Below are 66,600 nucleotides of genomic sequence, written 5' to 3'. Positions count from 1 at the left end.
ACCCTTCGATGAAGCCTCGGGGCCTCGTGTTGGAGCGGCGGCCCTGCCTGAAGAGGAGCTGCTCCCGCTGCCGGCGTCGCCCGCTGCGTCGTCTCCGGCTGCCTCGTCTCCGGCTGTGTCGAGGCTGCTTTGGAGGCTGGCGTTCACTCAAAAAATGGTCCGTAGCTTGGTCGAGTACTCTGTCGATTCTCCACTATATGTTGTGACCGTGCCCCAGGAATGTCTCTACCACTCAGGAAATCAACATTTGCATTGTAGTAGCAGAGAATGGCCTGCGGGGCAGTATTTACATTGTTAAATACATGAATAGGCTTGAATTTAGTAGTAATATGGAGGTTTCATATTTTTACAAAATGGATTATGTGAACATTGCTGAATAACAATCATGTATATTAAATGTATTGCAGGAGTTTAGCTTGACACTAACCAAGTGAAAGGACAATCAAATGAACCGCACCAAACATGTAGAAGTCAATGTGGGATTTTAATATATAAACAAAAACACTTGACAGAAATGTAATACAATTTTATAAAGGAAAGCAGAGGAAAACATTTTACAAATTCATCTTTTCGAAATGTCACAACCATTCCGAAAGCAAGTGAAGAGGTTTGTGTAAAAGCAGTCCTCCCTGACCAGCTCTGTCCCTGACTCTAAACCCTGACTCTCAACCCTAACGCTAAACCCTCTGAGGGCAGGAAGACGCGCCTTCAGTGTAAAGATTTGAACCAGAGAGAAGGAAGAAAAGAGGAAGCAGTAGAGTAGTGAAGTAGTGAGGTTAGTGACAGACGTGAGGGAAAGGCGTGTGGAAGCACACGGTTATATGTGGGGTCAAGAAGATCACTCCCACTGGAGGTCAGTGATCCATCAGCCTCAGACTGCTGAGCTCAGCAGGTCTTCTGGAGGACAAGGCTCAGATGAACTGAGGAGACGGGACCAGCAGGATGTCAGGATCAGGGCGGGTTTAGCTCAGGTGTGTCTACCCCCGACCAAACAGGATCAGGTGAGGTTCAGCTCAGGTGCGTCTGCCCGGACCAAACAAGGACATTGATTAGGTTCATTATTCAAAAGATGCAACATTATCTGAACCAAAGATAAGTCATTAAGGAGCAGGCAGGCTTTAAGGCGCCTTGCTCAAGGACACATCACTGTATTCTGAGGACTTGAATCCAGCACCATTGGTTTGAGAGTTGAAACCCCAACCCCCTACCTAGTCCACCATGTCCAGATAATGCAAACTTATGAGGAATCCTTGATGGTAGAGTGCTGGTGATCCTCAGGATTCTCCTTCCAGATGTACGGTTTCTCCATCAGTCCTCCAGATTCCTGGTCTGGTTAGAAACGCAATTTGTCTCTGATGTAAGGTAACAAACACAGTAGTACTTTGTAATGAAAGGTAACAAACACAGGAGTAGTTGGGCTCTAATGTAAGGTCACAAACACAGGAGTAGTTGGGCTCTAATAACAAAGTAGCAGCTGTAGTTTGTCTGGTAAACAACCACAATAGTATGCCGGAACTTGTACTGGACAAACTAATCCTGCGTTACAACAAGTCCACTGTTTATTTTAGGCAAACTTACGAGGATCCTGGTTGGTGGAGCGATGTCTTCCTCCAGAGTCTTGGCTCCTCCATCAGCTCTCCACAGCCAGAGTCGTGGTCTGGAACAAACAGAGCGAGTCTGGCCCCAAAGTCTGGTAACGAACATGTAGTTGGTCTTATTTTTAAGCCCTTTATTCCCGGTTTGTTTGGTTAATACAAACTTACAATCCTTGTTTGTAGAGTGATGTTCATCCTCCAGATTCACGGCTCCCCTACCAGCTTGCCTCCTCTCCAGGAACACGTTCTAGTAAGAAAACACAGCCGTAGTTGGTTAACGCATAACAGCTGTATTTTGCCCTTTAAGTCAACCATGTAACTAAAAACAAACTTAAGAGGAATCCTTGTTGGTCGATTCCTAGTCGTCCTCCAGCATCTCAGCTCCTCCAGCAGCTCTCCTCAGACAGAGTCCTAGTCTGGAAAAACAGCGGAAGTCTTGCTTCAACATGTGGTAAAACAGATGTAGTCGTCCGGTATATATGGTACAAACGCCGGTAGTTTGTGGTAGCAGTGAGTGTGATGATCACTTCCGAGTCAAGCTCCATCTACCCCATGACAGACGTCCTTCACCAGGCAGGTCCTTCACCAGGCAGGTCCTTCACCAGGCAGGTCCTTCAGCACGACTCCTCCAACAGCTCCTTCAGCACGGGTCCTCCATCAGTACGGCTCCTCCAGACATGGATTCCTGGTCTGGTTACAAACCCAGTTCATCTCAGCAGTAAATCACCTGGTGACGCAACACACCCCACCTCCTGCATCTGAGGTTCACTTGTAAAATGGAATACAAATTTAAACACTTAAATTAGACAATGTCTGCAGATTGTCGCATTCAGCAATTCATCCACTACGGTCGTAGGAGCACTAGTAACATTAATGGCTCATATGACTACTACATAACCCCCGTATGAATTAACTAAAATCACAGCTTGGCACAGATTTAAAGTCATAAGATGGTCAAAACTAGACCTAAACTACTGTGGATTTTAGTGTTTCAGATGAGCTTGGTGATGGTTACCCTCTGGTCCGGTGCTGTGGGCCCCTGGTCTCCAGCCTCCGTCTCCGGTCCACCCTGGCACCACAAGCCTCTGGTCCCTAGCCTCTCAGCCTCGCCGTTCAGCTACAGCAGCAGGTTTATATCAGCATTTGCCCAACAATAAACTTAATTGACTCATCCGAAACAGTGTTGCACAATTAATTGAACTATTATTTTATAACTCAAGGCTAGAAAAGACTTGAGACCAGACATGAGCATCCCGTTTTCGGGAATGAAGACAGAGCTGTCCACAAGTTTAAAGAAGTGGTTCAGGCCATCCATTGAAACTGACCTGAGAAGACTACTCACACAGAGCACTGACCTGTTCTGGAGGACGTGGAGGTCTGTCTCTTGGTGAGGAGGTGGAGGTCTGGCTCTGGGTGAGGAGGTGGAGGTCTGGCTCTGGATGAGGAGGCAGACACCTTGGGACAAACTACATGTTACCTTTTTAACCTTGTACAGTTCTAGACTAGAGTATCTTCTATTGTAACATGTGGGAATGACTGCCATTATTTTAGCTTTGATATTATGAAGTTGGTAACTGAACCAAAGTCGTTGTTTAACGTCATTCCATTGGGTAGGGTTTAACTTCCGTGGCAATTAATGACAGCAGATATTTAGAACGTACAAAAGTTGAAGTAACAAAACTCTAAGCAGTATCGATATTAAATCAAATATACTCAGCCATATTCAGGTGCTGGGTTCCGTTGAAGAAATGTCAAATTAGCTTCCACCTTGAAATGATTTTCAGCCTCCCCTGATGTCAAAAATGGGCCCGCAAGTAGAACGCTGTTTTGTACGCAGTGAGAGTCCCGTCACGTCATCGTGGTTAAAAGTACGGTGCAACCATCGGAATTTATCAACATATTGTACGACGTACGCATCAGTATGTATTTAATATCAGACTTAAGTTGTTTAAGATAGGGGCAACAATTCCCAATCGAAACCGACTGAAATAGAATAGGAAACGGCTCGAGGTTACGCAAATACAATCCAGAACGTTCCGCCAGATTCCCTCAGGGGACTCCAGTCCAACAAACTGCCAGGTGGTTTCTTATGGTTGTCAAGACTACAACGTTCTATGCTAACCATTGGGACTAAATCAAGTGACCGCACTCAGAACCTTCCACGGCGGGAAGCACAAACCGTCCGACTGGAATCCGAACATTCCGGCCGGAACCAACCAAAGAAAAAACAGAACCAGCGCCTCACCTTGAGCTGAACGGAGGAAGATCCTGAAGTCCAGCGATGGTCTTCATTAAAACACAGCCAACAGACTTACCTTGAGGAGATCTGTTTGTTGCTGTTGGTCATTACTATTCAGTGTACCTTTACATTATTATGCACCCAGTGTGTACAAGTTATATCGCTCAAAACCATACGAAGAACCAAACTACCATGTACGTCCCACAACAACTTTAAAACTAAAATCATTCAATACAAAACCGTGTATACATTTTACAATTATCTAGATTATTCCGGGTATAAACCATACAGAGCAAATCTAAACGTTGAGCAGAGAGCCGACCATAGCCCTGCAACGTCACCCTGACCGCCTCATCACCAACAGCAAATCATGGGCATCATCGTGGGCATCCGAGTGAAAGGACTGCCCATAATAAAAGAAGCCCAATTCCTGAACTATCCAACCATCTTCATGGTTTAAAGATTAACAGACTGGACATTCCATTGTGTTCTAATCACCTTAGTCTGCTCCCTCGTTACTTATAAAACTCTACATCTCCATCACTAGAGTGTTGCATCCTACTCATGGGGGTGTGGTCTGAGTGAGCAGAGATACATGCTGGGATACAGTGCTGTCTGAAGTCTTCAGTTCTATAGACACGCCCCTCAGGAGAAACCAAGTGTTTAAGAAACTGTCGTGACATCAGTTACATGAGCTGGAATATCCTTCAAGATGGCACCAGGATTCTCATGAGAACGGTCAAGAGAAAGATGTGTGGGTTCTTCCCCTCAGCCAGTGGAACACAACAACGGTCTTCAGAGTACCATGGAATACCATTGAAACATTCTCCTCTTTATACCTTGAAGCCCCAGTGAAGGTTTCCACAGGGCTCTCCATCAATCCGGCCAGGTAGGAAGAGCCGACTCATTACAGGTCTGAAGGTCATCTTGAAAATCCATTTAGGTCCCTTTCCAACGTCAGACTCTCCTTGTGGAATTCCTTTTGGTGTCAATCCTCCATTGATCCTGATTGGTGTAGTCCTAATTTGAAGTCACTGATCTGAACACGCCGCTTGCATCCTTTTACACTCGAGTTGGATACTCGCCTTCCAGCCCAGTGTGTTGGATATCGCTCTGGAGCGTCGCTCAGGGCTCTTCATGTCTACTGGAGGCCCTTAAGTAAACGTGTGGCCGTCCATCAGGTATGATTTAGTTGACCATTCCAATATCCCAAGCCAATCACACAGACCCCCGTATGAACATTATCACGGTCAAAGCAAGCCGGACACACATAGAACCCAGGACAGGCACGTAGAACCCCATGCCAGGTGTGAGTGGGAGACACACACACAGTAGAACCCTCAAAAATCTTCCATGACACACACACACACACACCCACACACCCCCCACACACACACACACACACAACTGAGCCATAAAAGGCCAAACAATCATGCAGGGTAAAAACCTCATGCCAAATAACATTCCATCATTTCCCCCCCTCCCCAGGCCTCCTGCCAGGGCACCCATAACAGAACAACCAATTTCTCCAGAGATGTAAATTATGCACAACATTCTTCAGTGGCGTCCCACATTGGTGATGGATTATGCTTTGCGTCTCCAAAATATGTCCCAGGTTGATTCAACGTCTCTGAAGTCATGTCTTTGTAGTCAAGTGGTTTCCTGAATGAGGGGCCTTCACAGACGCAAACGGTGCAGCTTTAGTCAGCCTGAGGACAGGAAGGAGGTCATCTGTTCAGAAGACCACCCAGTGGAGGGGGTGGCTCTTGAGGAGCAGGATCCATATGGGGATGGCCCCAAATAAGACCTTGGAAATGAAACCTTCCTGAGGAGTGACGATGCCTGGAGGGGACTGTTGAATGTGTTCCATGGTTCTCTGTCAGACTGAAGTTGTGTTTTAGCCGTTGAGATGAGGAGCCCCCTCATCTCCCCCTGGTGTTTCTCCTTCTGAATCCCTGTCTCCATCTTTAAGAACATTCCAGTCCATGTAACTGACGTCACGACAGATTCTCAAACACTCCGTTTCCCCTGAGGGGGCGCGTCTACAGACCTGTAGACTTCAGACAGCTCTGTATCCCAGTATGCACCTCTGCTCACTCAGACCTCACCCTCATCAGTAAAGCAACACTCATGTGATGAAGATGCAGAGCTCAGGAGAGTAGAATGAAAGAAGACTGCAGATGTCAGAACCCAACCCATTGCCCAGGCTTACAACAATAACTTGGAGCCTGTAACCATTTTAACAAATCATTAAAACCAACATAAACCAAATCCCTAAGTAACCCATGAACCAATAAAACATCCTTGCTACTCAGATCAACCTTCAGGTAACAGGTTAACTCACCAGGAAGCCAAAATACATCAATGTGCCCAAGAGTAATGAGAAATTAATGACTTACAGTTTGCAGTTCATCTTCATGGTTAAGTTGGGATACTCACAGAACTGCAGTTAAATATCCATGATAGATCTTTGAAGGAAGGAACAGTTTACTCATGGTACAAATTTCAAATGAGTTAAACCACCACAATCCCTAATTAGTAAAACTCAATGCTGGTTCGGCGCCCTGTGGTCTTCTTGGTAACAGTGAGAGGCTATTTCAGCTCCGTGTTTGATCTTAAATGACCTACCTCATTTTAATTAAAGGGATGAGTCGGATTTAGATTCATACTTCAAAACGAAAAAAGTCTTCTTTCAATTCACCTTACTGTGCGACACACACACACACACGTGAAGGTAATGTAACCTTTATACACCGGACTTTCAAACCCAAAGGATGGCAAGGCACACAGTTGCAAATTGGTTTTTAACAACATTCATTCCCCCAGTGTCAGATAAGTGCCAAGTATACAGAGGAGGCCAACCCCCAAATATCTGAAAATAGTAAAATAAAAACATTCAAAACCAATTCCAAAAACAAATAATTCAATCAAAATAATCAATTATTAAATATTCTCTATAATAAATCAAGCATATTCAAAATCAAAAACTGGTACTTCAAATAATGTCAATAAATCACATAATCCATTAGCAAAATAAATGCAAATTAAACTCAATCACTGAGTATATTTAACCATAATTTACAACATGATGGAATAATCACCTCAGTAGATAATTAGCATCTCGTGGAGAGCTGAGCACCCTGCTCAACACAGACAACCTCTTCTGGCAACAGCATACAGCAGACTGTCAGAAGGACAGCAGCTCAGCCCTTTTATACCCCATGGCCCCTCCCACTAGACAGGCCCAATCAACAGGGGGATTATAATACTGTGGCATATTGCAGGTCAACCATGAATATACTCATCAAATATACAGCATGCATGTTAAAGTTCATTTCAACTTTTAGATCAGTGATTTTCACTAGTGCATTTAGGCTTGTCGCTCATTAATGTCCAATGTCAATGTTCAGTGTCCTCCTTTGACACAAGGAAAAATGGTTTGGCCCAAATTGGGCCAATCAGTGGCAGCAGGTGTTTCCTGACACCATATTTAAACACCTCAGCCCCACCCTGACTCTTTTAGTCTGCAGTACGAAGCCATGGTGAGAGGGAGAGATTGTTTCTGAGTGTTTGTGGCTTGAATAAAGAGCTTGTATGTATATTGTATGCTTGAAGGTTTACTGTTCATGCACTATCCATCAATGCGCGCTATTGACGGGCAGTTAAACAGACAGGGACAGTGGTCAAACTGTCACACACACACACACACCACAGATACACACATTCACACACAACATATAGATACAAACCATATGCACACACAAACGACAGATACAAACCATAGGTATACACCATATAGATACACACACACTAGGGCTGGGCGATATGGACAAAATCTTATATCACGATATGAGTAATTTTATACAACGATATGGATATATATCACGATATGGTATTTTTGAAGTAAATTAAAATAATAAATGGCTTAAAATAACCATACTTCACATTTGATCAGTTTTTTCTTTTATTTTGAACTTGAATTTCCATGCTTACAAAGGAGTAAGTAGCGAACAATCTGTCATTAACTGCGCCATGATTCCTGCCTTCCTCACCTCAAATTACGTGCAGGTTACGTTACCTGAAAGCACATTGGCTTGTGAAGTTTCTTCTTCTCGGAATAGTTAAATGTCTGACAGCCAAGCACTCTGCTGCTTTTTTTTATTTATTTTTATAAACGATATAAACGATATGGCCAAATCTCTCCCGGTAGACACTTTCATATCGTCCACGGTATGATATCGTTCGTCATATCGCCCAGCCCTAACACACACCATAGTTACACACCATATAGATACACGCCATAAGGATAAACACACCAAATCAACACTCATCAAAGATTAACTTAATATAGATAGATTCATACCCAAGAGAATAGATTTGGGTGGGGATTTCTAGAATTCATAAACATCCGGGGCTTAGCCCAGAGTGAAAATGAAAATGCTGCGCGCCAAATTTATGTGTATGCTTTATTGTGCATGCAAAGTTTTTCTTAATGCTTTATCTGAATAAACGAAATACGCGGTTTATTATAGCTTTAAATAGCTACCTGACTGCTATGCTGCTTATCCCCAAATGTCTAAAGTTCCATTCAAGTTAGTTAAGCAAATGTATACAAGTGAGGCAGACCTTACACACACACACACACACACACACACACACACACACACACAAGGTAAACAGGTTGTTGTTTATTCTCTTGCCAGAAGGACTATGTCTATCTAGACTAGGCTACTTATAAATGTTTATGAATATTTATATTTTTGCAGTCATTGCAGACGGTTTGCTCATTTCACAGAGGAGGGCAGAGAGATGGCAAGAGCTACTATCTTCGGTATCCCGAGGAAGCGCAAAGTGTCCGAAATGGAGGAGACATAATGTTTCTTTATTTTTTATTGGTTTGTTTGAAGAGAAGAGCAGAAAATAAAATAGATAATAATGGATACCAATTCCAAGAAAAATATTATTTGAATCGAAATGAAATCATATATTGATGATTTTTTGAAAAGCAAACAATTTCTGTTCCCTCTTTCTTCATTTGTCATGTGAATGTTGTTCCCCAATTTGTTATACTTTTCCATCATTGCCAATACGTTTTTTTTTTTATTATATCAATATTAATTTAAACAAAAATAAATAAATATAAAGAGAAAAGTCGACTCTCTAGCTGTCAATTCAATCTAAGTATTATTTAAAAAAACCTTTTAATAACAAAAAACCTTTTAATAACAAAACATTTTAATAACTCGTATTTTAAATGACCAAAGTCAATCAAACATCCGTTCACAAAATGTAGGTCATGTTTATTGTGAAGGAATTAGGATGTGTCTTGCTGTCATTGTTATTATTCTCATCCTTATTATAGAAAGAATAATAAATATTTTCTCTTTCTGTTCCAGAGAGATTATCTTCTAGCCCACTTTGGAGCGTTTGGATCACATTAGGAGTCCTAGGGGTTCTAATTATCATTTTAATCATCACCATGTTACTTTTTTAAACCTCCTGACTGTATGACCGGTACCATCAGACACAGCAGGGTCAGACTGGGTCGTAGGGGCCAGGATTCAACGGTCACATGTCATTTAGGGGAGCCTTGTTAGAGAGGCTGACCAGCTTCAGGGAAGAGGACAGTTGACAGACTGACGATTGGATGGCAATCAGAGAGGCAACTTCAGCACTACAACTTCAGCACTACAACTTCAGCAATACAACTTCAGCACTACAACTTAAGCTCTACAACTTCAGCACTACGGCAGGGACGTCCAAAGGGCACCCTTCCAGGAGTGCAGACACATGTATCAGGATGAACAGAGTTGAAGGAGTTCTCAGATATCGTTCTGCTTCATCAAACAGACATTGCTCGCTGTTTATTTGATATATGTCCTACGTGGTGTTTTATAGTCTGCCTGTTGATTGGATGGAAAAGCAATGTGAGCTGCATTTTGCGGTTAAGGTAAAGGTTGCTCCTATGATGATTTATTATCATTGTCCGCTTTATTTGTATTATTATATTTGTCTTGGTCTTCACTGCCTCACTGTGGATGGGTGTTAAAATTGAGCTTCACCTCAAACACACGATGCCTCTCTGGTGCTGTACAGATTGTAATGTTGTACCCATTAAGTTAACAGTGACCACATCAAATTAAATGAATACATATATATATATATATTTGAATCCTCTATTGCTTGTCATTTCAAATCTTTTTTCAAATGATGATCTCAAAATGTTGGGTTATTTTCTTCTGAGCAAAGATACTGTGGCGAGCAGCACGGGAAGAACCAGATGATCCCAGGTCAAACGAGTCTGCAACTCTCGTGCCCCATACTCCTGCTCCGGGGTGAGCCCCTGTAGGGCGGCGTGGAGGGCCAGATCCTCCCGCGCAGCAGGGGGGACCTCTGGGTACCCGTGTTGGGCGTAGAGCTGAGAGTCAGCGGCGTTAAGTTGTTTACCGTTCAGCCTCGCAGCTTACGTTAGTAGCGGATAGCAATGGTTTACTATGGTTTATTTAATAGCCAATGCAATTTTAAATGAAGTTGAAGTTACACTAAATTCTTGTCATGTGTATTTCAAGTATATTAAAGTGATAAACTAATCATAAGGAAGTAAAGTGTCGACCTAGTCAGTATCGGTCCTACCAGCATTCTCGAAACTCTGTCTCTAGCCTGTCCCCTTGATAACCACCACTCTAGTACTCCCCCTGCCACCGAACCCCTGCCTGCCTTAGTGATGCCGAGATGATGCCTCATGAAACGTCAAGCCTCGCAGCCAGATGAACCACCAAAGTGGTTCGACCTCGAAGCTTCAAATTAGTACGCTAGGGACACCTAGTGGTGAATGAAATGATGATGAAAGAAAGAGTTTCCTGTGATGATGTGATGTTTGCTTCGTACAACATCAAAACATTTGAGAATTAAAGTCATTTCATTGATACGTGTGATGGTGCCGTTCTTAAATATCTCCCGAGCTCATGGTAGAAAATAAATCATTTGACAAAGATTTTAATTCATCCCGGGCAAAATAGAATGTCTTATCAACTACAGTAGCCTACTAATAATTGTAATAATAGAACCGCATGATGACTGAGAATGAGTGTGATTAATTACATAGCCATTAAAGTGATCTAGGGAACTGGGTAGTGTCTTCTTTTTGTAAAAATGTGCCAATTGTGAACCCGTATCGCGGAACAGCCCGAGATGAAGCCTCGAACGTCACACGCCACGTCATTACGCCTATGCGAATCAACTCGATAAAGACAGATAAAGAGCTTCGCTGGGGGGAGGAGCCGAGGTACTCGACACGCCCCGATGCCTCGACCTAAACCATAACATCACTACGTATTGCTTTGTTAGCTGGAGATTTTTGGGAAAGACTCGTACTTCAGCTGCTGCATAGTTCCTCATTACAGTACCACTGGGCTTAGGCGGCAAAATGCCAACTTGCTGCCTGTTTTGGGAAACGCCCTGAATCACAAGGCTGAGAGATGACGTCAGAGACACTGACAGCGCTGCGCAGTGTTGTTGTTCAGACGGTCTTGTTTCTGACGACGCTGGTCTTCGTTAAGGGTGGTAAGCTGGATCGAATGTTAACCGTCTCTCTGTCAAACCTAATTATAGTGGCTAAAGCTCCCTTGTTGTGATCAGTAAATATCTCTAAACATATTCAGTCACTTAACCACCACTCTATGACAGAAAGAACGAGGTCTACGCGTGTTTACTGTGTTGTCCTACACGGAGTCAGGCTTAACTCAACTGTAGCTCTGCGTCCCAAACACCGCACGACTGCGGGCTGCTTTTATTCCACACCAACACCACACCAACAACACATAAGGAAACAGTACACCCAACGAACACTGACCATGTCATGGTCAGTGACGGTGGTGGCAACGATAAACACACATGTTAACATTGAACGACACACAACTACACACCAAACCAAATAACACCCCGAACCCATTAACCCCACTTAACCTAGTAACAAACAAGGACGAACTGAAAACAGCCACTCCCAGGATCCCCTGCCCGACCCCGGAGGAGTCGCCACAATACTTTTCTATTAATAAAATGTACACCTCAGGCTCTCAGCCACTTTTAATTTGTTTCCTGTGGTCGACTCGCTATATAGCCTACACATTAATTAAATCGGAAACTTTCCTTTCGGACTAGAATGACTAGATTCTTGTATAATTTTGGAATTCATTTTGTACTTTGCTCCAACAAAAACAAAATCTGTCTCTAAAGATTAACCCAGGTTATCAGGTGGGTCAGGTTGTGTGAGAAAAGGCGAAACAGAAAAGCAGACCGGGAAAGATAAAGTCACTACGTTGAAAAAAAATAAACTTTAAAAGGGTATCGGAGAACATTAGTCTGTCATCTGGATTAATTAAGAGAACACAGTCGTCTCTCAATGTCAAAGTTTGCAGAGATGTAAAGTTCATATTTTATGAGCGGTTCAAGATAATTTATAAACAAGTAGTAAATGATGAACAGCTATCACCATCATAGTATTACTTATGGACCTGCTTATAAAGTTAATGACGAGTATGCTTCCGCCACCTTATTCTCTGATCTCCAGACACCCCGGTGGGCTGTGTGTTTGGGGGGATCTGTGTGCTACCTTGCCGCTTCCAGACAAACGGTGATAAGATCATCCACTGGATCAAGATTATTGGGGGGACGCTTCAGGTCCACTCCTACTACGATGACCAGGACCAACTGGGACACCAGGACCCTCTCTACGAGGGAAGGACCTCCCTGTTCTATGACCAGATCTCAGGGGGCAACGCATCCCTTGGTCTGGCCAGGGTGAACCTCCAGGACCAGGGCAGGTACCAGTGTTACGCCAGCACCACCCACTTCAACCAGGAGACCTTTGTCACGCTGACAGTGACAGGTGAGCTCAAGTTCTATTTGTATAGGATGTCATCGTGTGAATAAATATAAAGGTTGTATTGAGCAGACGTTAGCTCTTTTAGATTCTTGTTTTAATTCGGTACCATGTTGTTGCAGCTCCTGTTACTAGAGTGGACATTGTGCTACTGAACAACACTGTCACCTGTCAGTCTAGAGGAATCTACCCAAGACCACAGCTCACCTGGTCCGTCAGTAATCACCCGGCTACTGTCCTCCAGAACACAACCGAGGTCCATGAAGATGAACAGGGACTCTATGACATCAGTGGCTCCTTAAGGACTGTTTACAGTGACACGGAATCGACCTACAGCTGCTCAGTCCAAAATGAACACAGTGCAAGGAAAGCCACGATGAGGTTACACCGTAAGTCTTTAAATCCAGAGATCTGTCAGAAATAAAATGTCTATTTTCAATGGCGGCAACTTAAAGGGGCCTGTCACGCTTGCTAATGGCTGACATAAGAGAGTCCTGCTTCAAATGTGTGCTGTAAAAATATTGCGGTCTGAAACATCTAATCCATGGCAGAATAGTCCGACCATTGACATTATTGGTCAGGGATTTGCATTCTCTGTTGGTCAAATTCGGGAAAATTGTGTCATGGTCCAATTTCTCTGCAGATTTCATAACAATATCATATGCCTGTCAGTCTGTCCACCCGTGTGTCTTATCTTCATCAGCTCCAATGCAAAGTGCTCCCAGGAGTGAGGTGTTACTCCCTTGTAACGCCTCGGGGCTCGATGACATCACCTGGACCTTCAACCACAACCAGACCATCCTCAGAAGACAAGCAGGACAAGAGAAGGTGGTGGAAACAGAGTGGCAGCAGCATGTAAGAGACCTGTCTGAATCAGGCAGCCTCCTGCTGTATGTGACCTCATCACCCCAGAGTGAAGGGACGTACAGGTGTACTCTCAGGTACGCAGACGAAGAAGACGTAACCCACATTGAACTGAAGATATTGGAGGACCCTAATGAAGGTAGGCTCTTGGTGCCAATACAAAATAAATCACTGTGATGCTTAAACATCTGTGGTGTGAAAGCGTTATCGGGCTTACCATACTTTGTCAATGTACATTGTCATTTTTGTTTTTACAATCTACTAGGCCGATAACTAAAGTCACTTTGGAAAATGTGTCAAAAACATTGTTTACTGAGTTATTATTAACATGGAACTACTTGCATGTAAATTGCACCTCTTGTTAATATTTTTTCATTATTATACTATTAATAATGAAAATAATTCTCAAAAAATATTTTTTTATTATTATTATATATTATTATTATTATTTTAGAAGAAATAATGAACTTCTCTTTCTCTATTTCAGAGGGATCCAATAGAACACATTGGATCACATTAGGAGTCTTCCTTGCAGCTATCCTTTCAGTTATCATCATCTGGTAAATATTAATGTACATATTTTATTAACCGTGATTTTGTCCAGAAAGTTGGTGAGGTTATTTCTGGGTAATTTTTTCGTGATGTGGGACTGAGTGGTTTAACAAAAATGATTGAGATGAAGCCATTAATGATGTATCTCTTTTTACACTTAGGAGAAAAACAGTCAAACAACGCAACGAAAGCCATCAATACGGTACTTCGAACCCTCAGACAAAGCAGGGTTTGACTCGTCATATGTTTATCTATTTATTTAGTCATTAAGAAGAGTTGAAGTAGGGCAGGCCTGTTGAACTGCTGGCCCACGGGCCACATCAGGCCCATCGATTATTTTGATCTTGCCAGCAAATTATTAGCACACTGTAAACAATCAAAGTACATTTTTCCCCGAAAAAGCTGTTTCTGAGCAGGATGAGAGCTGGTTCAATTTAGTCCAATATGAAACTGTTTTATCTACTCGATAAGATATATTTAGCTACATGTTTTTGCTTGTAATAGTCTAACTTTATCTTCTCTATAACTGTCTTAGATAGTCCAACGATGTTCCCAGATGCTAGAGAAGGGACATCTGGTCTCCCATCTTCACCTCCCCACCTCCGTCTGGAGCTTGTACGTTCAGCCAATTATTTGTGGTCTCTTTGTAATTGCTAATACACTACACTGCTTTGTTGTCATTATTTTATTATTATTATTATTATTGTTGTTTAATCTTACAGTTACACCTTGTTACTAATTCAATGTTTGTCTTGAGGGAAACTATATAAAGTTATAAAGTTAGGCAAATTATATAAAGTTTATTTGCCCAGTGCTACCTTATGCAGTAGAATGTCAAAATACTTAATGCAGTGGTGTAACAATATTGTTGAACTGTATGTTTGAATACAGCCCGCAGGTCAAGCAACATCCAGCCCTCCAGCCCCCTCCAGTGAAACACAGCTGCAGTCAGGTAATGAATACCAATATATCCCTATGTTTCTAATCCCAATGGAATGGGTCAGGGTTTCGCATTTTCCATTGGTCAATTTAGGGAAAATGTTGTCATGGTCCTGGATGAGAGTTGTTAAAAATTTATCCCAAAGGAAACCGTTTTAACGAACAAGCAGCTACATCTTTTTGCTTGTAATAGTCTAACTTAATCTTCTCCATAGGTGTCTTGGTTCATCTACCGATGTCCCCAGCTGCTGGAGAAAGGACATCTGGTCTCCCATCCTCACCTCTCCTCTCTACAGAGCTTGTACGTTCAGCCAATTATATATAATATATATATATTGTTGAATGTTACAGTTACACCTTGATACTAATTAAATGTTTGTCTTAGGCAAATTATATAAAGTCTATTTGTACAGTGCTACCTTATATGCAGTAGAATGGCAAAAGGACTTAATGCAGTGGTGTAACGATATTGTTGAACTGTATGTTTGAATACAGCCCGCAGGTCAAGCAACATCCAGCCCCACATCCAGTACGACGTCTCCCTCCAGCGACACACAGCCTGCAGGGCTAACAACATCCAGACTACTGCTCCCTCCAGCGACACACAGCCTGCAGGGCTAACATCATCCAGTACGACGTCTCCCTCCAGCGACACACAGCCTGCAGGGCTAACAACATCCAGACTACTGCTCCCTCCAGCGACACACAGCCTGCAGGTCTAACATCATCCAGACTACTGCTCCCTCCAGCGACACACAGCCTGCAGGTCTAACATCATCCAGACTACGTCTCCCTCCAGTGACACACAGCCTGCAGGTCTAACATCATCCAGACTACTGCTCCCTCCAGCGACACACAGCCTGCAGGTCTAACATCATCCAGACTACGTCTCCCTCCAGTGACACACAGCCTGCAGGGCTAACATCATCCAGACTACTGCTCCCTCCAGCGACACACAGCCTGCAGGTCTAACATCATCCAGACTACTGCTCCCTCCAGCGACACACAGCCTGCAGGTCTAACATCATCCAGACTACGTCTCCCTCCAGTGACACACAGCCTGCAGGGCTAACAACATCCAGACTACTGCTCCCTCCAGCGACACACAGCCTGCAGGTCTAACAACATCCATGTAATAAAATGTGCAGAAGACACAACAGTGCTCGGCCTCATCACCGGGAATGATGAGACTGCATGTTGGCAAGAAGTCCAACTGCGGGCAGCATGGTGCAGCAGAAACAACCTGGCCCTCAACACAAAAAATAACAGCCGAACCACTCCCCTCTCCTCATTGGGAATGAGATGGCGGAGGGGGCCTCTAGTTTTAAGTTTTTGAGTGTGTCGTAGTGTCAGAAGAGAGACCCGCAGTGAATTCAACCCGGTCCACTTGGTATTGGTTAGGTGCATGACAGTGGTAGGCCTACCATAAAACTTCAATAGCCCAGGCTTTTATTTGTTTAAAGATCCCATGCCATTCTATTTTATGATGCTTTAATATAGGTATTAGTGGGCCACAAACACAGTATTCAAAGACGTCCCCGAAATTCAGCCGTGGTGCAGAGTTACAGTCACTCCGAAACAGTCGCACATTGAGCTTCCCCCAAACGCGCTGTTTCGGTGGGCGTGTCAAGGCAGGTCAAGGAGGGGGGTGGGGGTGTGGCCCTGAGCAGCTTGTAGCCACTACCATGCGCTCTGTATACGGTGGGCGTGTCAAGGCAGGTCAAGGAGGGGGGTGGGGGTGTGGCCCTGAGCAGCTTGTAGCCACTGACAGTACCATGCGCTGTTTACGGTGGATGTATCGCAATGGCTCGTAGAAACCCATATTATACATAGATATCTATATCATATAATATATAATATTATCACCTGGCCCTGAGCAGCTTGTAGCCACGGTACCATGCGCTCTGTTTACGGTGGATGTATCGCAATGGCTCTTAGAAACCCATATTATACATAGATATCTATATCATATAATATATAATATATATTATCACGGCCAAAAGCTGTGTGAGCCTCCAGACGATAGGTTATTATGAATCTGAAACGACCGCGTCTACTTCAGATTGATGTGGAAGTGGAAGAACCAGAGACGTCGGAGAACCCGACGAAGTCCTTTGTGATTCATTATATCGTCTGGACGCGCACACAGCTTTTGGCCGTGATGTATTATTTGATATAGATATCTATGTATCATATGATATTATTTAGATATAGAGCAGAGCTCCAGGTCTGTAACGCAAGTGTTGTACACTTCCTTGTTATTTGGATAACCGTTCTGCTGTTGGTGTGATGGCGCATAACACGTCAGACTCCCGTCTCTGGTATTTCTACAACGAGACTCGTAGTGGGGGTTATCTCAGCCATGGTTGAGAATGAATTGGGGGAAAAGAACTTTGGCTTTGACTCCCTGAAGTAGGCTACATGAACCACGACATGGAGGAGAAAGGGATTGTTGGCCGCGAATGTATCCCGCTTGAGCCCTGCTTCCCGCCGCCTCGGCAGCAGTCAGCGCTAATCACCGCCTCCTCAAGCCGAGGCGGTGGTCCATCGGCAGCGAGGCTCCGGCGGGAGACGACCGCGGTCAACAATCCCTTTCTCCTCCATGTCGTGGTTCATGACTTCAGGGAGTCAAAGCCAAAGTTCCTTTCCCCCAATTCATTCTCAACCATGGCTGAGATAACCCCCACAACGGGTCTAGTTGTAGAAATACCATAGACGAGAGTCCGACGCGTTATGCGCCATCACACCAACAGCAGAACGGTTATCCAAATAACAAGGAAGTGTACAACACTTGCGTTACAGTCCTGGAGCTCTATATCTAAATAATATCATATAATACATAGATATCTATATCAAATAATACATATTATCACGGCCAAAAGCTGTGTGCACCTCCAGACGATATAATGAATCACAAAGGACTTCGTCGGGTTCTCCGACGTCTCTGGTTCTTCCACTTCCACATCAATCTGTAGTAGACAGAACCGCGCGCTGCCTGCTGCCTGCTGCCGGCGCAAGGCACCACCGCCCGGCTGCCCGCTGCCGGGCGGTGGTGCTTCGCGGCGGTGGTGCCGCGCGCCGCGGCAACCGGCGGCAGGCAGCATGTCGCAGTTCATGTACTTCGATGTCGTTCTGCCATTGCATTAAAAATTCTGTAACTAGCCTGTTACTACGAACTAAGCAACTACCATACACGTATTAGCATTTAGCACTAGCTCAATCACGACTCCTTCAGAATTCTTGTGGGTGGTTACGAACCAACCAAGTGGGCAGGGCCATGAATAATAGTTTGACAACGCTACGTCACAGTGTCACCTTATCCAGATTGGCTCATTTCTTCTGCCTTTTTCCTTTCATTGCCTATTGCATTCAGCAGACAAACTGCATAGATTTCAAACTTACCACAGCTCACAAACTTATTCAGACCTATGTTATTTAACAAACAACAGGAAAAATGTGATTTTAATGGCATGGGATCTTTAAATCTCTGAACTTTCGAACAAAACTCTTGTTCAGCAAAGATGGGAAATACTATAACATTTATTATTTAAACCAGTATGAATATTCCTACCGTACGTAGGCCTTTACACTTTACCAGGCTCTCTCTCTCTCTCTCTCTCTCTCTCTCTCTCTCTCTCTCTCTCTCTCTCTCTCTCTCTCTCTCTCTCTCTCTCTCTCTCTCTCTCTCTCTCTCTCTCTCTCTCTCTCTCTCTCTCTCTCTCTCTCTCTCTCTCTCTCTCGTGTTAACGTTTCGGGGCTGTCGGGCTGATTACTGCGGGATAACAATATTGCGTTTATAAAAGTTCCTTTCGGCGCCGTCCGGCAGCCTGAGCTGTGCATCCGCAACCTCTCACTCAATCAACAAACGCACCACTCACAAACAACACAACATTTTTCTAGAGGGGAGTAACCGAGCGCCCCCTCCCGGAGAAGTACAGCCCAGGTGGGCCTTGAACTGCGATTGGTCAAAAAGACGTTACAGCTAATGACAACATTGAATTCTCGTGCAGGCTCGAACAGAGTGACACACCAGCACACACACAGTTGATCAACTGTTTCGTATCCTTGCTTGCCCCAAAAAGTTTGTGCGGCAGGCTTGTTGTTTTGTTTCCGGTGTAGGTCACGTATGGTGTTGTTTAACTGCCAAATATTATTTGTCATTATTTAATGTTTTTTATTTATATTTATGTATTTAATTTGTTTTAATATAGCCTATTGAGTTCGCCACATTAGGTAGGAACCAAAGTTTCCGACATATGTAGGCTACACTTAACAGCCACTTAAGATATAACAGCCAATCGACCGTTGAAGACGTGCTCAGATTCCTCGTGTGTTGAAGTCAAGTAACAAGTTATTAAGTTAAGCAGAATAGTTAAGATGTTTTTCTTTGGGATATTTTGAAACAAGCAATTTTGCGGAAGAAACCTCATTCCCTCATGGTTTACGTGCAGCCAGCGAGGTATGGGTAGCCTATATAGCAAGATAGCATTTGTTTTCTGAATATATTTATGTTAACCTTTTACCGTATGTAGCCTAACCGTGTCTATTTTACATTATCACATGTGTAGTTCGATGGTGGATATTGCAATGGATGATTGTGGACGAAGAGATCGCAAGGAGCAGCAATAAATCCATCAGTAACGAGAACCCCGGTGTCGTTTATTTCCTGGAGGGAGTGATACGTTGTATTTCTTGTGAAAAAATTACAACGTTTGCCAAGCCAAAATAGCGTTAATCGCGCGATAAAATAATTAACACCGTGTTTGCGTCAACGCCGTTAATAACGCTGCACTATTATTTATTAATATAATATAATTTACATATAGCTGTAGTCAGCTATATGTAAATTATTGTTTTCCATTTTTCTTTTGATTAGTCACAAACACTGCATCTGTTGCTGTGCAGTTTGTTATCTTTAAACTATTGATGTGTTATGTGCACATTATGTCATATCCACATAAAATAAATGAATTCATTAAAATAAAATCCTATTTGGCCCTTAATTTCTCAACCTTCCAACTGTTTGCGTGTTATATTCCTCTGAAGAAACATTCTTTCAATGTTGTGTTTAAATTATACCTGATCAATCCATTAAATCGGAATTACACATTTGCATATATTAAGCCCATAAATTGTCCAGAATTCTAATATTAGACGTAACCTATTATTATTAACAAGATTTACGGATTTTATTATAATATTTTATAATAAATCCCACTATTCGGAACAGATTACAGCAACGTTTCCCTTATTGTTTGCACCCAAATTAAACAATTTAAAAGTTTCTTTACAATTAAACTTTATCTTTCCACTCAACCAAACCTCAGATCTCTGATGTGTTTTGAATTCAATAGCCTATAACACACCCCTAATTGCTATTACAAAAATAAATTAATAACAAACGTATCAATAACTCGTATTGTAAATGACCAAAGCCAATCAAATGAGTGGCAGCCAGGAGGTTTAATCAGTCCAGGTCAAAGGTTGTTGTGTCCTGGTCCTTTCAGCAGACCAACAACAGGTACAGCTGAGAGGAAGGGCAGTGTTGTTATTCAGATGGTCGTGTTACTGACGGGGCCGGGGTCGTCGTTCAGGGAGGTAAGCTGGACCGAATATAAAGCGTCTCTCTGGCAAGAAATATTTTGTTCATTGATTAAATCTAAAACTTTCCTACCAGAATTACTAGATTATCTTATAATTTTTTACCTCATTTGAACTGTGTTCATACAGAAACCAAAACTGTCTCTAAAGACTAACCCAGGTTCTCAAGTGGGTCATGTTGTGTGAGAGAATGCGAGAGATAAGGTGACTGGGAAACATAGCGTGTGAACAAAAAATTAAAAGCTAGAGAACATAAGTCCGTCGTCTGGTTAGTTAAGAGGACATCATCGTCTTTGACTCTCTCAGATTGCAGAGGTCTAGAGGTCATGTTTTATGAGCGATTCAAGGTAATTTAGTAGTCATTTATTATCAGTTATCACCATCATGTGCTTTTACGCACAGAGAACATCGTTGTAGTGTCTGACACTGACCACTAGATGTCAGGGTAAGGTCTCTGTTCGAAGCCGATTCAAAGGCACATTAACCTTGGCTCTAGTCTGCTTACTGAGCACGTATTAGGAGTATTAGCTAAGAGCCAATAAAGCCACACACACACTCATGCACCCCCATCCCCACACACACACACACACACACACACACACACACACACACACACACACACACACACACACACACACACACACACACACACACACACACACACACACACACACACACACAGCACTCCCTTGTGTTTGAGGATATGTCTGAGGATTAGCCTATATACTAGAAACTACAGCATTGTGAATGCACTTCAATCGGTTCACCTGCCAGACACATCTTGAAGAGTTCGAACATGAGGCCTACTCTTCAAGCTTAAATTAATTAAAAAAAACACCTGACTTAATTATTTGGCTCACTGAACTCCTTTCAGTGTGACGACCCGGTGAAGACACAGGCGATGAACCGGCTCAGCATTCAACCGGCTCCTATAGTTCGTTGATCACACTACTTTGCCTGACATGAAGATTGTCCAACGCCGCCCCCCCCCCCCCGTGATATTAAGCTGTTAAACTGTTAACTAAGTTTGTTAATAGTTTCTGTGTGTAGCGCAGTTCAGTCCTAATAGAGCACGCACACATACACGTACTGTACACATACACATACTGTGTACACACACACACACACACACACACACACACACACACACACACACACACACACACACACACACACACACACACACACACACACGCACGCTGTGCAGAGCAACTCACCTTTCAATGGAAAAACTCATTTAATGAGTAACTTCTTCAAAGAAGTGCAATAGTTAGAGAAGTTGTTTGGGCTTCAGTCTTAAAATATAACATGACACATTAAGATACATTGGAACCAGCAGCACGACCATCCCCAAGTTTCTATATTCCTATGTAGCAAGGTGGCAAATGTATACTAGCATTGTCGGTGTGTTACGCCGTAACGCACAACCCAGTTTTAAATTGGAGCAAAAACCGAGTTATTATGGTATGCCCTTTGTGGTGCAGTGTGTGCTTAGTGTACGCTAGACACAGGACAGTCTTCGCTGCAGCGAGCTACTGTGTGTTTTTGCATTCCTCATTCGCACCCCCCTCCCCTGCTGATGCAGCCTGCGTTAGGTACAATGGTGGCTAATCCAATCCTTCAGAGGTGCAGGCAGGCGACCAGGGGAGACCCGTTACTCAAAGCAACATCAATGATCGAACATTATTCAGAAAGACACACGACAACGACACTGTACAACAGGGTACATTCGTTTACTGTTTAACATTAGTGGTAATAAGTATAGTTTATTATATACCATCAGTATAGGGGTTAGGGATAAGTCTTTGTATGATAGTTCAGTTGATCTGAGCAGTAAAACTCTCTAGTGGAGATCTCCGTCATACAGTCATCGTATTAAACATGAACCCCTAGTTTACATTAACACCATTAGTAAACATGAACCCTATCGCCTAGTTAACATGGACACCATTAGTTAACATAAACACCATCAACTAGTGAACATGAACACCATCACCTAGTGAACATGAACACCATTAGTTAACATGAACCCTATCACCTAGTTAACATGGACACCATTAGTTAACATGAACACAATAAGTAAACATGAACCCTATCACCTAGTTAACATGGACACCATAAGTCAACATGAGCAACATCACAACACCATCAGTGAACATGAACACAATTAGTAAAGGATCACCAAATCTTAAATTAATTGTAATTAACCATTATTTTATTGTTAATTAACTTCAGTTAGTGTTTATTACTGCATAAACAAATGTTACTTGATGTACCCTTTCTGTAAAGTGTTCTTACGATTAGTTATAATATTATTAATTATTAATAAGTGTTTAGTTGGATTCTAAGCATTCATTTGGTAGACATGTATCCTGACACTGGTAGTTGTTTGTTTCCTGTGACTGTGTTCTCGTATTCCCGGAAGATTTGCAACCAGTGGCAACCTGGGCATCGTTCCTCCCTCACAGGGTCCATTCCACCCCGGTCCAGCAGAGGGCGCCTCCCCTCATCCCGACACGCTACTATTAAGGGATTTACACCCTTTTATTAAAAGGGACTTAGAGTGAAATCACGTCAGTAGCAGGTCAGGGATCAGCATCTTTCACAGGGATACCAAGGAGGGAAAATCCTACCCCTTGTATGTAAACAGCACATCCCTTACTAACTGACTATCTGAAGCCTTTTCTCCAAAATCTGTTATATATAAAGTCTACGTCATAAATAAATATGTAACTATTATGTAACTACTATGATAGTTATACTATAACTATTACACTATACAGGCCCTGCTGTCACAGCCAGTAGCCAAACAGCCAATAGACAAATATCCACAACATTTGAGTAGATTTCCTATGACTACGGTAGCATAGATCTCACTTTGGCTGTGGGACCTTTAATGAATCCTACCCTATTACCCACCTTTTATAGGCCATGGAGACCACATTGGGTCACATTATGAATAGTGATGGAAATCCACCTGTAGCATGAACGCTGTTTCTTTTTACATGAGCTGTTAATGACCTTAAAGCCCCTCCAGGTCCCCTTAGAAGACTTACGCACTTTTTACTGCGACATTAGTGTGTTTTTGTTATGTATGGACGGTGTGCGTGTGTGTGTGTTATCCAGTAATAACACATTAACATAAAGTCCTCACAACAGTTTGTATTGTTCACTGATTGCAGAATACATTATTTTATATTATCTAGAAAACTTCTTAAATTGTCATGGTATGAGTGGCTAGTCGTGGTGACATCTCTCTCTCTCTCTCTCTCTCTCTCTCTCTCTCTCTCTCTCTCTCTCTCTCTCTCTCTCTCTCTCTCTCTCTCTCTCTCTCTCTCTCTCTCTCTCTCTCTCTCTCTCTCTCTCACACACACACATATATCCCTCTCTCTCTTTCTCTCTCAATTTATAATTCAATTCAAAAAAGCTTTATTGGCATGAGAAATAAACATTTACATTGCCAAAGCAGGTAAACAATAAAGAGGTCAAAGTATAAAACGTAAAATACAAAATAGATAAACATATTGTTCTCTCTCTCTCTCTCTCTCTCTCTCTCTCTCTCTCTCTCTCTCTCTCTCTCTCTCTCTCTCTCTCTCACACACACACACATATATCCCTCTCTCTCTTTCTCTCTCAATTTATAATTCAATTCAAAAAAGCTTTATTGGCATGAGAAATAAACATTTACATTGCCAAAGCAGGTAAACAATAAAGAGGTCAAAGTATAAAACGTAAAATACAAAATAGATAAACATATTGTTCTCTCCCCCTCTCTCTCTCTCTCTCTCTCTCTCTCTCTCTCTCTCTCTCTCTTTCTCTCCCTCTCTCTCTCTCTCTCTCTCTCTCTCTCTCTCTCTCTCTCTCTCTCTCGCTCTCTCTCTCGCTCTCTCTCTCCTCCCTCTCTCTGCAGCCGTCCTCCTCCTCACCGTACGTGACGTCGTTTCCTCTGTCCAACATGGCGCAGGCAGGTTGTTAACGGCCATCGAAGGGATTTACCCCACCTTACGTGTGTATCTATGTGTGTGTGTTAGGGGCATTGATCCAGGCGTGCCGGTCTCGTAGCTCGGTGCAGACCCCGGTCCAGACCCCGGGACAGCCTCACGGTTCCGCCCCGGTCTCGGTGCGACATGTATGAGGGCAAAAAGACGAACATGTTCCTCACCCGGGCTCTGGAGAAGATCCTAGCCGACAAGGAGGTCAAAAAGGCTCACCACTCCCAGCTCCGGAAAGCCTGCGAGGTGGCATTGGGTGAGTTACATCATATATATGATATATATCATGTTTCTATGGCTGGTATTGTTCCGGTTCTGGCCTCGCTGGTTTGGACACGTCATGCCCGGACTGCTGCTCCGCTCCTCGGCTACAATGTCGCAGCGGCACGGTGCTATGCCCTGTGATACGGGGCATCTAGCCCGGTTCAAAACCCTTGCAAAAACCCAGGATTTTGTTAGTTTGAACTGTCCATGACGATCCACAAGGACGAGCAGGGTTCGGGTTTGGATCCTGGTCTGTGTGGAAACCATCCCCCTGAAAACACGGAAATGGTGCAAAACGGGTGGGTGGTGAGCCGGAGACTCTCCCCGGTGGACAGGCCGGGAAGAGATAAAGTTAGGCCGGAAAACAATGCGTGTCATCGGGCTAGTGGATTTATTTAAATATTCCGTTGATTGATGCTTCTTAAAATACTTATTGGTTATGAGGCGATGGCCCGGTGTCTCTTCCTGGGGGGATAGGTGTCTCTGGTTGGGAGTGACAGGGGTCTCTGGAGGGGCTAGTGTATTGAGGACATATTGCCTAGTCATGTCTACTGTTTCCCTGTCTCTTCCTGGGCCTCTATGAAGGTTTAAACTCTAAATATCGTACGGTGGTGACATTTGATAGCTGTCACTTCATGGCAGGTGTATTACAAACAAAAAGTTACTTCCTACTTACATCGTAGTCTCTCTCTCTCTCTCTCTCTCTAACGAGATTGATTGACATGGAAAATAAGCATTGCTATTGATATCCATAGGTATATTCTCTGTTTGTGAGTTTGTGAGTTCACAACGTGCATGCACATGCCTCCATATTTAATGAACAGGTTGTTAGTAAAAGCTCAGATTGTGAGCTTCTTCATACACAAGTCGTGCTCTGTTTCCACACGAGGACCTGTTGTGTGGCCAGATCCTTGACCGGTAACTGGCCTGTTTGGGTCTGTTTTGCTATGGGAGTAATTTGACACTCCCAGAGAACAACGGCGGTCTGCCAGAGCCCTCTGATGCCATCTCAGCGCTAGCAGTCGTTAGGGAAGTTAAAGGCTTCAAGGCAATCCCCGTGCTCCCAGTCTGTCTGTCTGTGCTCCCAGTCTGTCTGTCTGTGCTCCCAGTCTGTCTGTCTGTGCTCCCAGTCTGTCTGTCTGTGCTCCCTGTCTGTCTGTCTGTGCTCCCAGTCTGTCTGTCTGTGCTCCCAGTCTGTCTGTCTGTGCCTTCCCAGTCTGTCTGTCTGTGCCCTCCCAGTCTGTCTGTCTGTCTGTCTGTCTGTGCCCTCCCAGTCTGTCTGTCTGTGCTCCCAGTCTGTCTGTCTGTGCCTTCCCAGTCTGTCTGTCTGTGCCCTCCCAGTCTGTCTGTCTGTCTGTCTGTGCCCTCCCAGTCTGTCTGTCTGTGCTCCCAGTCTGTCTGTCTGTCTGTGCTCCCAGTCTGTCTGTCTGTGCTCCCAGTCTGCCTGTCTGTGCTCCCAGTCTGTCTGTCTGTGCTCCCAGTCTGTCTGTCTGTCTGTCTGTGCTCCCAGTCTGTCTGTCTGTGCTCCCAGTCTGTCTGTCTGTGCTCTCCCAGTCTGTCTGTCTGTGCTCCCAGTCTGTCTGTCTGTGCTCTCCCAGTCTGTCTGTCTGTGCTCCCAGTCTGTCGGTCTGTCTGTCTGTCTGTGCTCCCAGTCTGTCTGTCTGTGCTCCCAGTCTGTCTGTCTGTCTGTCTGTCTGTCTGTCTGTGCTCCCAGTCTGTCTGTCTGTGCTCCCAGTCTGTCTGTCTGTCTGTCTGTGCTCCCAGTTTGCCTGTATCCTCTCTATGCGTCTCTCCACTCCACTGCGAGGAGACTGGAGGAGACGCAGGGTGTAGAAGGTTAGGCGAGGACACTCTTGGAAGCGTCGAGGCTCTTTGTGGAGTTCGCTTAACACGCAGGATTAGTGAGGCACGCGCTAGTTGGCCGAGTCTGCGAGGCCGCAACACAATCCCCGGCTATACACTTACCTCCTTCAGGGATTGTTGTCCCTATCTCGCAAGATAAGGCGCACCTACAACACGGAAACGTAATCCCCCCAGGCGTGTATTTATCGCAGACGACGCTGAATATTCTTTGTGGTGTTGTTGTTTTTTGGTTCCACTCGTTCACTTGTGATGACACGTGCGGTTCATCCTGAGACGAGGCGCAGGAGCAGGGGCGACTCCCGCACGGTCGCCTGCGTATCAAAACAACTGGGTGACCCAGTACACTGCGTTACGTAACCTCCTTGGAGTGTGTGTGCACGGAGCTCAGAGCCATCTCCAAGAGAGGGGGAGAGAGATGGAGATGGAGGTGGTGGTGGTGGGTAGAGAGGGTGATGGGGGAGGAGAGTGAGATAGAGGGAGGGAGGGAGGGAGGGAAAGGGGGAGAGAGTGAGAGCATGTCAGTGCCGCCGCTGTCCTGTCCACTGGCATTGTGAGTCCTTGTCACAGTAGTCCACTAGTCCAGCCGTGAACTGACATTTCTGTTTTAGTTTTTGTTAAAGCAGCCAGATTTGTAATACGCCTCTGTTACAAAGAGAAACCTTGAGACAGACCTGAGTCATTGATTCGATTTTTGTGCCTGTTTGGTCACCACGTTTAAAATAACTTCACATTTAAATCACCACAGTATTTGCTCCACAGTGCTCGACTGAAATATCTATTGGACGATACTATCGGCTTATTTGGTTCCTGAGTGCTATTGGTTGTCGGTGGAATTTCCACGGATAAAGTGCTCTTAATAGCACAAGAAACAGCATAATTTGGAGGCTTAATACCACCAGATTATTTTAAAGTGTCAGGGTTCTCCAAAGATTGTATGGTCCTTTACATTCTTTACCGTTCCAACACGGTCCTTTATTGCTCCCCGACGGTCAAGCTATTATGATATAAACTATAAAGAAATGCATAAATATTTTTTTTTTTATTTTACAGGGGACATTTTTCAAACTGACTAGTTTTATTTATTTAAGGGGCCTTTTATCTTTTTGACTTTTATTTAATATTTCCAAATGTATTTATTTCAGGGGGCTCATATTTCGTCTCGCCACATTCCTTCCACAGCTCTTTTCATTTCCGTTTGCAATACTCAAGTTCGCCCAGCTCACATATCTCAGACCGAAGCACCACGGTCACACACGGCTGTCTGTAGTGTGAAAGATCTGGCCAGTTTCCAGAGGAGGAGGCGTGGACAATCAGACGGTTGAGTCGTCATGGGTGTACCCCCGCATGGGCCCCAGACCCCCTGACCTCACGGCGAGGCCAGACCCATCCTTCAGACCAGTTGTTTAACGGTGTGTGTAATGCCGAAGTCGGACCGACTTTAATAGTCACCTAGCGGGCATCAGACCGAGCCGCCGTATTTACAGGTAGAGCAGAAGACTGTCTGATGTAGTCCGCCGGCCTCTGGGTCCCCCAGGTTGTCATGTGGGTTTCCGGTTCAAATCCGCCGCCCCGCTAGTAGTAGACGTGTGCATGGCAGTACCACGAATCTATTGTGAGGTGTAGGCTGTGTTGGTTGGCTGAAAAGGCCTGGACCAGAGATGGGAGGGGTCAGGGGGCATCGGGGGGTGCGAGATGATGAGGATGATGATGATGATGATGATGACGGGAGGGGTCAGTGGTCTACATTCTGACTCCCAACCGTGACCCTCCTCCTCAGTCGATGTGACATTCCATGGCGCGGGTCCGTCCACCGGAGAGTACCAGTTGAATTCCACACATTTCTCTGCTTTCGTACATTTCTTTCCTTCAGATAGACGAGGGGAGGACGAGGAGGAGGAGGAAGACGCGGCGATGTGGGGAGCGCCATACACATGACCCGGGGTCATGTCATCCTCTGTTGTTTATCTTATGAGATCACGGAGAGAGCTTGTTCTAGTGTCCTGAAGAAAGCGCGGCCGTACCATGGCACAAATGATAAGAGTGCACGTCTGAGGGCAAACGGAGAAATATGAAAAGGTCCCCTCTGGCAGCACTACTCTTCCTGAGGAACAGTGGCAGAAAGGCCATTTTGTGTATTGCCTGTCGTGCTTTGATGTTTCTGGCAAGTGGACGGTCTTCTTTGGTTTTTTAAAAGCCCTATTTCCGTCCCTTTCTGATCTGCGAAGTTAATGTGGCTCTACCGCAGATGTTATGGTTGGGGGGGGGAGGATAATTTACTAAGTGCAGCAGGGATGTGACCTGAGATAGGATAGTGTGGTAGCTTAAGGTGGTCAACTCCACTGCCAAAAGATACTGGGTTTGATCCCCAGTCTCCCTCCTTAGGAGAGACGCCTGATTCTTGCTGCTCCTTAAAAGATTGCCTAAGCCCCTCCCCTTCCTGTAGACAACCATTGGGCCTTTTTTTGGTAAGAATGTGTACGGTGGTCAAATGCAAGGGATAGATAATCTTTTGATCCATTTGATTTGTGGCATGAATTCCAGATTTGATGTTTTCACGCAGTTTGGAGAATAACTGTCAAAAGTATAATGTGAACCATATTACTGTGAAAACACGTAAATAGAAAGTGTAAGTACCCCGAATTCACATGAGGGATTCTCTCTCCATAAGCTGCCAAGCTCCCCAGAGCCGCGAAAGGTAACGTGACGCGATGTCTGTGTTTGCATTTTCGTACGGGATGCAGTCAGACAAGCAACTGATGTTGATCGTTCGTTCGCTTGCTGGATGATAAGAGTAGCAGGATACTTTCGAGAAACACTTCAGGTTAGCCACTTGTTATGTTTGGGATGTTTATCCTGCGAAGTGCACTGAGTGCTTTCACACAAACCCAAATTATACACTTTTTGCTACAAACTGTGACTTTCCTGACTTGCAAAGTAGTTTTTTTAAATCAACAAACATCTGTGTAATTCACACACCAAGGACAAAGGATTATTCTCTGGCCGTGGTCCACCCTACATATTTATCCTGGATCATGGTCCATCGGGAGGGACTTGGCGTCTCTATACCATGGGATCCACTGTAGCGTTGGATAAGGCGCCGTCTTCTAAATGATTCAATACAGTAGACCAGGTCTGAGCACTGGGGTTATGTGTCGGCCGTGGGATCATGTGACCCAGGATCAAGTCCTATCTCTGTTGCTGACATCTCACCTGATCCAGGATCAGGTCCTATCTCTGTTGCTGAGGTCCCACCTGACCCAGGAACAGGCAGTATCTCTGGTACTGGAGTACCACCTGAGACACGATCAGGGGGTATCTCTGGTGCTTTGGTACCTCGGCATTAAACAGGAAGGGCAGCATCTTCAAATCCGGTTGCGCAGACGTTCCCTGTGACATTTCCTTGGTTCTTATTGCTCCACCTCGACCTGTGCACTTGTGTTCCTTGGTGCCTGGCTGCTGCTAAGGGCAAAAAGCAAGACAAATAAAAGCTCCGGTCTGTTTGAAAAAGAGCTGGACACACAGTTTTTCTTAGCTGTACAAAGAGGCAGAGTCGGTCATCAGTTATTCACTGGAATGTAGTCTCAGAGCCTTTAGTGGAGCTAATGGTTGCATGAGGATGTTGAAGCCTGTATGTAAATGTATCGCTAAACCTTCCAACCGTCATTTGAGTCCTTCTGCTCATTGAGGGCTGCTTTGTTTGTTTGGAGGAAGGGGGGAGTGGTCTTTCACCTGTGGCTGGTTCCTTGGCTGGCGATTGAAATTGGAGGCCTTTTTTGTTTGCATATTTCCTCTAGCCACTGGACTCCTGTTGTTCAAAGAGAAAAAGATGTATGGGGAAAGTCAAGTTGCATGAAGATGTCTCTGATGTCGTAAGTTATTCAGAGTCAGTTGGTGTGGTTCTTGAAACAGGTTTCAGAAGCATAAAGTGAACACAATGTTATCTAAACATCAAGTGTAATCAGTTTAAAGGTCAAGCCCATTCTTGTAGTTCTTGAATTTTCTGTACTGCACACGTTCTCCCAGATGCTTTGCTAGCCCCATATACATGTCCGATGCAATACAGAGGCACATGGACCATACCGGTGAAACTAATAATACACCTTCAGTGTGACTCTTGTCAGACTCTTCTCAATGTTGACATATTTTGTTTGTAACGTGCAGACAAAGATCTGTCCGTTTCAAAGTGGCTTTCGAAACCATCTCAACATTTACTTGAGATAACCAACCCAGTTGTAGCATATTTTTGAGGATTACATTTCAACCGCGTGGACAACTAAGTTGGACCGATTTGAACACGTTATAGGAAGTTAGATTTGCACTTGGCTTTGATGCAAAGCAAGTGATTTTCTGCTTCCTGTTTTTACTGTACTCTGTCTCTGAACTCCATCCAAGCTGGCCGGGGGGGGTCTCAGCTGTTGAAGACCCTGGCATGGAGGGACAGAAATAAAAACCCTGTCACTGATGCCAATGTGTTGGTTGAGGTTTGGTGGTACAGAAAAAGGCACTTCTGGTCATTAAACACAAATAAACACATGCTTGCGGTTGCCGCGGTTAATGTAGGCTTCCGCCAACAGCGCTTGCCTGCCCATGATACACAGCGTGGGTTCAGTCTTTTCAATTAAAGGTCCAGTGATTCGAATTTAGTAGCAGCTAGAAGTTAGAGTACAGGTTTCAACCAACTGAACGACCCCCTCCCCCCCCCCCCAATCCCTCGAAAGACTACGGTGGCCTGCACTAGCCTAGCCTATATTGCACACGTTTTGCAAAAAAAACACAATTATAATCGCACCATGGTTGATTTTTGATGGACCTAGCCTGCAAAAAAATCTGTTTAACCCATCACGATCTTTTCACCCTGGACACTAGACGTTGTAGGACAAGGGGGAGGTAGCTTCTCAAAACAGTCCTTTATTGCATCCATAGTGGGGAACTGCATTCATGGACCTATAATGATGGCTATCTGTTATATGTATCGATTATTCATATAGATAGGAGTCAGAGCTACAAGGCTTACAAGCCAGTGTTTACTTGCAATGTGATACGTGAATATAGGTTGGTTTTAAAAACATGAAAAATAATACAGACTCCCCGTCTTCAAGCGCCCTGTAGATCAGTGTTTCTCCCCTCATGCATCAGCAGCTGTCTAATCAGAGTGCTTCCCCCCTCTGTTGCCCATTGAGGAAGGAGGAAGTGTGACTAATAGTTGGCAAAGGATGGCGCTGCAGCAGTTGTAGAGGACATGTCCACTGAGTCCAATGCTAGTTGGAGAGGTTGGCTCTAATACAGGATTGACTTCTCTCCAGGCTGTTCTGGAGGTCCAATGTTTTATAGATGATTCAATGTTTTACATCCTTTTTAAAAAATATATGTATCCCCAAAGGGCGCTCATTAGACCAGACATCTGTAGAAGTGTGTTTTGGAGGTCTGACACTCGCTCTGTTTTACTTTATAGTTATATAGCATGTGTCATGTCAGTCACATTTCACTCATCTGACGTCAATGCTAATCTATGGCGATTTCAATAATGTTAATTAAAAATCCCGTCCTATAACTGATATATTCTTCAAATCATAAATGCTGACGGGCCCGTATCTCAGCAGGCCAATTAGTGCCCTTACGTTATCAATGTATAGGCCCTTCTTTAATAATAATATCCTGTATCTTGCACATATAAATGTTATGAATAGCGTTCCACGGAATTGCATACACGCAAGTCCACTTAACGTGGAATAGCGGGCTTGATCGGCTATATAGGTCGGCTTAGCTCAGGAGGTAGAGCAGATGTCTTTTAACCGAAAGGTTGCTAGTTCAATCCCCGGCTCCTCCTAGCTGAGTGTCGATGTGTCCCTGAGCAAGACACTTAACCCTCACTGCTCCTGACGAGCTGGCTGTCGCCTTGCATGGTTGACTCTGCCGTCGGTGTGTCAATGTGTGTATTAACCGATGTAAGTCGCTTTGGATAAAAGCGTCTGCCAAATGCCCTAATTGTAATGATGCCTTAGTGTGAATCAGGTGTCGTGGATGTCTTATTTTGGTCCAGTCCACGTTGCCTGTGATAGTTTTGCATTCCCGCTATCTGTGTCTACCCCGGGCCTGACGCAGAAATGAGGAGTGTGTGAATCGGTGTGTCCCTGTATTCTCGAGGGGCACATTAACCGTGGCTGACCAGCAGGTTCCCTGATACAGCGTTTTAGGTTACGAGGAGCCAAGAACACCATCACACCAAACGCAACTTATTTAATCAGTTGTGGAATATGACCTCCTTCATTATGTTCAGATGCACCACAAGGCTTGGTAGCTTATCTGCCCTTCCTGGCGTCACAGCGAGCAGGGACGTTGCTGCTTAATGAATTACAGCACCGAGGAGAGAAATGGATCATGAAACCCATCCAGCCCTCTCTCCATCCACATTGTCCGCCGTTTGTGTTCTTCTGAGTCTGGCAGCAGACAGACAGATAGGCTGCGCCAGGGAAGGACTTGAAAAGACAGGAAATAGATAATTCATCTTTTTCATAGAAGCCAAATAGTGATGGAAAGCATATTCTTACGTAAGAGGGCCTGGTTGTATAGGGTAGCGGTTGGTTCTGGGTTCAGAGCCCGGTGTCCGTAGTCTACAGTAGCGGTCCTTTGAGTAAACACCGTAAATCACTTTGGATTAAAGAGGCAGTAAGATTAATGGTCGGTCTGTATACATTTGTTTGCCGTAGCATGGTATTGAGAAGGCTGTAATCATGAAGGCCACCTTTTGTCTTTTCTTTAAGGCTGATGGGGTTCGGCTTTGTAAATCCTGTCTTCCTTTTCCTTTTTAATTTGTGCAGCACTGCACCGACCCTGGACCAAACACACCACTTTTGGGATAGGAAACCCGCGTCCTAGTACACTGAGAATGTAATGAAGTCTCATTAAAGTCTCATTATGTTTTCAGCAGCTGAAGGTTCAGTAAGTGTGGCCTTGCAGTCTCCGTGCGTGTTGTTTTGGTTTTGCCTATCACCTACCCAAAGAAAACGCTTCTTTAACTCAGCCTTGAGAGCTGAGGAATAAACAAAAAAAAGCATTCTGATTTGGCAGAGGATTAGGCAAGTGAGAATGGCTGCCTTGGACCCCCCACACACACACAAACACGTGTGCACTACGCAAACACACACACACAGTCACACAGTCACACACAAACACAGACACACACACACACACGTGTACACACACACACACGTGTACACCCACACACTCACATGTGTACACACACGTGCACACACACGTGCACACACTCACTTGTACACACACACACACACACACACACCCACTCGGACACACTCACTCTCGGGTAGCCCAGACAACCTCTGGCAGTATTTCCGACCTCCCCTCCCAACGTAATTACTGCTGTGCAGCCTCCCTTTCTTGGGGGACAATGGAGATGTCAGGGGTCCCATCCTTCTCAGGCTTCGCACGGTGCCCACGCCGCCCGCCGGCTATCGGTGTTTGGTAAGAGGTCCGCAGCGACACCCACACACAACGATCCCCCCCCCCCCCCCCCACCCCACCACCATCACCCCACCCCGTTAAGCTCAGTCAGGCTTTCTAGTCAGGCGGCCGGATATGGCTGGGGGAGTCTTTCTTTCCACCAGACGCTTGCGTTGCTACGCTGAGCAGGCAGGAGGATTACTTTAAGATCCACCTTGGTTTAGTCTTCGTGGGTACACACGCCGGCCATGTGTACGGCAGGCCGTGGGCTTTTGACGTCCTGTGGTATTGTGAGGCGTTTCTCACAGGGGGGGGGGGGCCCAACCTCAACCTCAACCTCAACCTCAACCTCAACCTCAAGCCGGTCGGGAGACTTGTTGTCTTCCTCTGTGGGATGTTTTGGAAAGAGATCGGCCTGTGCACAAACCCGACCCGGCCACGCCCAAGGTTTCAACCTTTTGTGCCTTTATGGGCACTTAGGCTGGCTGGCTGGCAGGCTGCCTAACTGGTTGGATTGCTAGTGGGTGGACTGGGTGACTGGGCAGGGTAGAGTGTGGTGCATGTTGTGTTACTGGTGAATGTTGTGTTACTGGCGAATGTTGTGTTACTGGCGAATGTTGTGGTACTGGTGAATGGTGTGTGACTGGTGAATGGTGTGTGACTGGTGTGTTAGTGGTGCATGTTGTGTGAGTGGTGCATGTTGTGTTTGTGGTGCATGTTGTGTGAGTGGTGCATGTTGTGTTTGTGGTGAATGCTGCATGGGGCCGTGGTAAATGCAGATGAGCGGGGAGCTGTTTGAAGTGGTAATGGGCGCCATGGCTCCCCTGTCTTCAGCCTCTCACTCCTGGGATGGATGCCGGGCGAGTCATCGACCCAGAACCCCTGTGTGTAAGGGGTCTGGGGGGGGGGCTGTGGTCTGGGGGTCTTTTTCTGTCTTTCATTTTGTCTTGCTTCGTTCCCTCCTTCCTTCCCACCATCTCTCTTTCATCCCTTTAGTCCTTCATTTCTTCCCTCCTCGTTCCTTGCCTCCTTCCCTCCATCATTCCTTCGTTCCTTTATTCCGTGCCTCCTTCCCTCCTTCATTCCCTGCCTCCTTCCCTCCTGGGTGGTCCTGCAGTCCTGTAGTTAGTGCTAATATCCCCGTCCTCTGTATGTGTGCTGATACCGTCGCCTCGTGTGCCCCTTCTCTCCTCCTCTGCGGTCTGCCTGTTTGTCTGGCTGCTCGACTCCCGTTTGCTCCTCAGGTTCTGCCTGCTGTAGCCTGACGCAGCGGTCTGCTAGCTAGCCGCCGCTGCTCTGGTGCTAGTCTGTACGACGTTGATGGCCTGCCTGTTGTGATTGTATCTAAGTAAAGTGTATCTCAAAACCTTTTGACAATCTTAGGCCCCTTCCCCCTCCCTGAAGAGGCCTTGCCTGTTGCCAGACTGCGGTTGTAAATAAGAGTTTGTTCTTAATGACTTGCCTCGTTGAATAAATCATAGATGAAAAAAAATCATTCATTTGCATTAGTCCAACTACGTTAGTTAGTTAAAGGAGCGGAGAGTTTGGACGGCTTTCTGCTTCCTCTGCAAAGTGTTTCCGTTGTTGTTCTGCCAGCGCCTCGTTCAGCCTCAGAGGAGGAGGCGCGTTAGGGCTGATTCATACTGGATCCATCCTCTGACTACGGAATATCATAAATAATGGCAGGCGGCCCATCGGCAGTCAGCAGGGCCTGCCGCCATCTCCTAAATGTGGACGCCGTCAGGCGAGTGTCCAAGAACAACTCAAAGACGAGAATCCTTTGCCTCTTCTCCAAGCATCTCTTTTGTTTACTCAGCATCCCTGGTTATAAATATTCAAATGACGTGTTAACTTTTAACCCTGACACACAACCCTTGTGTGTGCGTATGCATGCAGTGCGTCACACAGATGCTGTGCTTCTTTTTGTTAGCCACGTGCCGTCCCATGCTACGCGGCACTGAACCACGTTAGAGGTTATTGACCCAACGTTGCATTCCTCACATAACACACACGGCGTCCTAGGCTGGGCGCTGCTCAGCTAGCCTCCAGTCAAACACCTGACAGTCGGGAGGCTAGCTGGGCTAGCTGAGTAGCAGCTAGCCTCTCCTCCAACACCTGACCATCAGGAGGCTAGCTGGGCTAGCTGAGTAGCAGCTAGCCTTCCCTCACCCACCTGACAGTCAGGAGCCTGTCTTGGCTAGCTGCTGCCCGGCTAGCCTCCCCTCACACACCTGGCAGTCAGGAGGCTAGCTGGGCTAGCTGCTGCCCGGCTAGCCTCCACTCACACACCTGGCAGTCAGGAGGCTAGCTGGGCTAGCTGAGTAGCAGCTAGCCTCCACTCACACACCTGACAGTCAGGAGGCTAGCTGGGCTAGCTGCTGCCCGGCTAGCCTTCCCTCACCCACCTGGCAGTCCGCAGGCTAGCTGGGCTAGCTGCTGCCCGGCTAGCCTCCCCTCACACACCTGGCATTCAGGAGGCTAGCTGGGCTAGCCGCACAGTCAGGAGCCTGTCTGGGCTAGCGGCTGCCCTTCTGACGGTGCGTCCTGTTGACTGTCTTGAGTGCTGCGTTGTCTTGAGTGCCACGTTGTCGGAAACCCGTGCATGGTGCCTGTGAGCAGCTGTAGTCAGCACTAGGGAGGGGGGGAGAGAGGCAGATCTATTAGAGGGAGGGGGAGAGAGAGGTCCAGATGTATTAGAAGGGGGGGAGAGAGGCAAAAGTATAAGAGGGCGAGGGAGAGAGAGAGACAGATGTGTTGGAGGGAGGGGGAGAGAGAGAGGGAGAAGGGGGAGAGAGAGAGAGAGCGGGAGGCGGATGTATTGGAGGGAGGGGGAGATAGAGCTGGAGTAGTAATTCAAGATGGCAGGTAAGGTTAGTAGTTCCGATTTTCTTTCATATTTTTTTTCCAATATATTTTGTGTCTGCAAGAATCCTATCAAATATTTTCCGGGCCAAAGCACAAATGTGTGTTCAAATGGGACCAATGAAATTGAAATGCGACGAATGACTTTAAAATGTGACCACCCCTCTTCACACACAGTGGACCGGCTTCTAACTTTTCTGTTCATTTCTGGCGTGGCCGGCTCAGAGTACAATAGAGGTCTGTGGTTATAAATGGATCCTTCACTGGGCTGTTCTGAGCTGGAGCAGGAGCCAAACTAGTTTGAGTAACCGTTGTTACTACTAGTCAAACTACTTAGTGCTGCTCAGCCCCATGACAAGTGTGGGTGTGCGTGTGCGTGTGCGTGTGTGCGTGCGTGTGTGTGTGTGTGTGTGTGTGAGAGACACACGCCCGGGGCGTGTGCAGGGCTTGTCATCTGATGCTCCCCAAGGTTTTACTGCTGCTTACCCTCAGAACAACAGAACCTCCTCCCCATGGGACCTCTGTACCACAAAGACGTCGTCTACACACTCAGAGAGAGACACACACACTGAACTGTAACACACTGGTTCCGTCGTGGAGACCTGTCCCTCCCGGCGCCCGGCGACTCAGAGCCGAGCGCCCGGCCTGGGCCTTTCTGTACTGCTGCTCTCCCCTCCTGGCGGGGGATGATTTCCCAGCAGTCCCCTGACCTGGGCTCATGCATCTTTTAGAGGCGGCCGCTTGTTGTGCTGGTGTCGGATAGCTGCCGCCACCGCCGCTGCCACCGCCGCCGCCGCGCCGCCGCGCTCTGAGGCCTCTTTGTTCGGTCAGAACAAGACGGCTGCAGTCTGCAGACCCCACAGCAGGTCCACCGCTTGGCCGCTGGTCAGAGCTGCGCTCGCTGGTCCCCACCAGTGCTCCCTCCTCCCAGTGTCACCAGTGCTCCCTCCCAGTGTCACCAGTGCTCCCTCCCAGTGTCACCAGTGCTCCCTCCCAGTGTCACCAGTGGTCCCTCCCAGTGTCACCAGTGCTCCCTCCTCCCAGTGTCACCAGTGGTCCCTCCCAGTGTCACCAGTGCTCCCTCCCAGTGTCACCAGTGCTCCCTCCTCCCAGTGTCACCAGTGCTCCCTCACAGTGTCACCAGTGCTCCCTCCTCCCAGTGTCACCAGTGCTCCCTCCCAGTGTCACCACCAGTGCTCCCTCCCAGTGTCACCAGTGCTCCCTCCCAGTGTCACCAGTGCTCCCTCCCAGTGTCACCACCAGTGCTCCCTCCCAGTGTCACCACCAGTGCTCCCTCCCAGTGTCACCAGTGCTCCCTCCCAGTGTCACCAGTGCTCCCTCCCAGTGTCACCAGTGCTCCCTCCTCCCAGTGTCACCAGTGCTCCCTCCCAGTGTCACCACCAGTGCTCCCTCCCAGTGTCACCAGTGCTCCCTCCCAGTGTCACCAGTGCTCCCTCCCAGTGTCACCACCAGTGCTCCCTCCCAGTGTCACCACCAGTGCTCCCTCCCAGTGTCACCACCAGTGCTCCCTCCCAGTGTCACCACCAGTGCTCCCTCCCAGTGTCACCAGTGCTCCCTCCCAGTGTGACCAGTGCTCCCTCTAGGAAGGCTCTGCCCGTGCTCCACAAACATCTGCAGGACATCAAGCCAGCCCAGACCTCTTCACTGTTTGTTTTTGTCTAGGAGCCGCTTGTTTGAACGCTGAAACACTTGAGTTGAACTGTAAATAAATATGCAAATAACAAGACATGCATCACAAACCATGCCTGACGCCGCCCAGCCCATAATATGTTGCGGTGCCAGTATGTTCAGACCGCCTAGGGAGGTCACAGTCAGTGCTTTGTGCAATCGCTCTTTTGGAGCCAATGGTGGACTGAAGGTCATCATGCTCGCTCTTCTTAGGGCCAACGTGCCGAGGTCGCACCACGGCCGCCAGGACAGCCTGGTGCTCAAGTCATCATACCGTTTGTAGGGTCAGCCAGACCCCCACCCAGTGTGTACTAGGAGGCCTTGCTTCTAACATCTGCAAGTACCGCATAGTGTAGCTCAATAGACATGTAATGGACATGCAACAACTATCTTTATAGTTTTCTTTGTATCTGGCCCAGATATCGCACATTTGTAGAGCGAGTAATGTAACCGGTCTTTATGACAGGTGTGCACATAAGTTGATGCTCACAGGCCTCCAAGTCCTTCTCGGGGGGTTTGTGTGTTTGCTCGGACTCTAGTATTTCTGGGGCCAACCTTTTTTCCAGTTGGGTTAAGGCTGTTTTTATTGTTGTTCTGAGAAAAGCATTTTAGCCGAGGTATGAATCACTGAAGCATGCATAATTGATACACACATGAGAATTATGCCATGCTTTTAATAATCTAATTAACGTTAAACAATAAGTCGTTTGTCAAAAGCCGCTAATCATCAATATAATAAAGTAATCAATCCTACCGCCTGCTTCCCCAGTCAGTAAGTGGGTCTGGTCAGGTGTGCTGTCGCCCGCGGCCTCCTTCTTTATAGAAGGAGGACAAAGGTCATGATCGAACCTTCGCCCCTTAATGCCTCGCTATGACGACCACGCTATGCTAACTCCAGCGGGGAGTGGAGGAATGATTAGCCACCTTTTGTACTTTTAGTCTCACCAGGTTTAGGAGGCGGGGGTAGGGGTTAGGGCCTCGGGGTTACCATGGTGACCCTGAGAGCAGGCAGGAGAGAGACAGGGGCGGGCCTCAGAATGGGGGCGGGCCTCAGAATGGGGGCGGGCCTCAGAATGGGGGCGGGCCTCAGGGGGTGGGAGCACAGCGGCTGAGGAAGGAGGAGTCACTTGGTTCTGGAGCCACCTGGTCCGCCCCCATTCCGAGGCCTGCCCCCATTCCGAGGCCCGCCCCCATTCCGAGGCCCGCCCCCTTTCTAAGGCCCGCCCCCATGCTGAAACTGATTCTGTTTAGAGCTGACTGTGCTGTGAAGAACTTTTAGATTCCCAACGCAGCGCACATGGACGGTCGCTGCCGGGAACACGCGGAAGCGTCATCACTGACGAGGCGTCCCGATATCACCTGGGCCGTGAACGCGCCTTTCACCCCCCCCAGGGATCATCCAATGATGACTCCCAAACCAGGCGTGTTCTCCTTTTCCTGTAGAACACATTTTAAGTCATATTAGCAAATTGGACGAAAAAGATCCTTCATTATTCTCTCAAGAAGCCGTGAGACAAACTTTGTTCAAAGACTGAAACGCATTTAAATGAGTTGACTCGGTATGCTATAACTAATGCTAAAACATTTATTGACCCCCTGTGGTTCAGAGACAGTTCCCCCCCTACTGAGTCTTATTATATCATAAGTAGACAAACAGCATATTATTCTGGCACACTGTGGTGGTGAACAGAATCTATGGGGTTTAATTTGGCAGCTCTGATGCAGACGATGAGGCAGCCATGATGGCAGGACTTATTATGGTCTGTGTACTGATCAAGGCCTCATGGGGCCCTACACACGCACGCACGCACGCACGCACGCACGTCGGTGCCCTCCATGGTAACCTCTCTGGTGTGTGGGTTTGTGACTAGTGTGCGCAGAGTTTCACAGTTCAGACGTCCAGGCATCTGGTGTGTGTGTGTGCTGACGAAGATGTGACTGTGTGTTTATCAGGTCACATCGGCCTAGGCTATCTGTTGGTGTCTGAACCGTGAGTCTGTGATGTAGCCTGTTACGCCTACCAGAGTGAGCAGATATTAGGCCCTAGACCGAAAGCTGGAGTGTTTTCCTAACACTAAGAAAGGCATTGTTTAGTTGGAGATAAGGTAGGATATAATAAACATGCAACAAGGACATTAAGGTTTTTTAATATGTGAAAGAACAGATAATAATGATGAATCACGCAGCTGCGGACGACGCTTTTCGCAAATTGCGATGTGCGTCTAACAAAACAACACCTACACTTATTGTGTTTCATATATTTATTCTATCGTAAAGTGTGATTGATTCGTTCAGGAGACATTCAATATCTTTTTGTTTCAGACGCACGGAATAATGATATCCAGTTTGGCAATATTCTTTAATATTTTTTCCGCTTTTCAGCTTCCATCTCAGTGGCTCATTAAGAGCCGTTTTATTTCAGTTTAGTATTGTTTACACGTTGGACAATGTTTTACATGAGGAGTGGACTGCCGAGGTCATTTGGACCCAGGCACTTGACTAATGCAATAAAACTCAAGATGATCTACCTTTACTGTTGATATGTTTGTTATTGACAAGTTTAGTTAAACTCCAATCACACAAATACAACTTGAAGTAGGTTATCAGTTTTCAAATACTTTGTTAGTGTTAGTCAACAGTTTAAGGAACAAGAGAGCCTTGTTCCACTCATTAGCGCTGTCACAACTTTCTCAGGGCAAAGTATTGAAAGATGACAGGATCACAACACACTCGCCCAATCTTTGAGCCACTGCAAGAATTCATACAAAAACCGCAGAACGCCTGGGGAGAACATCAGTGGAACAGAACCACTGTTCCCTACAAAGCATTCCATCGCTCTACGTCGTGCGCGGCTAGCAACCTGACACGTTCGGATTCATATTCTGGCGGGTGTCCGATGTTGAAAAGAAAAGAAAACACACTTGAAGCGTCAGAACTGATCCTTTCATTACCTCAATCGCACCGGTCAGGGGTAATGTTGTCAGCCTCTGGCTCACAACACTACCACCGTCGGAACGATGAAACGAAAGCGGAAGGGGAACCTCCAAAGCACAAACGACACTGAAACGGCCGCGCTATTCTGCTGTGGTACTAGCGCTGCGGTGACCTAGCCTTCTGTCACAGTTAATTGAATGATACCTTCAAAATACATGGCGTGTGTGTGTGTGTGCGTGCGTGTGTGTGTGTGTCACCAATAAATAGCCGTGATTGAAATGCCTGTGAGTCAACCGGCACTCTCTCCTCTCGGCTGTGAGGAAGGAGGCTCCGCAGCCCGCTGGAATTCCTCGGCGAGTGGGGAACTCACTACTCCTCGCCCGGCAGACCTCGCTGTTTTCGGTAGCGGGCGTTCAGCCTCCGAGCGGTGGAATGATTGAGTTGTCACGGCGATTCCCGCCCCTGGCAGGCTTTGGATGCTCTGCGAGGTCTTGTACCGCTTATTGCCCGGCTTTTAAAAGCACTTCCTGCAGCACTGTCCACGGGTAATGGGCAGCATCTGTTGACTCGCTCTCCCTCTCTCTCCTCTCCGGCGCCCCCGGCCGTCTCTCCATCCCTTAGGCTCTCAACTTATCACTTTATCTCTCTGTCTCTCTCTGTCTCTGTCTCTGTCTCTCTGTCTCTCCGTCTGTCTCTGTCTCTCCGTCTGTCTCTGTCTCTGTCTCTGTCTCTGTCTCTGTCTCTCTCTCTCCTCTGTCTCTCCTCTGTCTCCGTCTCTCTCTCTCCGTCTGTCTCCGTCTGTCTCCGTCTGTCTCCGTCTGTCTCTGTCTCTGTCTCTGTCTCTGTCTCTGTCTCTCTCTCTCTCTCCCCCTCTCTCTCTCTCTCTCTCTCCCTCTCTCTGTCTCTATCTCTATCTCTGTCTCTGTCTCTCTGTCTCTCTGTCTCTCTGTCTCTGTCCCTGTCTCTGTCTCTATCTCTGTCTCTCTGTCTCTCTGTCTCTCTGTCTCTCTCTCTCCTCTGTCTCTCTCTCTGTCTCTGTCTCTCTCTGTCTCTGTCTCTCTGTCTCTGTCTCTGTCTCTCTCTCTCTGTCTCTCTGTCTCTGTCTCTCTGTCTCTCTCTGTCTCTCTCTGTCTCTGTCTCTGTCTCTGTCTCTCTCTCTCTGTCTGTCTCTGTCTCTGTCTCTCTGTCTCTCTCTGTCGCTGTCTCTGTCTCTGTCTCTGTCTCTCTCTCTCTCTCTCTGTCTGTCTCTGTCTCTGTCTCTGTCTCTGTCTCTCTCTCTCTGTCTGTCTCTGTCTCTGTCTCTCTCTGTCTCTGTCTCTGTCTCTGTCTCTCTCTCTCTCTCTCTCTCTCTCTGTCTGTCTCTGTCTCTGTCTCTGTCTCTGTCTCTCTCTGTCTCCCATGTCTCTCTCTCTCTGTCTCCTCTGTCTCTCTCTCCTGGCTCCACTACCATCACAGCCTGACCCTATCATCCGGGTTGATCACATAATAATCAACCCCCCCTAATGATTTGGGCCGATCCGGGCAGATGGATGAGTGTGTGTGTTTCTGTGAGCGCAGCTGTTTACAGTAGCCTGGATCCTGGCGCTGGTCTTCGTGTTTAGGTCTGTGTCGTCTGGTTCTCCGATCGACGAGTTCAAGACACACAAAGCGAAGCCCGGCCTCGCTAAGGCGCTCCCAGGTGGCGCTCGCCACCTGGGAGCGCATTTGCGTTCAACATGCAAACGATGAATGCAAACGCACCAAATCCAAACACTGAGGCCCACAACCTCCTCCGCTCTCCTCCAGCCATGATGGCGGGCCTACAGGAGGGTGTTGGACAGTCCCTTCATTGAGTCCCACTGCTCTGCAGACTGGGGGACGGGGGTAGGAGAGTCGAGTGCTTGCTTAGGAAGCTGGACTGGCTAGCTCTGGAGAACTTGATAGTAAAGAAGTACTGTTGTCCCAATGTCTTTGTAATGAATATGTAACAATGCATCAAACTTATATCGCACTTTTCCCAATGCTCAGAGGCTTCACAATAGCAGCTGAATCATACGAATGCAAATAAAAACAAACAAAACAAAACTGTTTCAAGGTTAGAATATGATGATAAATATGATAGTCTTCTCGTTATGCTGGTGCCACTGTGGTGGGGTCGGTTGAACTAGAGCGAGCGTGTGAAGGAATGCATCATGGGATGCCTACAGGCAGGGCGCATCGCGTCAGAGTGCATCGCTGACCTCTGAACAGGGGTCAGGTCGGCATCACTCTCACCTGTATCTCCTTACTTCCTGTACGGCTTTTTGACACGTCACGTCATCAACTGAGAATCTTTGATCTTCTCGAATCTTCTGTCTACAGATGTGCATGGCCTTGATGCAAATGTTGCTGAGCTTCTGTTTTCATGGTTCGGATGTTTGCATTTATCGCCCACTCTTGAGTTCCTTGCTCTTGCTCATGCTCAGGTTTCGAACCAGTGTGCGCATTTGCTGCTATGAATTTATAACTTCCATAAAGTACAGATCCGTCGATGTAACACCAGGTATCAGAACAGTGTTTGAGCTCCGGAGATCTCCAGTGAGAGAGGGCCCTTTGAAAGGCTCCATCTCGTCCAGGAGGGATGAGAGAACTAGGGATGCACCGAATATTCGGCCACCGAACATGTTCGGCCGAAAACGGGCCAAAACATAATGTTTGGTTTCGGCCGAAGGAGTAAAAAGGCCGAACATAATACACCGAACATTTTTATTTATTTATAAAAAAATAAATAATAATAATAATAATTCTTTGCTATAATGTCTGCTGGAATGTTAGAAAACGTTCAGTATTAAATAAATATTTTGTTTCAAATTTGTAATTTATTTTTTTTATAGAAAAGCAAGACAAAAAAGTTTATAATGGACAGGGTTAATTGTTTGATTTATGCAATGGTGAAAAATTAAAGCAAAATGAATGAAAAACATTAAGACGCATTTGGTATTCGGTTTCGGTTTCGGCCAAGAATTGTCATTTCGGTGCATCCCTAGAGAGAACCCCTGAAACAGTTAGTTCTGTCTGTGGGCGCCCAGCAGGACGCCAGCAGGGGAGTCGGCTCTGCAGGGGTTCATAAGAGAGGAGCTGAACCCATAGCCCTGCCAGAGCTCCTGTTCTCTTCAGAACCATTAGAGGAGAACTCACCGCAGAACCATTAGAGAAGAACTCACCGCAGAACCATTAGAGAAGAACTCACCACAGAACCATTAGAGAAGAACTCACCGCAGAACCATTAGAGAAGAACTCACCGCAGAACCATTAGAGAAGAACTCACCGCAGAACCATTAGAGAAGAACTCACCGCAGAACCATTAGAGAAGAACTCACCACAGAACCATTAGAGAAGAACTCACCGCAGAACCATTAGAGAAGAACTCACCACAGAACCATTAGAGAAGAACTCACCGCAGAACCATTAGAGAAGACCTCACCACAGAACCAGCCCCCCCGCAACTGCTCAGTTCTAACCTTGTTCTCTCTCTCTCTCTCTTCTTTCAGAGGAAATCAAAGAGGAATCTGAAAAATTAAGGTGAGTACTTAAGTGTGAGCGCGTGTGTGTGTACGTGTGTGTGTGTGTGTGTGTGTGTGAGCGCAATGAACTTCTTGTTTTTAGTTTTTTCTTAACCCGAGTGGAAACATTGACCGGCCAAGCCATTGTTTTATTTCTAACCCTGAAGTGGTCAGCGGTTCATCTTGGGCCGTGTGTGTGTGTGTGTGTGTGTGTGTGTGTTCTCCTGTTTCTCTTCCTGTTCGGAAGATGTCAAATACAACACTCTGCAGCAAGCCTCTCCTCGGGTTTCTCTCGTATTCTGTACAAGAATGTGTGTGTGTGTGTGTGTGTGTGTGTGTACAGTGTGTGTTGTTTCTTTAGTGTGTCCGTCCTCTTGTGCGTGCAGATTTTACTTTTTGCCTTGCTCCCGTTATCGGCTTCCTTCACTGACCCATGCTGCGTGCTCAACGCGCGTGCGTTCCAACAAACTTGCCCTCCCGTGTCAGACTAAGTGTGGCGTGAGTGCCACTTCTCTCACTTCCTCTGCAGTTGTGTTCCTTTCCTCTCCATCTCTCGCATGCAGTTTCCTTCTCTCCCTACCTCGGCCAGTTAGACTCTCCCTCTATATCTCTTCATCTCTCTCTCTCTCTCTCTCTCTCTCTGTCTCTCTCTACCTCTCTCTCTCTCTCTCTCTCTACCTCTCTCTCTATCTCTCGCTCTATCTCTCCCTCTCTCTTATCATCTCTCTCCTCCATCTCCCCCCTCCCTCTTTACCTCTCTCTTGCCCAGCTCACTGATTGGGTGGTTGTCACAGGAAGCAGATAGTGTTAATCCAATAGGACACGCGGCTCCAAACCCTAATCATGACTCCCCACAGCAACCCTCATAACAGGGTCTTCACTCAATCCTCCTCCAATCAATGGGGCCGCAGTGAGTCCTACTTCCTGTCATGTTGTACGTATTCTATAGTGGTTAACCCCCCCCCCCCCTCCCCCCAGAGCCAGACTGGGGGAGGCTCACCACAGAGCTGTAGGAGGAGGTTTAATCCTCTCTTAAGATCCACTTAGCGTTTACATGATGGAGAACAGAACCAGCTGAGGGGAGGTGGGAGGAGTCAACCACCATCGTGTTGGGAGTCAGGATGTTACCTGGGAGAGACACACACACACACACTGTCACACACACACACACACACTGTCTCTCACACACACTGTCTCTCACACACACAAACACACACACGCACATGCACACACACACACTGTCTCACACACACACACACACACACTGTCACACTCACACACTGTAAAACACGCACACACTGTCTCACACAAACACACACACACACACAAGCTGACACACACACACTGTCACACTCTCTCTCTCTCTCTCTCTCTCTCTCTCTCTCTCTCTCTCTCTCTCTCTCTCTCTCTCTCTCTCTCTCTCTCTCTCTCTCCTCTCTCTCTCTCTCTCTCTCTCTCTCTCTCTCTCTCTCTCTCTCTCTCTCTCTCTCTCTCTCTCTCTCTCTCTCTCTCTCTCCATTAGCAGAGGGACCACACAGTGAGCAAGGCGGGGCAGTGATTGTATTACGTTGTGTTATCTGTCAGTGGGCTCGTCAACACAACATGAATAAACCCAGCTCCCTATTTAGTTACACAGCTCGGCAATCTAAGTGGATTAGACTTTTTAAGATAATCACAACGTGAGGTTTGATATTTTCATGTTTATTGATTCTTCAGTTGGAGTGGCGACCTCCCCTCTGACGTTGCACATCATGAATGTGCTATTTAATATTCACCCTCACCATAAGTAATGCATCCGTCTAATGAAGCCAGTTGAGTTACCTGAGATAGTTTATAGCGTGGATTACGTCAGGTTCACAAGGATAATCAGGAAAACGGGTTCTTGTCATCAGGGGGGAGAGAGAGAGAGAGAGAGACAGCAAGAGAGAGAGAGAGAGAGAGAGAGAGAGAGAGAGAGAGAGAGAGAGAGAGAGAGAGGAGAGAGAGAGAGAGAGAGGAGAGAGAGAGAGAGAGAGAGAGAGAGAGAGAGAGAGAGAGAGAGAGAGAGAGAGAGAGAGAGAGGGGGAGAAAGAGAGAGTGGGCGAGTGAGAGATAAGAGAGAGAGACATTAAACCTGAAGCACTGCTCTGATCCAACGCTCAGCCCCTGTTATCTGAGTGTGTGTGCTGCGTGTGTGTGTGTGCTGTGTGTGTGTGTGTGCTGCTGTGTGTGTGCGCTGCTGGAAGACATCGAGATGATCTCGTCTCCTCTCCCGTCCGTCTAAGTCGTCTCCCTTTGTCCTCTCTGGAATTGACGCTGTTTGTTTCGTGCCTCCTCTGTCTGTCCCTCACCCTCCTCTGTCTGTCCCTCACCCTCCTCTGTCTGTCCCTCACCCTCCTCTGTCTGTCCCTCACCCTCCTCTGTCTGTCCCTCACCCTCCTCTGTCTGTCCCTCACCCTCCTCTGTCTGTCCCTCACCCTCCTCTGTCTGTCCCTCACCCTCCTCTGTCTGTCCCTCACCCTCCTCTGTCTGTCCCTCACCCTCCTCTGTCTGTCCCTCACCCTCCTCTGTCTGTCCCTCACCCTCCCTTTGAGCCCATTCGTTATTTTCCGCTCTTTCTCTTTCTGTGTGTGTGTGTGTGCGCGCGTGTGTATGTGTGTGTGCTGTGTCGGGTCATTCACATTTCTTTTAAAGAGCGCTGGACTCCTCCTCTGTTTCATCGACCTGGTATAGGGAGACATAAACAAGACTGGCCCTCCCTCCCTTATTATTTTTCTCCTCATCCTCTCTTCAGCCTTGCTATACTAGCTAAGCAGTCCTATTACCTCTGTCTGTCTGTCTGTCTGTCTGTCTGTCTGTCTGTCTGTCTGTCTGTCTGTCTGTTCTCTTTCCATCTCTCTCCCGCCTCAGCTTGTTTTGCAGGCAGAGTTTGAAACGATTCTAGACCAGCTTAATGGATAACCGAACCAGCCCCAAGTCTTACCTTGGTTTGCATTGGATGACTCTCTCTCTCTCTCTCTCTCTCTCTCTCTGTCTCTCTGTCTCTCTGTCTGTCTCTCTCTCTCTCTCTGTGTTCAACACTTCACTTCCTATGGGCTCATATGGCTGCTCCCCGGCCACGCGCTGATTAAGTGGTATCATGACACCCGGCCTCTGCTGATTGGGCCAGAACTGAGGAGGCGGGCCCAGGCTGAATGAGTAACGCCTGAAAGCTTTCATTAAAGGCGGAGTCAGGGTGCCCGAGGCTCCTATAAGGAGACCTGGAAAGCACACCGACATCTTATGTTCGATAGGAGAACCCGTTGTACTTCAGGACCTCTGCTCAGACCAGGGCTAACTGGTGCTAAACCAGTAGTACCAGTTCCTACTCCACTAGAGGAGAAGGAAGACCCTTTGAGTGATAAACACGCACTAAGGTGCACACACTCTTGCTGTGTGGAGTATTGATCCGATATCAATAGTGCACGATGACGCAGGCTATTATGTTATTCATGTACGAGTATTGCTTTGTTGTGATTATCCTCGCCTGCGTTAGAGCAGGACGATGCGTTTTTCCTATGAGTTATTAATAGTATAGAGAAGGCCAACGGTTATTTATTATTTGATGTAGGGACTATGAATGTGTGGGAGCTGCATCATCATCATCAGCATCATCATCATCATTCCTCAGCGCTTCCCCCAGGGAATGTCTTGGTCAAGGTGGTCGAGGAGCTTTATGGCACTATCGTTGTGAACAGTATTACCAATGCATTTTTTGATTTTTATTCTTTGTACCTGATGGAAGTATGTTTCCTTACCTTACGATAGGTTTGTACTTTGTTAATGCATAATAAGGAAAAAATAAATAATAAGGAAAAATATAAAAAATATTATGTATCCACATATTGGTCATTTTTTATATATATATTTTTTATATATATATTTTTTAAACATTTGTGGTCAAGGCAGGGCCCTATTGTTAAGGCGTCCGCCATAACCATACAGTGCTGGGAGAAACACTGTTCCTCATGGTTGACCGTTAGTTACCCCTGAAAATTGTAGTTTCAATATGTGTTCATGTCATCGTGCGGCACACTCACAAACACACGCGCATCTGCGTGGAGGCCGGCCTCCCAGTGCCTCCCAGTGTCTCCCAGTGCCTCCCAGTGTCTCCCAGTGTCAGGCTGATTGTTGGTTTCCCACGCTGCCTCGTTTCTGTCCGACAGACGTGTGATTACTGTGTGTTTATCATCCTCTCCCAGAGGCCCTCTCCTCTCTCTCTCTGTGTCTCTGTCTCTCTCTCACTCCGGCTCTCTCTGACTCTCTGACTCTCCCTCTAATTTATTTTCTTTCTTTCTGTATTCCTCTCTGCACTGTATGCGGCACTTATCTTTCTGTGTGTGTCTCTCTCTCCTCCTCTCACACCCTCTCTCCCTCTCTAACCCCCCTCCCTCTCTCTCTAACCCCCTCTCTCACTCTAACATCCTCTCTCCCTCTCCAACTCCCTCTCTCTCTAACCCCCCTCTCTCCCTCTCTAACCTCCTCTCTCCCTCTCCAACTCCCTCTCTCTCTAACCCCCCTCTCTCCCTCTCTAACCTCCTCTCTCCCTCTCCAACTCCCTCTCTCTCTCTCCCTCTCTTACGCCCTCTCTCCCTCTGCCTCCCCCTCTCTCCCTCTCTAACGTGCGCTCTCCCTCTGTCTCCCCCCCAGCCCCCCCCCAGGAGACGGTAAATCGGGCTCCAGCACCCTCCCGCCAATCAAGTCAAAGACCAACTTCATCGAGGCTGACAAGTACTTCCTGCCGTTTGAGTTGGCCTGTCAGTCGAAATGTCCCCGCATCGTCATCACCTCCCTGGACTGCCTGCAGGTCAGTGGCGGCCGCCCTCCGTCTGACGGGACTCCGCCCACAAGGGGAGACCGTGTGTGTTGTAAACAAGGCGGTTGTCACTTCCTGTTGGGGGGGGGGGGGGGGGGGGGGCAGTGATGTGAGGAAAAGCGTGAATGACGGCCATCTTTTTTTCAGAAACATGTATTTGTCACACGACATTGATTAGATCCATCAGCAGATCAATAATATGGAAGGATTTATTGAAAGTGTCAAATTAATCGTCTAAATCTTTTAGCCGACAGGGAGCCCTCTTTGAGGATTATTTTTCATTGTACCATGTCTCTCTTTTCTCTCCGTTGTGATCGTGTCGTGTGTGTGTGTGTGTACGTGTGTGTGTGTGTGTGTGTGTGTGTGTGTGGATACATGTGTGTGTTCGCGTGTGTCCGTGTGACTGCGCTCCGCCTCAGAAACTGATCGCCTATGGGCACCTGACGGGCAGCGCCCCGGACAGCACGGCCCCGGGCAAGAAGCTGATCGACCGGATCATAGAGACCATCTGCGCCTGCTTCCAGGGGCCCCAGACGGACGAGGGCATCCAGCTACAGATCATCAAGGTGGGCCGGGCCCCTGGTGCTCGCTGGCCCCCTGCCCTCTCTGTCGCTCCCGCTCTCTGTCTCCGGCTCCGTCTCTTAGGGCTGGGCGACATACCGCTAGTAAAATGATACCGGGATATTTTTTTAAAAGGAGATATGTAGTTGAGATGATATCGCCATGCCGGTATATTATGTTTTATTTTGATGTTGCCTTGCGAGCACTATTTTATAAGGCATCTGTCTCTCTTGCTCGCTCTCTCTCTCGCTCTCTGTCTCTGTCTCTCTCTTTCACTCACTCTCTGCCTTCATCTGTTTGTACCCTCTCTCTCTCTCGCACGCTCTCACTCTTGCAATCTCGCTCTTGAGCTCTCTCTCTGTCTCTCTATCTCTCTCTGTCTCTCTATCTCTCTCTGTCTCTCTCTCTCTGTCTCGCTCTCTCTCACTCTCTCACTCTCTCTTTCTGTCTCTCTCTCTCTGTCTCTCTCTCTCTCTCTCTGGCTCTCTCTCTCTCTCTCTCTCTCTCTCTCTCTCTCTCTGTCTCTGTCTCTGTCTCTGTCTCTGTCTCTGTCTCTGTCTCTGTCTCTGTCTCTCTCTCTCTCTCTCTCTCTCTCTCTCTCTCTCTCTCTCTCTCTGCCTCACTCTGTCTATATCCTCTCTGTCTCCCTTATGACTGTCTGTCTGTCTCTCTCTGCCTCCATCTGACTGTTCCCTGTCTCTCTCTCTTGGTGTCTGTCTCTCTTCTGACTCCATCACTCTGACTCCCTTTGTGTGTATCTGTCTGCTTGTCTCCATCTGTCTGTGCCCTCTCTCTCTTAGTGTCTGTCTCTCCCTGTGTCCCTATCTATGCTTGTCTCTCTCCCAGTCTCAACGTGTATCGCTGTGTGTGTATCGCTGTGTGTGTCTCGCATCTTTGTGTGAAACACTTCTCGCTCGATTCTCGCTCTCTCATCCTCCTCGCTCTCTCATATACTAGGAATGTAAACAATAAAGAGTTGGGAGTGTTTGCTGACAGTATTGTGTGTTATTCCCATGGTTACGATACGATAACGAGCAGAAGTCGAGGGCGGTCGAAAGCTTTCAGGTGCAGGGCTGTCAGAGTGCGTCGAGGGTGAAGTGGGTCCCCACGTGATGTCGACGACACACTCCTTCCCCGTCAGGCATTGGTTTTAAATTAATTTAATCTCGGTACATCACCCATGAGGTTCTCCATCGGCCGCCGGAACGTTCCATCGGACCAGGACTCAAGCCTGACTGTTTCTCAGGAGGACGGGGTTGGCGTCGGTGGTCCTTGGCAGACAAATCACAGCAAGACATTGTCATGGCAACCTAAGCTAACTTGGCCCCCGCCCTCAACTGCCCTTCTTTGCTCTCTTCCTCCCTCTCCTCCTCCCCTCTCCTCCTCCCCTCTCCTCCTCCCCCCTCCTCCTCCCCCCTCCTCCTCCCCTCTCCTCCTCCCCTCTCCTCCTCCCCTCTTCCTCCCTCTCCTCCTCCCCTCTCCTCCTCCCTCTCCTCCTCCCCCCCCTCTCCTCCTCCCCTCTCCTCCTCCCCCCTCCTCCCCTCTCCTCCTCCCCTCTCCTCCTCCCCCCTCCTCCTCCCCCCATCCTCCTCCCCTCTCCTCCTCCCCTCTCCTCCTCCCCCCCTCCTCCTCCCCGCTCCTCCTCCCCTCTCCTCCCCTCTCCTCCTCCCTCTCCTCCTCCCCTCTCCTCCTCTCCTCCTCCCCCCCTCCTCCTCCCCCCTCCTCCTCCCCCCCTCCTCCTCCCCTCTCCTCCTCCCCTCTCCTCCTCCTCCCCCCTCCTCCTCCCCTCTCTTCCTCCCTCTCCTCCTCCCCTCTCCTCCTCCCCTCTCCTCCTCCCCCCTCCTCCTCCCCTCTCCTCCTCCCCCCCTCCTCCTCCCCTCTCCTCCTCCCCTCTCCTCCTCCCCTCTCCTCCCCCCTCCTCCCCTCTCCTCCTCCCCTCTCCTCCTCCCCTCTCCTCCTCCCTCTCCTCCTCCCCTCTCCTCCTCCCCTCTCCTCCTCCCCTCTCCTCCTCCCCCCTCCTCCCCTCTCCTCCCCTCTCCTCCTCCCCTCTCCTCCCCCCCCCCTCCTCCCTCTCCTCCTCCCCCCTCCTCCCCCCTCCTCCCCTCCAGGCTCTGTTGACGGCGGTGACTTCGCAGCACATCGAGATCCACGAGGGCACGGTGCTGCAGGCGGTGCGCACCTGCTACAACATCTACCTGGCCAGCAAGAACCTCATCAACCAGACCACGGCCAAGGCCACGCTCACCCAGATGCTCAACGTCATCTTCGCCCGCATGGAGAACCAGGCAGTAGGTCCTCCTCCTCCTCCTCCTCCTCCTCCCTCTCCTCCTCCTCCTCCTCCTCCTCCCTCTCCTCCTCCTCCTCCATCCTCCCTCCTCCTCCTCCTCCTCCTCCCGGTTCCCTGAGCACATCGTTCTGTCCTGTGCATACATCTGTTTATGGTCGCAGACACTCATGCCCTCGTACGCTCTCACTCACTCACTCTCTCTCACACGCTCGGACACACGCACCCCCTCACTCCCTCATCCTCTCACTCACACGCACGCACGCACACGCACGCACGCACGTGCCGGTCCAGTGCTGGTGAGCAGACGCACGGTGTGTGTGGCCCAAGGTAGGAGCCCTGAGATCCACCCTTGTGTTCCCCTCCTTGTTGTCGTTGATCCATAGTCCGTGTGCTCCCCATCAGACCGTGACTGTGTGTCGTGTTGTAGTTGAACGTCTAGTCACTAAGAGCGCACTGCTGTATGTGGATGTACTGTTGTTTGCGTGTGTCTGTCGCCTGCCTTGTTCTGGAAAGATGTCAAGTAAGTCATGTTTTGTGTTTTTGTCCAGAAGTGCAACTAAAGTCGCTGCCTTTTGAGATAAAAGAAAACGAACCCAAAAACAAAGCTTGCTCTAACGCCATCTTTTTCTTTTTGATTGACACTTCCTCTCCCCCTCCTCCTCCTCCTCCTCCTCCTCCTCACCTTGCCTCCTCCTTCCCTCCCTCTCGCCCCCTTGGACACGTAGCTTACAAATCACAAGCTCTCATGGTCTCTGGCCTTCAGAAAGAGGGACCGCCAGGTAATGCGTGCAGGACTGCCCTGACTTGCCTGATCTGAACTTCCACACTTCACGACTCCTCTCGTGTGTGTCTGCGTGTGTGTGTGTGTGTGTGTGTGTGTGTGTGTGTGTGTGTGTGTGTGTGTTCCTGTGTGCGTTGTGCTTCCTCCACCCACTGACCCCCCCCCCCCCCCCCCCCATCCCGCTCTCCTCCTCTCGGGGGGGTGGGGGGGGTGGAGGGGCTCTGCAGTGCCGTGTCAATGCGTGTCGTGTGTTCTGCACATCTTTGGTTTTCTGTTTACCAGCAACCACGAGACCCCCTCCCCCTCCCCCCCCCTACCCACTGTCCTGGCTTCCACTTCCATGTTTCCGTTGCGCTGACACTGCAGGTGTGGGACTGGACCTGCTTTCTGTTGCAGGGCCAGATGTGGCACCTCGCTTTAATGTGTATCGCTAAGTTTTGCTTTCGATTCCACGTCCTCCTCGAGGGCAGGGGGGGGCGGGGGGGGGCGGGGGGGGGGCTAGAGATGGAGACAGAGACAGATGGGCTAATGGCTGTAGTGTGTGGTGCCTGCTAGGCAGCTTAGTACACCTTTTAATGTGTGTAAATATCGTCTCCTGGGCCCGCCTGCACATAGTAGAAATAAACGATAAACACACCGAGATGAGTCTCTCTCTCTTCGCTTCTCTCTACCTTCTCTCCACAACCTCCCCATCCTCTCTCATCCCCTTTCTTTCTGTCTGTCTCTGTCTCTCTCTCCGTCTGTCTGACTGTCTGTCTCTGTCTCTCTCTCCGTCTGTCTGACTGTCAGTCTGTCTGTCTCTGTTTCTCTCTCTCTCTCTCTCTGTTCTCTTCCTCCCTATCTCTTTCTGTGTTCTCTTCCTCTGTCTCTCTCTCTCTCTCCATCTGTCTGTCTGTCTGTCTGTCTGTCTGTCTGTCTGTCTGTCTGTCTCTCTCTCCGTCTCTCCGTCTGTCTGTCTGTCTGTTTTTCTGTCTGTTTCTCTCTCTCTCTGTGTTCTCTTCCTCTCTCCATCTCTCTCTCTGTCCTCTCTCTCAGCTCTATGCCATTTAAGGGATGAGCTTATTCAGTTTCCACAGACACCTCTGTCCCCTCCAGCTAAGGTGTATTTGTCCGGGCCCTTTATTCCATCCTAATCGTGGCCTCAGAATGCGCTTCCATTGAATTAACTTGTTTATGTCGGAATCCTTTTGGGCAGACTTCAGCGGCTCATTCAATTGGCCAGAGGAATCTATTAGTATGTTTTTTCTTTGTTTGTTTTTAGTTTTTTTGATTGATGTAATTCGTTTGGTATTTCGGGTAGCATATAATCACCAATTGATTATTTTCCTGGATAGAGCGAATACGGATATATATTTTTAAAGGCGTGTTATTATGCCACCAGGGGTGGGTGTAATTAGCCATTACTAGCCGTTTAAAAATCAGATGATGGACAGATAAGCACCATTTGCTACAGTGAACTCGGTAGGCTGGTGGACACGCCCACTTGTGAAGTCACTAAAACACTGGAAGAAGCAGATTTTCAAACAGCTTGTAATAGCTAATCACACTCAAACCTGTTGGCATAATATCACGCCTTTTAATGTAATGCTCTTGAAATATTAATCATAGGACTTTAAATTCAGTATTTTCCCCTCACCCAGAAGTTGAAGGGAGATAAGCTAGCTCTTCTGAGGCATCACATGGACCATTGAATGATCTGTTTTGGATTCTCGATCAGAGATGTAAATATAGTATAGATCTGTATTAGTATTCTAAACTCCGGCAATCTTTCGCCATCGTTTTGTAACTGTGCCACATCTTTATTTTATTTCTTACTTTCGTCTTCGCCTCACTTCTTCTTCTTCAGTTGAACTCTTTTCCCCCTTGAGTCGTTTTTTTGTACCCTTCTTAAGTTTCCTTTTTTAATGCAATCATTTGTGACCAAAGCGCCCTTTCACTGGAGACGCATGGCGGGCTGCCCTGTGTCGGTCGGCCGCCCCTCCCTCCCTCCCTCCTTCCCTCCCTCCCTCCCTCCCCCTCTGCTTGCTCTTATTCTTTGCCCTCCATTTTGTGAGTTCCGTCGTCTTGGCGATTGTCCTTCAGAGGAATGGCTAAACGCAAACCAATAGCACGCTCCGACGGGCAAGAGTTAAACACCATCAACACATCTCTACATCGTGGAATTACCCCCCCCCCCCCTCCCTCCCGGTCTCCTGCGCATGTTTTTAATATTGCTCGCCAAGTTCTGCTCATCAACCACCAACTGAAACACACAAAAGCAGCAAACAGCAGAGGGGCCCACAACACACAAAACACGGAGACAACCAGGATACACAACCGTGTTGGACATGCTGTATGAGCTGTTATCGCACACACAGCAAACCAACAACCACCGCGCACACACACACACACACACACACACACACACACACACACACACACACACACACACACACACACACACACACACACACACACACACACACACACACACACAGATATACACATTCAGATATACACATTTCACACACTAAAACTGTTCACACAATGTCCAACGACTGTTGTGTTGGGCTCTGTGGTCACAAATCAAGATGGAGGCTGAACCAGAGGGCGGGCCCCCAGCCGGCGGTCACTTCCTGTCGGACATCTGGCCGCGGTGGGCTGCGGCTCTGGGGTCCGGTCAGGGGCCCTCCATCTTGATAGGCTCTTCTGTTGGGACCTAATTGATTTATGATGCTCTAATGTGTTTTTCTTTGTGTGTGTGTGTGTGTGCGTGTGTGTGTGTGTGTTTGTGTGTGTGTGTGCGTGTTGTATCGTGTGTGCGTGATGCTGTGTTGTATTTTCTGTGCGTGCATGGATGTATGTCTGTGTGTGTGTGTGTGTGTGTGTGTGCGTGCGTGTGTCGGCGTGTGTGTGTGTGTGTGTGTGTGTGTGTGTGTGTGTGTGTGTGTGTGTGTGTGTGTGTGTGTGTGTGTGTGTGTGTGTGTGTGTGTGTGTGTGTGTGTGTGTGTGTGTGTGTGTAGCTGCAGGAGGCTAAGCAGATGGAGCGTGAGCGGCACCGGCAGCAGTCCCCGGCCACGCCCCACAAAGATGCCGCCTCCCCCCAGCTCCAGGGCCCCGCCCACCTCCAGTCCAGAGGCCCCGCCCAGGAGCCCAACGGGCCCTCCACACCCCCCTCCACGCAGTCCACCCCGGGAGCCACGCCCACCGCCACCACCCCCTCCACCCCCGTCAACAGCGGCCTGGAGGGCGGGGCCCCCGAGGGGCGGGGCCCCGGGGCCTACGAGAGCCCCCACCCCGAGAACGGCTCAGAGTTCTGCGTGGCCGAGAACGAGCAGACGGAGGCGGACCAGGCCACTGCCGCCGCCACCGCCGCCGCTGCCACCGCCGCCGCCACCCAGAGTAAGAGGACGTTCCCCGGTGTAACACGCTGTCCCCGTGGTAACAGGCTGTCCCCGTGGTAACACGCTGTCCCCGTGGTAACACGCTGTCCCCGTGGTAACAGGCTGTCCCCGTGGTAACACGCTGTCCCCGTGGCAACACGCTGTCCCCGTGGTAACACGCTGTCCCCGTGGCAACACGCTGTCCCCGTGGCAACACGCTGTCCCCGTGGTAACACGCTGTCCCCGTGGCAACACGCTGTCCCCGTGGTAACACGCTGTCCCCGTGGTAACACGCTGTCCCCGTGGTAACAGGCTGTCCCCGTGGTAACAGGCTGTCCCCGTGGTAACAGGCTGTCCCCGTGGTAACAGGCTGTCCCCGTGGTAACAGGCTGTCCCCGTGGTAACAGGCTGTCCCCGTGGTAACAGGCTGTCCCCGTGGTAACAGGCTGTCCCCGTGGTAACACGCTGTCCCTGTGGTAACAGGCTGTCCCCTTGGTCACAGGCTGTCCCCGTGGTAACAGGCTGTCCCCTTGGTCCCAGGCTGTCCCCGTGGTAACAGGCTGTCCCTGATTTAACACGCTGGTTTCCTATGGTTGACTCCCGTTGTGCATGTGAAGGTATAGAGCTGTTTGAACCGGCTGTGTTTCTGGGCGTATACTGTCCTGCGTCCTGCGTTCCGTTTCCACCGCCCATGTTGGTACCGTCACCGCGGCAGGCCCGGCTGTTTGCGGCTCGCTCTTGATTTCCCCAGGCGTCAATGTGTGTGATTTGTGGGGGATGTGTCGGTGACGGAGCTGATGTTCCCCTCCACCCTCCAGACGCCGTGGCGGAGCAGCGGGTGGGGGAGGGGGAGGAGGGGGAGGACCGCGAGTCCCCCAACTACGAGGAGAAGGCCCAGGAAATCGTGCAGAGCGTCCTTCAGGAGGTGGTCAACACGGTCGCCGGAGGTGAGCCCGCCCCCACGTCCTCATTGGCTATTTTGTGCCTAACCCTTTCCCTGACCCTAATAATTTAAATGAATGACTGGAAAGTGGGTTGAGATAGTGAAATTCATAATGTACTTTAGAGTAGGACTACAGATTGGAATCAAACCTGGGCCACCACAATGCGCCTGGCCCTCATGATTAGCCCTCTGTTAAGCGACTGTGTTCGATACCATTTGTTATCGTCTGGGTCCGTGCCTTGGGTCCCTCTTCCCTCCCTGAACACACTCCTCCACACTGTCCACCCTGTTCCCCCCTGGTTTGTTTACGCTCTCAGACACCTTTAACACCTGGGGCCGTGGTGTTACATGAGAAAGCAGGCGGGGGGGGGGGTCAGAGCGCCTTGAGCTACCGTTCGGTACAAAGGGAAGGGGAGAGGACGACCTGTCCCCTCGCTGCTCGTGGAGAGGTGTTTGGTGAGGCTCTCTCGGATGGCTGCAGAGTCTGACGGTAATCCTACTGAGGCATGAAGTCGCTCGGAAAAACAGGGTGTCAGGTGACCCGTCTCCATGGCAGATAACGATCGCTCGGAGCGACTGCGCTGAGGAACCTGTTACAAACAGTCCTATGTCTTCATTCATACATGCCTATATCTTCAGCCATGCATACTGTACCTATGGTTTACATACATGCCTATATCTCCAGAGATACAAGCAGTACCTATAGCTTAGATACATGCCTATATCTTCATCTATCCATGCTGTACCTATGGCGTACGTAGATACATGCCTATGTCTTCATCTAGCCCATACCGTACCTATGGCGTAGATACATGCCTATATCTTCATCTATCCATACTGTGCCTATAGCTTAGAAACACCCCTATATCTTCATCCACACACGCTTTACCTATAGCTTATCTACATGCCTATATCTCCAGAGATAAAAGCAGTACCTATGGCCTAGATACATTCCTATATCTTCATCCATCCATACTGTACCTATGGCATAGATACATGCCTACAGTATATCCTCATCCACACATGCTCTACCCATAGCCTAGATACATGCCTATATCTCCACAGATAGATACTCATATCTGAAGGAGCTTTTGTTCGAGGACCTTTCCGTGTCGTGGGCTCCCTCGACAGGATTCTAACAGCATTTAGTTATTTGGTTTGTAAAACTAGCGTTCATAGGTTGAAAGTGAGACGGCGATTAAGATTAAAAGTTAAGAACAATCGGCTCAACTGACCGTCTCTCCTCCTGCCTCCACAGGGAACTGCCTGGACCCCGCCCACCTCTGCTCGGACGCCAAGGAGTCGGGCGGCGAGGGCGGGGGCGAGGCCGGGGCCGTCGGCGTGGCGGCCGTCGACGCGGTGGCGGCGGGCGAGTCGGAGGCGTGCGGCGAGGGGTCGGCGGAGGTCACCCAGAGCTCGCTGGAGGACGAGAGCGTGCTGGGCAGCAGCGACAGCGAGCACGCCCACGTCAACGGCATCCCCGGCACGCCCATCAGCGCCAGCTTCACGCCGTCGCTGCCCGACGACCGGCTCTCCGTCTCCTCCACCGACACTCAGGTGAGCCGGGGAGGGGTTGCCGTGGCGACGGGTACCACAGGCTCCAGGGTCGCCTGTGTGTGTGTGTAGACGTAGATCTATGGATGGAGACATGAAGCAGGAACATCACAAAATAAATATACCAGAACTAGGATGTGCCACTGTCGGATGAAATGTAACACGTCAGTGGTTCCCCAAAAGGATATTATAAAAATGTATGAAACTGGTACATCATATAAATAAGTAAATAGTAATTACTACTATTAAATATAAATAAGGTGGTATTTATTATAAGTATGGGAGCGCCCTTATGAAAGCGATTCCATGCCAGCCCGAGGTTTAATAATAAATGTCACACTTCTCTTGGCAGCCAAAGACACAAGTCCATGTTTCCAGCCCTCCTCAGCGGGTTTCTCAGCTCAGAACAAGTCCCTCACTCCGTGTTCCCCGTAGTTTCCTCCTCGTTGTTTACATCGGGCGCTGCCGCAGTGACAGGGGGGCTGTAGGTTGGTGACGGCCGTCTCTCTCCTCACCGTCCGCTCGGGCGTTCCCTCCTCCTCCCGTAGGAATCGGGGACCGCTCCGGGCCAGCCCCCCGGCGCCAAGTTCTCCCACATCCTCCAGAAGGACGCCTTCCTGGTGTTCCGTTCGCTGTGCAAGCTCTCCATGAAGCCCCTGACCGACGGACCCCCCGACCCCAAGTAAGTAGGGCTTCTCCGATACCGATACCAATATCGGTATCGGTAGCGATACCAATATCGGTATCGGTATCTTTAGCGATACCAGTATCGGTAGCGATACTAGTATCGGTACAGATACCAGTATCGGTATCGATACTATTCTATGAGCGGATCCGATACATCACGTGACCAGCTCATTGATACACAGGCAAAGGACGTCACAAACAGGTGCGGTTTTCTGCTGCATTCGTTAACGGTCAGAGGCGGAAAGTCGGAATGGCAAACTCAATCTACACATGGATGCTTAACAAGAATACAAATGTATTATTATAATTATGGATTCTAAATGTAAATGATCTAGTCCTGAAAAAATAAAATTGGCAGTAAGTGAACCGACTAACATTGCTGTCATCGTAAGAGGAGCCTTCGATAAGAAAAAAGTGCTAATCGTAGTTGCAACGCTAGATGCTGTATCGGTATGTAGTCGGTATCCGACGATACTCAAGGTCAGGAATCGGTATCGGGAAGGAAATAATGGGATCAGATTGTCTCTACAAGTAAGAGACTGGCCCCTCTCCCCGGGTCTCCTGGGTCCTTCTCTCCTGAACCCTTGGTGGATTTTCTTTTACAAATCGCTCTTCTCTGTGAGTCAGGTCTCTGTTGACGTGTGGTGGGTCTGTTATCGTGAATAAAACAGCACGGGTGTTTATTCACGAGGTTGTGGTTTGGCTGTAGGGGTGGGAGGGTAGCAGACTGAGTTGTTGTTGTTGGAAATATTCAGTTTGAAGTCCTGCGTATTGCAACACACCGTTGCATGTTTCAAATATATGTGATTGTGATTATAAATATAACGGCATAACTCGGTTATCTTATTAATTTCTCGACATATTACTGATGTTATGACCTTATCAGTGGAATCTAGTCCGTCATGATCTGCCTCGGGATCGCAGTTTTGGCAACTTAAACAAACACTTCTGCAATAGACACAAGCTGGAAGAGCCTAACTCTATTAATAGTGAGTAAAAAAAAAAAAAAAAAAAGAGTCCAAGATGAAGCATCACTCTGGTTTTTCCGAGGATCTTCATCACATCCTGGTCTGGTAGAGCAGAGTTCTCCTCCTCCCCCCATGGTGTCAGTTCCTGCTAACTCGCATCAGGATAATCAGGGTTGACTCTGCGTGGTTCTCATGCTAACGGCGGATGGCGCAGAGAAGTTAACCAGCCTGCGTTCGGATCTGTTTCCCCGGCGTAACTCAATCCACCCCAGGGCTCTGTGAAGGGTGCTTATCAGTTCTGCATGAAGGCAAAGCCAGCCTCCCGTTAATCTCATTCATGTGATACATTTACGTAACCGTGTATGGATATCAAAAACATTTTCTTAAACTTAAACCCAAATTTATATGCAAGAGTATAATTTATTCAAGCAATGAATTTTCTTCCAGGGATGACTCAGACACAACACGATAAAAGTCAAGGCCCAGAATACAGAAAGGGGTAGTTGGTTTAGTTGTTGTAGCATCCACCTGCGGGCTGTTTGGTCGGCATGGAAACAGGAAGTCCTTGTTGTTGAGTCACTGTGCTGCTCGCTGATGTACTGTCAGTCTGGTGGTTTGTGGTGAAACAGTCTGAAGGTCCTTGTTCCGGGATCATCTTATCAGGTTCATTATGGTATGCAAAACTCCTGTGATTTGTTCCAAGAGGTTGGACTGCAGGCGCACACACACACACACACACACACACACACACACACACACACACACACACACACACACACACACACACACACACACACACACACACACACACACACACACACACACACACACACACACACAGGCATCCATAAACACACACAGTGTACTCCTTAATTCTCATCCCATTCCAATCAATCGCGTCCTAATCACAAGAATAATAACTCCTAATCAGCCGCGCCCTGCAATCGTCCAAAACAATCGTGATAACTAAGATGACCTCGTCTCCTCCCCCGTCTCCCCCATCCCTCCCCCGTCCCTCCCCCATCCCTCCCCCAGGTCTCACGAGCTGCGCTCCAAGGTGCTGTCCCTGCAGCTGCTGCTGTCCATCCTGCAGAACGCTGGGCCCGTCTTCAAGACCAACGAGATGTTCATCAACGCCATCAAGCAGTACCTGTGCGTGGCGCTCTCCAAGAACGGCGTGTCCTCGGTGCCCGAGGTCTTCGAGCTGTCGCTGTCCATCTTCCTCACGCTGCTGTCCCACTTCAAGACCCACCTCAAGATGCAGATCGAGGTGGGGGCCCTGGAACACCCGTCTCCCCCGGGGACAAAAAAAACCTCTCGCTTTGTTTTTCGTCAACGTGTTTGGGGAAAGCTCTGGTTTGCACACGTATCAAAGGGTTGATACCTCTCTCTGGTATCAACCCTTTAAACCGGTTAAAGGGTTGATATTAGCGTGAGTTAGGGCTTTGACTTTTGCCCAAAAATCATCTTCGAAGTTCGTTTGTTTATTAATATTAATATTCAAATATTTATTAATAATATTTTGACCATTAAATGCCTTCAGTAAGACCTGGATTGGGCTTCGCGAGGTTTGTTCACCGGCGTTGCTATGGTTACCGGTCCTGCGTGTCCCAACGGTTTATAAGGTTTCTAATAAATCGCGGTCTAATCAATACTTCAGTCGCTGCCTCTTCCGTGGTCAATATTATGAATAGACTGCGTCGGGTTCTCCGACGTCTCTCCCTCTTGGCCTTCCCATAACAGGTTCGAATATTATGGGCTGCCTAATATTCGTTCGAATTTTTAATTTTTTTTTGATATTCGACTTATATTCAAATAACAAAGCTGGAGTCAAAGCCCTACTGTGCGTGTGATTAGCTATTCTGAGCAGTTTGAAAATCAGTGTTTTGGATCAGTCTACCAGCCTACCCAGTGGACCGTAGCTAATGTTGCTGATCTACACATCATCAACTCGGTGGAAACACACCCACTTGTGATGTCACTAAGGCACATGGAAGTCTTGTAATGGCTAATCCCACTCACGCCTGGTGGTATAGTATCACCCCTTAAAGGGGAACAAGAAAACTAGAAAAGGTCCGGCAATTCGCCAATAAGTGATCCGATCTCCAGGGGGAGGGAGGAGTAGGGGGTTCGGGGAGAGGTGTCAACGGCAAGCAGTACAGTTAAAGTCGCGTGCCAAACACTGAATAGAAAAGCTACCATTTTGTCACAACATTTAACCGGACGATTCCTCCGTCCAGGTGTTCTTCAAGGAGATCTTCCTCTACATCCTGGAGACCTCCACCAGCTCCTACGACCACAAGTGGATGGTCATCCAGACGCTGACCAGGATCTGCGCAGGTACAACCACGCTTACGTCATTTATCCAAAGAGACTTCCAATAAGTACGTTTGTCAGAAGAATGAAAAAAACTAAATATCGCTGTTGGTGCAATAAGGAGGTTGATAGAGCCAAGTGCCAAGCACTTATAATTGCTAGGTTAACCCAGTGCCACATCCATTGTGTGCGTTTGTGTGTAGACGCCCAGGGCGTGGTGGACATCTACGTCAACTACGACTGCGACCTGAACGCCGCCAACATCTTCGAGCGGCTGGTCAACGACCTCTCGAAGATCGCCCAGGGGAGGGGGGGTCACGAGCTCGGCACCACGCCCGTCCAGGTGAGCTTGCACCTTTCTATTTCGCTTTTTTCACCAAGTCTTAAGATCTTGCAAATGGTGGAAGGCTGCACTATAGTCTTCATCGCAGTCCTCACTTTAGATTAAAGGAGGTTCGGAAAAACAATTTTTTATCCTGCTCCTTGAAGAGGCAATCTCCATGTTATTATTTTGGTTCCCTTTGGCGATAAGCGCGGATGGTTGCCATGGCTCCCAACGGTGTCAATGTCACCCAGTTCGTAGCAGTCATAATACTGCAAACGCGTTGGCTGCCATCACCGGGCCGGAGGCTCCATCACCAATGTGTCACCTTATGCACGAAGAGAGGAACAGTCCACATTTATGGAAATGAAGATCTTTGAGATTGTCACTTTTAACGGCACGGATTTAAACACGAACCAGGTCGTGGCGGAGGGAGAGCCGGACAGCTAACGGGGGGAACGTTTTGTGGGGGTTGTAACGTGTTCCGTTGTGGCCCGTAGGAGCTGACCCTGAGGAAGAAGGGCCTGGAGTGCCTGGTGTCCATCCTGAAGTGCATGGTGGAGTGGAGTAAAGACCAGTACGTCAACCCAAACTCCCAGACCAGCCTCGGTAAGAGCCCCCGTCCCCCCGAGGTCTGAACCCCGGGGCGTTTGGACCCACGCCAGGGGGGGGGTGGACCCTCGGTCGAACCCTGGTGTGGACCCAACATTCCAGCCCTGGTCTGTGTGGAAGTGGGGGTCTCTGTTCACCTCCGCGTGAACTGGAGGTGTGAACGGGATCTGACTCGTCCACAGGAAGCAAAACGAACAACGATGAAGGGCTGAATGTCGATTTGACCTGCGAGACTGTGAATATTAAACCCATTCAGTCAGGTGATTGTAAAACGTCAGAGGCTGAAATGAGGTACAGCATCCATCGAAACGGGGCCGGATGTACCCGGTTAAGGGTCGTACGACCACATGTAGCGACTGCTGTTGGTCACAAAAACAGATGTTTTGAAAGGATTCAGTTACCGTATGTTGGTAACGGGGTTATTTAAATATAATCGTCGGAACACCATCGATCAATGTTATTTTGAGAAGAGAATTGAGGCTGAGCGCTGGGCGAGCCGGTGAGCCGGCAGGCAGGTCGTCAGGCTGCCCTCCCTGGGTCGCAGGCTCCCTGGCTGACATTTACCCCCCCCGTACGTCCGCTCCCGGGCCCGGAGGGAGGGAGGGAGCAGAGTTCACCTCCTTCCACCCGAGGAACCCGGGAGTGGACGGCTCAGCCCCCGGGCGTGCTGATCCTGCAGGCGCAGCGAACGCAGAGAGCAGGGGAGACGGGGAAACAAGCCCTAGGCATGACGTGTGTGTGTGTGTGTGTGTGTGTGTGTGTGTGTGTGCGTGTGCGTGCGTGCGTGCGTGCGTGTGAATGATGGGATTTGAGTGTCAGAACTGCGTTAGGGGAGGGGCCACCCCGCCCCCCCGCCCAGGTTTTCCCACCATCAGCCTGAACGAACCGCAGACTAGCCCGGGGCGGTCCTGGGAAGACGGCGCCCGTCAGCGCTAGCTCTGTGCTCATGGGGCTCCCGGGGGCCGCGCTCTAGGTCGGACTGGTTTAAGAGGAGCTGGCCGGTGAGCCCCTGGGAGAGCTCCTGGTTTAAGTGGGACGGATAACTCAATAGACAAATAAATGTATGTTGTGATTCTCCAAGCGTTGTAGACTAGTAAGCGTTGTAAAGACCTGTCACTGCTCTTTCCCTTCAAACCTGCCGTCCGTGTGGCCGCCTGGTTCCAGTCAGAGCAGGTAACGGGCGGAGCGTCGGGGAGTATCAGGGGCTAGAAAGAGTAGCCGTGGTTGCTGTATTATAGATGTTCCCTGTGTGTGTGTGTGTGTGTGTGTGTGTGTGTGTGTGTGTGTGTGTGTGTGTGTGTGTGTGTGTGTGTGTGTGTGTGTGTGTGTGTGTGTGTGTGTGTGTGTGTGTGTGTGGTGTCTCTCTCTAGACAATCTGTCCTGGATCACGGGGACAGGAGTCTTTGTCACTTGTATAGTTTTGTGTTACGCCAACATAGACCTGATCTCACAGTCCTCCACCCCCCCCCCCCCCCCCACACACACACACACACACACACTTCCTCTCCCAGTGTAAAGTTTAAACTGCTTTTGTATTGTGAAGAAGAGGAAGGTTGAGAAGAGGAAGTTAGGCCTGAGAGGAGGAAGAGGAAGGTAGGCTTCAGAGGAGGAAGAGGTAGGTAGGCCTGAGAGGAGGGAAGAGGTAGGTAGGCCTGAGAGGAGGAAGAGGTAGGTAGGCTTCAGAGGAGGAAGAGGAAGGTAGGCAGGAGAGGAGGAAGAGGAAGGTAGGCCTGAGAGGAGGGAGAGGAAGGTAAGCAGGAGAGGAGGAGGAAGAGGAAGGTAGGCTTCAGAGGAGGAAGCACCCCACTAGCTTCTGTTACCGCGGTCGGTCCTGAATGTTTAAAGGGTTTCCAGTGTAACCAGAGAGGCAGCGGGCCTCGTTACATGGGCCTGCTCTCAGGGCCGGCGGTGAACCCCCTGCTCCTCCTCCTGCCCCACCCTCTGCCCTCAGGCTGGTAGAGTCTCTCTCTCTCTCTCTTCTCATCACTGTCTCTCTCTCTCTCTCTCTCTCCTTCTCCTTTCTCTCTCTCTCTCTCTCTCTCTATCTCCTCCTTCTCCCTCTCTCTCTCTCCTCCTCTTCTCTCTCTCTCTCTCTCTCTCTCTTCCTCTCTCTCCTCTC

The 66,600-nt window shown here is 48.1% G+C and overlaps 1 protein-coding gene and 1 long non-coding RNA gene across 3 annotated transcripts; one reads left to right on the top strand and one right to left on the bottom strand.

Moving 5' to 3' along the window:
- Positions 1-470: 470 nt before the first annotated feature.
- On the bottom strand, positions 471-7,103 carry LOC130377466 (uncharacterized). The gene is made up of 9 exons (XR_008894180.1): positions 6,936-7,103; positions 2,951-6,302; positions 2,611-2,712; positions 2,145-2,285; positions 1,927-2,011; positions 1,764-1,842; positions 1,579-1,657; positions 1,209-1,329; positions 471-1,023 (listed from the first exon to the last, which is right to left on the bottom strand). It is a non-coding gene; the product is annotated as an uncharacterized LOC130377466 (long non-coding RNA).
- A 17,510-nt stretch (positions 7,104-24,613) lies between these two features.
- Positions 24,614-65,180, top strand: LOC130377426 (brefeldin A-inhibited guanine nucleotide-exchange protein 1-like). 2 transcript variants are annotated; one of them, XM_056584560.1, is made up of 14 exons: positions 24,614-24,919; positions 45,243-45,273; positions 49,923-50,079; positions 50,508-50,654; positions 52,758-52,937; positions 53,662-53,715; positions 56,720-57,098; positions 57,898-58,026; positions 59,281-59,579; positions 60,125-60,258; positions 62,267-62,501; positions 63,472-63,571; positions 63,751-63,890; positions 64,370-65,180. In XM_056584560.1, the coding sequence occupies exons 1-14, from the start codon at positions 24,799-24,801 to the stop codon at positions 64,505-64,507; spliced, it is 2,244 nt and encodes a 747-aa protein (XP_056440535.1). In that variant the 5' UTR covers positions 24,614-24,798; the 3' UTR covers positions 64,508-65,180. The 2 variants fall into 2 exon arrangements, with proteins under 2 accessions (XP_056440535.1, XP_056440537.1); XM_056584562.1 differs by lacking the exon at positions 53,662-53,715.
- The last annotated feature ends 1,420 nt before the right edge of the window (positions 65,181-66,600 follow it).

Source organism: Gadus chalcogrammus, chromosome 23 (assembly GCF_026213295.1).
Source record: "Gadus chalcogrammus isolate NIFS_2021 chromosome 23, NIFS_Gcha_1.0, whole genome shotgun sequence".
Classification (NCBI taxonomy): domain Eukaryota; kingdom Metazoa; phylum Chordata; class Actinopteri; order Gadiformes; family Gadidae; genus Gadus; species Gadus chalcogrammus.
Note: the sequence above shows the minus strand (reverse complement) of the source record. Positions and strands in the feature narration are given on the sequence as shown.

Excerpts from the sequence above, each read along its gene's own strand:
- LOC130377426 (XM_056584560.1), top strand. The coding sequence starts at position 24,799 with ATGTATGAGGGCAAAAAGACGAACATGTTCCTCACCCGGGCTCTGGAG. Across the intron at positions 50,080-50,507 it reads CCTCCCTGGACTGCCTGCAG|AAACTGATCGCCTATGGGCA; the intron begins GTCAGTGGCGGC and ends GCTCCGCCTCAG. Across the intron at positions 57,099-57,897 it reads CACCGCCGCCGCCACCCAGA|ACGCCGTGGCGGAGCAGCGG; the intron begins GTAAGAGGACGT and ends TCCACCCTCCAG.